At 39.7% G+C, this 72,089-nt stretch overlaps 2 pseudogenes; one reads left to right on the forward strand and one right to left on the reverse strand.

Moving 5' to 3' along the window:
- Positions 1-27,221: 27,221 nt before the first annotated feature.
- On the forward strand, positions 27,222-28,631 carry LOC119816333 (annotated as a pseudogene).
- A 38,882-nt stretch (positions 28,632-67,513) lies between these two features.
- LOC119816334 lies at positions 67,514-68,498 on the reverse strand (annotated as a pseudogene).
- Between the last annotated feature and the right edge of the window lie 3,591 nt (positions 68,499-72,089).

Raw genomic sequence — 72,089 nt, forward strand, 5'->3', positions numbered from 1 at the left:
GCTTTACAGGAAAGGAAAAGGAAATCGGGTAGGAAGGCATTGGTGCAAATCCTGAGAGAGTTGTGTAGTGATCAGGTAAAGGATCAATATAATCTAATAACAAAAAATGACTAAGTTATTTTAAATAGGTGAAAGAGTCATTGAACTGAGATGCACAAATGTCCAAATACACAGAAAAGGATTCTTGATGTGGTAAGATATAGGGGAGATGCAAACCCAAGCCACAATGTGAAACCATACCACTCACCCAGTCTGCTAAATTCAGAAAGTCAGAAAATAGCACACGTTGAACAGGACACAGAGAACCGGGAACCTTCTTATGCAGCCAAGTAAAAGAGTATGGTCACTTTAGGAAACAACTTGGAAGCTGTTCACATTGCTTAACACAAAGTTACCATATGACCCAGCAATTCCACGCCTATGTATAGCCTCAAGGGAATTGAAAACATATGTCCACACGACGACTTACACATGAATATTCACAACAATACTATTTATAATATTCTCAAAGTAGGAACAACTCATCCATCAAAGACTGAATATATACATATGTATATGATACATTAATATACCAGCTGCAAAATGCACAATAACATTATAACTCTATACCATAGAACATTTTTGACATGAGCAGAAATGAAGTGTTGATGCATACTACTCAGTGGACAGACCTTGAACAGATTATGCCAAGACAAAGAAGCCAGATGCAAATACCCTCATTCTATGTAACTCTACCCAAAGGAACCAGAACTAGCAAGTATACAAAGCTAGCAAGCCAATTATTTAATTCCTGATGGGGTATATGATTGATGGGGATAAAAATGAGGGTCCAATGGACCTGGAACTTCTTTAGGGGGTAATGAAAATATCCTAAGATTTATTGTGGTGGTCCACTGGATATACTTTTAAAATAAGTAAATTGTGTACTTTAAGTGAATTGTATGGAATGTGACTCTCCTCTTAGTAAATTTGATGCATTAAAAACCCAGGATTAAAAATGAGTTTTTATGAATTCATATAGCTCTTGCTGTGGCCTGTGCTATATATTATCAACTTTTTATGTATTGTAATTGATCTAACTCTTAATGAGCATTTGGATTATTCCCATCTTGGAGATGAGGTATATGGTTTGTCAAATAAATATTATTACATATGTCTTTTGATGCATACACACACATTTCTGAACTTGTATGTCATTAAGAATGGACCCATGCAGCATCAGCAGACACTTGGGGTTTCTACCTTCTCCCCTCAACCAGCAACATGTGAGATTACCAGTCATTCAGCATCGCCTAGAGTAACTGCCAATCGCTTTTTTTTTTTTTTTTTTTTCGAGACAGGGTTTCTCTGAAGCTTTTTTAGAGCCTGTCCTGGAATGCCAATCGCTTTTTTAAAAAACAGTTCTAGAGGGCATCTCTTTCTTTAGCTTTCATTTTATTTCTTTAATGAATAATGTTGAGTAAGACTTTTAACACTTATTTGTCATATTGATCCTTGCTTAGGAAGTGCCTATTCAAGTCTTTTGAATGTTATTGGGTTACCTTTTTCTTAGCTTGAAGTTCTTTATAAATTTTATGTTAATGTATTGTATTACTTATTCTTCTCATTGCCATGTCAACAAGTGTTTTTCTGTTGCTTTTGCTTACAGTTTGAGAGTCCAGTCTATTATGATGGAGAGGTCATGGTGGTGGAAGTGTGAGACTGGTGATCACACTGTGTGTACAGTCAGACACAAAGAGAGATGAAGGCTGGTGTACAATTCATTTCCTACTGCTGGCTCAGTCTGTGGGATGGTGCATTCACATTTAGGGTTGGTTTTCCTACCTCAGTTAACTGAATTTAGAAACTCCCTCACTGACATGCCCAGAAGTTAATCTACTAGATCAATATCAACCACCCTAAGTCCACCCCTTATCAATTTGTTACCCAAACACAGCACTTTAAAGTCATAACTTTCCACCTCTTGTCTTTATAGGTTCATGGATATCTTATAATACAAACTGTATTCTGCTTAACTTCAAAGTTGCCCATTATCATTAACAGTTTCATCACTATTAAAAAAAATCCAAAGTTCAGATTTTCTAAAAACAAAGCAATCTTGTAGCTATGAACTCTCACAAAATTTTTTAAAAAGTTACATATAAAATAACACAGAATAAGCATTCCCATTCCAAAATTAAGGAATGTGGAAATAGAACTACAGATGAGACCAAACCTTCATCAGAGATAACACAAAATCCATTCAGTTCCATATCTAGCTCAAAAGCTTCATGATGGAATAGTAGTCTCCAAAGGACTTGGGTAACCATGCCTTCTTGACCCTCTGGCTTTATCACGCTTAGCTTCTCTCCTGACCCAAATCTGCTATGTGCCCAAGGCTTTGCTTAAAGGACTTCGCATGGTCCTGGCATCTCCAACAACCTGAAGTCTCCAGTCTTCCCAGGGGTCACCTTCCTAACACCATTCAATGACCTCACAGGGTTTCCTTGCAGAAAATCTATTTTCATCACGCATTGCCCTACTGCAGCAGTTTTTAGGTACCTAGGTGCAAGCCTCCTTGACTCACCCTTGAACATTTTATGCCTGTAAAACCAGTAACAATTGGATGGTGTCAACAAACTCAACCATCAGTTTGAGATGCAGCCTGTCAAGCCTGGACCACAGCTGCAGCGGCCTCTATGTGTTGACCCTGGGAAAACATATCCTTAGATGGTTGTTCTGATCAAAGTATCCCTTCGGAGCCATTCTCAGCTTAGGAGCTCCCCTTCCAAATAGATGTGAATCCTCACAAATTGGAGTGGTAATGGATGGGGGTCTTTTCCTGGAGCAGTGTCTGTTCTCCTAGGCCACTATAGGACGTTCAGTTTAAAGGGTGGCAATCCTGTCTTGAGCAATGCAGTTACTTGCTTGCTATTCTTTTCTGAAACCTTAGCTTTACTCACACTCTCTTCCCTGCCAAACTTCACATTTTTTGTGTCTTTCAACCTTATTTTTTTCTTTTATTTGAAACAGATTTTTTTTCATACAATATATTCTGATTACAGTTTCCCCTCCCCATTCTCCTTCCAGATCCTCCCTCCCTCCCTCTCATCAGGATTCACATATTTTTCTGTCTCTTCTTAGAAATAATAAAATAAGAGAAGATAATTTAAAAAGATAAAAAAATCAGAATATGTCAAAGTAACCAAAGAAGAAAAAAGTCCTCCTCCCAAAGAGCATGAAAAGCACATATACTCACAGAAATAGACAAGTCTGTACACTCAGGAATCCTATCATGTTATATATACAAAGGACTTATAAGCCAGAAAACAAAAACAAATAAACAAAACCCCCACATTTCTCAATTTAATATTAGGAGACAAAGAACCTCCAAAGATGCCACTGAATTTGTTTTGCGTTGTTTGTCTACTGTTGGTCAGGCAGCCCACCTTGACTCACAGTCCCAGTGAGACTCCCTTAGAGAAAACTAATTTTTCATTTGCATGTGGCTATTAATCGAAGGTAGCTTCTGAGTTAGTGACGGGGACATGAATCCACTTCGCCTTTCAGCTCTAGGACCCCATCTGAGACAGACTTGTGTAGGCCCCATGGATGACACCATAGTCTCTATGAGTCCTGAGGGAAGGGATTTGATGGAGACATCTCTTTTAGGGCTGAATGTTCTGAGATCTCTCACTCTTTGCATATTGTCTGGTGTGGGTCTCTGTATTTGTTCCCCTCTACTGCAGGAAGAAGCTTCTCTGTGGATGACTGAGCAAGATGCTGACTTATAAGTGCAGAAGAATGCTGTTTGGAGTCATTTATTGCTATATTTCTTTATCAGAACAGTAGCCTTTGGTGTCCTCCAATATTTGGTCTTAGGCTCTTGTGTACTCAAGTAGCATTGGATATGGTTTCCACTTTACAGAGTGGGCCTTAACTTAAGTCCGATATTACTCCCACAAGCTTCGTGCCCTGATTGCACCAGTGTTTCTTGCAGGCAGGCCATTATTGTAGATCAAAGGGTTTGGAACTTGAGTTGGTAATTACTTTTCTCCTTCAGATGGGTGGGGAGTACTTTCAGGTACCATGACCACTACAGTTCAGGGGTAAAACCTCTTGGTAGGTGTCAGCTCAACTTCTCCATGTTCAATGAGTTGTGTTGATGTTATCTTCAGCAATAGGCCCTTATTGACTGTGGAGAGCCACCAACGGTCTTATCAATAGACTGGGTTGTTAATAGGGTTCCCCTGGGACCCCTTTGGCCAAAACTCAATTAGATGTAGCCCATTTCTAGTTTTGAAAACTTCATTTGGCGGTGAGAGATGTCCAGTTAGGATTTCATCCTTCCTGTTATTTGGCATTTTATTTAGATTGCCTTTATATATGTATATATTTGAGGAAGTTTCTACTGTACTAGGATTCTATACTACCCCTCAAGTGGTCCTTAGATTTAGCTGTCCCCTTTCATATTCTCTCCCTTCTTCCCCCCTTTTCTCCCTCTCCCTATTTTATCCTCTCATTATAGCCACCACTAACCCCATTCATCCATAACTTTCTATTCTATTTCCCCTTCCTAGAGAGATTCCTCTTTAGCCCCTGGTCCCTTACTCTCTGCCTAACCTGTGTTTTTACATGGATTGTAGAGTGCTAATCAACAACTTAACAGCTAATATTCACATATAAGCAAATACATACCACATTTGCCTTTCTGGATCTGAGCTACCTCACTCAGGATCAATTTTTTTCTAGTTCCATCCATTTTCCTGTGAATTTCATGATTTATTTATTTTATGTCTGAATAATATCCCATTGAATAAATATACCACATCTTCTTTCTCCATTTAGTCCATTGAAAGACATCAAGATTATTTCCAGTTCCTGGCTGTTATGAATAGAGCAACAATGAACATGATTGAGCAACTGTCCCTTGGGTATATACCCGAGAGTGGTATAGCTGGGTTATGAGATGGGTCTATTTCCATCTCTCTGATGAACTGTCATGGGTACCAACAGAGACAAGAAGTGACATGAAGAACTTGACTACTATCTTGTCTTAACATTTTCTTTTCCAAACAAATTAACCCATTGCTTCTGAATTGGCTTTCAATTCAGTTCACTGGCAGGATGAAGCTACATTCTTTGCCAGACTATAACTCAAATATTTGGCCTGTAGCCCAATTTCAAATAGAGTCCTAGTTCCCCTCTGAAATCTAATGATGTAGGCCTTGGCTCTTTGCATTTCTTTCTAGGCATTTTGATGTAAGTTTCCACAATAATGGTACATTAAGCTTTGTTTACATCATCTAAGGTCTTTGTAGTCTGCAGCTGCTAGTCAGTTCCAAAATACAACGAACAACATGATCAGGTTTATCATAGCCACACCTCAGCTCCTAGTATCTGTTTCTTATGTTAATTACTTTTCTCAACACTGATAAAATACTTGAAAAAAAAAGTGACTTTAGGAAGGAAAGGTTCATTTTGGGTCATCAGTTTGGGGTGCAGTCCATGGTGGCTAGGAAGTCATGGCAGCAGGAGAGTGAGGTCTCTCTGATCATGTTGCGTTCATTATCAGGAAGCAGAGAGATAAAACCTGGGTGCCCTGATTACTTTCTTTCTGTCTTTTCTCCCTTGCAGTTACTTTGGGACCCCAGAATGTAGGGTGGACTGTCCCATTTGAATTGACTCAATCTAGAAACTCTTTTTCATACATACCCAGAAAGCTATCTGTCACCCAGGTAATTCTAGATCCAGTCAAGTTGACAGTAATAACTTTTGTATACATTCAAGGGATATACGTGTATAAGAATTTCACATTCATTGACTTTACACTCCCTAATGGTAAATGGGGGGGTCTTAATTTTAAGTATGTGTAATCAATAAACCTTCTCTGAGAGCTTTAAAATTATTTTTGAAAATTTCATTCATGTGTACTCTATTTGCATAATTTCCTCCTTCTACGCCTTCTGTCTCTTCTTGTGCCTACTGACTCTCTCTCAAAGTCATGCATGACCTCTTCTTGTAAATATATGCATGCATGCATATATTTATAGATGTGTATGTGTGTGCACATATGTGTATGTCATGGAATACTCCTTGACACTGTGTGAAAATGTGTTACTGTGATTGGTTTAATAAAAATAAGTGGTTAATAGCTAGGCAGGAGGTATAGACAGGACTCCTGGATAGAGACAGCTCTGGGAAGAAGAAAGGCAGAGTTGCCAGACAGATGTGGAATAACCAGGATGGTGATAGTGGAGATGAGGTAAGGAGTGCATGGAAGAATGTAGATTCAAAAATATGGGCTAATATAAGTTATAAGAGTTAATCAGAAACAAGCCCACGCTAGGCCTTGGTTTCATATTTAATAATTAGTCTCTGTAATATTTTGTGAGCTTGTGACACCCAAAGAAAAGTCCGTCTACACACACACACACAGACAGACAGACAGACAGACACATATGTCTGTCTGTCTGTATGTGTGTGTACATATACATATGTACTCTACTGAGTCCATTTAGTTTTGCTGTTATGTATAGTGTTTAGGACTGAACACTTGGTATGGGATAACCAATCAGGGGCTTATCCATGGAGAAAACTGACAGCTTTTTCTGTTGTACTTCATCTTAATAATTTTTTTGCATATATCATGAAGAAGATCCCTTGTATTGCTTTCAAGATTCTTCAAACTGAGTTTGAGGAAACACACCTAGAATCGTGAAATGTGTCAGTCAAGGCAAATAGATTGTGATTCAAGACCAGCCTGGACTTCAGAGCAAGGATCTATCTTTAAAAGAAACAAATATATATTTAGTTTATGCTGTCCGGCCATCTGGATGTATGAATGGATCAGAATTTATTTTGGTACACAGTAGGGTATACTTTTTTATGTTTATTTTCCCAGAAGGTGAAGTCTGTCTTCCATGCACTTCATTGCAGGGGCACCTTTGTTCAAACAAGGCCATCGGTGTGTAGAATCTGATTCTGGATTTGCCACTCTGCTCCTGTCTATTTATGCTTTCGGTGATCCGCCCTATATGAAAACTATTGAAAAAAATTTCCATCTTACATTACAGGGCCTAAACTTGGCTGTTCTCCCTAAGACTATCTCAGATATCCTTGTCTACTTCTGTTTTATCTAAGTGTGGGATTTAGCTTGTTAATCTCCCTAAAAGCACATGATGGGGTAACTATTTGGGATTTCATTGACTCCAGAGATATTATGGACAGATCTTATTTTTTAAAAAAACAATTGAGTCTTCAAAATCACAATTTTGATACATCCTTTAATTTAACTAGTTCTTTAATTTTTGCAGGTGACATTTAGCATTTTTTTTTCTGTGTAAACGTCTAGTATAAATCCTTATTAAAGTTAGTTTTAGAACTCTAGTTTTGGTGCCATTTTAAATTGAATGTTTCATATTTATTTCTGAACATTTATATTACACAGAATATAAGTACAACCAGCTTTTGCATATAAAACACTGATTTTGTAACTTTTTGTTAAATTATTTCTAATTTACAAATCCCCGAGTAAGGTTCTGCCTTTCCAAGCATATGTTTGAACTGTTTACCGTTCCTGTGATAATTTACCTCTCTAGGCCTACTGCTTCTATACTATTCATGTTTTGAATTAGCCTTGATGTTTTTTGGCTTCTTTTTCTTTTGTTCAATTAATTTACTCCAACATTTAAAAAATTTCTATGCTATGTTTGCTAAATTTTGCATTTTATTTATTTTCTTACAATGCATATCCTGACAAACTTTGTATGTGAGTTGAATTTTAGTAAGTGTAGACTTGGTTGGTGCTTCCAACTCTCCTGACAACAGAACTCAATTTTCCCTCCTTCTCTTGCTCACATCCCGTATATTTACTGTTCAGTGTTTCCCTTTAGTTTTCAAAGACCCATCACTGGTCATGTCTCCCTTGGCCTTTGTTGGGGCATGCTCATGGTATGTATCCCAGCCTGGCCTAAGCCATGATACTCCTATAGCCCTCCAAGAGTTGGAGTTTCAGATTCATGACACTATGCCTGGCTAGACATGCTTGAATGGAACGCTCACTTGCCTGCCTTTGTACAAATTTCTTCATTCACCATTCTTGTCTGCACTGGTTTCCTTCCTTCCGGCGGACATCTTTCATCTGTGCAGTCAATGTAGTAAATGTTCGCCTTTGTGTCAGTCACAAATCATCTCCGTCCTTTATCTTACTCTGGCATATTGTTCTAGAATGGCAATTTCCCATCTGCACTTGGAAGATGTTATTTCATCTTTCTCTGCCACGTCTCATTGTAGATTTAAAGAGTATTGTTGTCAAACTGCCCTTCTTTGCTGTCCTCCCTTGCTTTCCCCTCTGTAAGCATATAAAGTTTTCCTTATGCTGATGCAGTTCCACATCTCCATGGCTATGTGTTTTGAGGAGGTTTACAGTTCTAATATCTGCTTATAATCACTATGCCCCCTGACTCAAAGTCTCAAATTTTCTTACCACTGTTCCTTTGAATATTACTTCTTTCTCATTCTATTTTGTCACCTGAAACTTGCATTACATATATATTGATTTCCTTTGACCAGCTGGCATTTCCCCGAAGTTTTCATATACTTTTCCTCTCTAGTTTTCTATAATGAATTTACCATCAATTCCTCAGATTAATATTGTAATTATTGACTTGTCCCTTGGGGCTAGTGCTCAACCCATTTTCCCTGTTACTTAAATGATCTCGGTTCTGATTTTAGACAGTCTGTTGCTGACTTTCAAATGCTCTTACTTACATCTAGTTTTACACTTTCCCAGGTTCCTTCTTGGCTTTAGCTCAGAGATCACCTTTGGAAAGCCCATATTGATGTTTGTGACTTGCTTTCATTTCTAGCTGTTACAACCCACACTCTACTGCTTGCTGAATCCTCTATTTCCAGGTTTCCTTCTGGCTCACTTGGTTTGCATGTCTCCAGCTTGAGCTCATTTCCAGGGGAGGTTATTTTCCAATGTTTCTTAGGAAGAATATCAACATGATGGTTAGAAATGCCTCTGTGTGTGCAATATCCCAATTTTGATAGTAATTTTTCAATATTGGTGTAAGGAAATCCAGACGTCACATTGGCTACGGTAAGAGCTTGGCGAGCTAACTTCTTTTTGGTGATATTATTCCCATTGGGCCCAGAGGTACAGAAAGCTTCATCTCAGTTCTCTGAGCGTATTCCCTTCTTAATAGACAAGCCAGTACTTCTGAAATCCTGGTTCGAAGCAGGTTTATCTGAGAGGACAGCACAAACTGCCTCCCACGGGCTTTTTCCTCCCATTGCCTGCAGTTAAAGCCTTCATCTGCACTGCTTTCATGGTCTATTTGAGCATCATTTCCTGTTCACTCTCCTGGTTTCGAGTTTCCTCTTCATTTTGGAGACCTAAGGGTTTCCATTTCTTGCCTTTGAACTTAAAATTTTCATTTTCATATTTTTGAACATTTCTGTACACTGAATTGAAAGTCAAGGAGGTTATTGCGCACCAGTTATATTCATCCTATTTCCGTTTTCTTTTCTTTACCCATCCACCCATCCATCTACCCATCCATCCACCCACCCATCCACCCATCCATCCACCCATCCATCCACCCATCCATCCACCCATCCATCCACCCATCCTTCCTTCCCCCATCTCTCCTTTCTTTCCTCCCTTTTTGATAAGGTACCATGTAGAACAGGCTGGCTTCAAACATACTTATATAGCCAAGGCTGACTTTGAACTTCTGCTCCCCCTGCTTTACCTTCTCAAGGTTGGAATCACCAAGATTAGAAACACATGTCACCATGTGTTTATGCAGTACTGTGGAGTGAATGTAGGACTTTGTTCATGCTTCCTAAGCAGTCCATCCGATGAGTTACATCCCAGGCCCCTCGTCCTCTTTTTCTAAATACAAATTTGATCACATTGTCTTTAAAAGGGTCCCACTGGTTTGAGGAATAAAACCAATGTTCTTATCCAGCTACTTTATAAACTTCATAATGAGGTGCAATTCTGGCTCCCCTAGAGCCATGTCCCAAATTCCAGATGCCATAGTAGACTCACAGTGGTACAAGTCTTCTGCCTTGAAGGTTCCATGCCTATTCTCATCATTATTTTAGTTTTAATAAGCTTCAGTTAGAGACAGCTTCTTGATCATATTTCTATTTCCAATAATACTATTATTTGACCTTCATCTAAGTTGTGAGCCCTTCAAAATCCATGAGTTATAAATTTTTAAAAAATGAGTTTTTAAACACAGGTTACTTCATAATCCAGGTCACAAATCCATTAAATTAAACAAAAGTTAATAGGAGAATTAAAACTTCTATCCATCTAAGATGCCAAAAGGGTACTATACAGACAGAAGTCACTGACCCGCCGATAAGCCACTGAGCTTTATCATAGCACCACAGGCCTGTGCAGACCAGTTCTTGACCTGGTTTCTGCTCAGCTCCGCTCCAAGGCAACATTTGTTCGGCCCTCTTTAGGGAGAGTAGCCTGCTGTGGAGATAGCTGTTATAGTTCGTGTGCTTCATCAGAGCAAGGAAATATAGTTTGCTGTGCCTAAACAAATCCTAGCTGCTCATGGGCCAAGAGCCTGGGAATGCAGAGTTGGAATTGTTGTAACACCAGAGAACTGGAAGAAAGAAAGAGCAGCTTCGGAAGCAAAGGAATTGCACTCTGAAGTCTCATTTATAGGTACATTCCCAGCAAATCAATAACTCAGAGATGTACAGTGAAGGGCAAAAATGAGTTGATTGTAATCTTCAAAAAGTCGGCAAAAAGGGAAAGTAGTAGTGAAAATTAAACTCATTCAAAAGAGCAAAGATGCTTGGCTCAAACTTGAGAAGATTCAACAAGGCTGGCAAAAGAATTTGTTATTTCAGAAGAGATGACAGAGGGCAGTAATAGCCTCTGAAATCTGGACATAAAAACTCTATCCAGATGTTTGTCTTCAGACCTTTTTCCCACTGCCTCGTTCTTGAGAATGCAAAGCTGTATCCTAATGTACGCTGATGGATATACAAACAGGAGGCCCTCAGCCTCCAGTTGCTGAAAACAGTGAGAAAGTGCTGTCTGAAGCCCTAGCTAGGCTGCTATCCTCAAACAAATCCAATTTAATGCAAAATGTCATTCACATTTTAACATTCATTTCTTATCTATTATTCAATTTGAACACACTGCTTTTAATATACATCCATTCTGTCCCTGTGAATACTGGCACAGAACAACGCAATCAACTCAGCAAGGACAAAACTCTTTTAAAACAATTCTGTCCTTTCTAGTCATACATGGACACACACACACACACACACACACACACACACACATCACAAACAATTCTCAAACATCCTTGGCAGGGTTCAGTAGCTAAAAACTTCCCAAGACATAGCTCTAGGTGATTAGATGATCAAAGACATTTAAAAATATTTGCCTATACTGTCCTCTTGCAGGGACTTAAGTCTTGAGGCCAAACTGAGATTTCATTCACAATAAGATAACTGGATCAGCAGGCAAAAGGACTGGTCTACTGTGAGAAGGTACATGGCCACGTAAGATGGCCATCTCATTAATGTAATCCATAACATACATACATATATACATATATATATATGTGTGTGTGTGGTCTATGTTCCATATGTATGACTGATATCTCTGAAAATGAAGCGGTAGCTTGAAAATGTGCAACAAATGTAGTATATATTAGATGTAGAGGAATTTGTTGATTATATTTCATGTATGTACAGGTAGAGGAAAGATGGATGATAAGTAGACAGAAAGAAAGACTGACAGACAAACAGATGAGTGATATAGGAAAAGCTTCAACCCTCTAATGAATAACTTGCATCAAAATTCAGACTGTTAACGGCATTAAGCACAGACACATATTTATATTATCCATGTGCAACAATCTGTTTTGAACACCAGAAAAGTTTGCCCAAGTGGAAAGTCCTACATTTACTCATGTATTTCAAAAGCCTGGCTGTTAGGCGTGATGTGAACAGAATGTAAAACACCTGAGTAAGTGGTTTCTCTTACCTCACTCACACAGAGAACAAAGGTTCAAAGGGATGTGTCATCCAACTCCCTATCATACCCTCCATAAAGAGCAAGCAAAGTGACAGCTCAGAAAGATTCACTCAGTGCCCTGCAGGATTTTGCAGTGAATCTGCGGCATATAATTAGAACCTTCCCTGAAGAATCCCAGCAGCTGCTGTGAGCCTCACTCCAACAATTTCACTTTGCCTGTCTTAAAATAAAGGGGAGGGACTAGCAACAGAGAGTAAAGGAGGTATTGGTTCCCACAGAACAGCTAAAATCCACATATGTGTCCATGCTGTGTTCAATCTTCCTTCCCATACTGATTATATTTTCATATCAATAAAATGTCTTTGTTTAATTAATATTTTCTATGTTTAACCACTACCTTTATTAATCTTATATAATCATTTTCATTTGATATAATCACATACATTCCTCCAGATCTATGTTATTGTCTTGTTCATTGCCTGTGTTGTATGTGCCTACACAAACCCACTGCACAACATCAAAGCATGTTCATAGTTTTATTGACATAATTTAAGGTATTTCCCTCAAACAAAGAAATAAGGAAAAACAAAGACAAATCTAGACATTAAGAGGCAATTTTAGACCTTCTTCATGAAGTAAGGACAGTCTTCTACTGATTGAAAACTGGAATAAAAAACTATTGGAAACAGGTGTCATCATCAGTTTCTTGACAAGTAGACTCTATGGTAAAACATGTCTGTGTGATACACTCTGTCTCAGGAGCAAGTCCCTGTGTGACACTTTTTATCTCAGTCCCCTGTGAAGGCAATTCAATAGCAATAAGGCAGATACTGGCTGATTCTCTGACAATTGTGAGATGCTGGAATCAGGTGGTCTTTGGAAATGGCCTAGACTGACAAGGGGGCTGTATCCTTAAACCCTTGCCTTGACCATTCATGGTTCGTGGGCCACCTCTGTGAGTAAACTGAACCCCAGCAGGTAATCTACTTTCATGAGGGCAGTGTTTTGGTCAGGAGGTGAAATCAACTTAATCCATTGGATATTCCAACAGTTCAGAAAATACAGGCCTCAAGCTTAAAAAGGAATCTAGCTCGTGCTAGGATATCACTACATGAGTTTTCTGAGTCCGTCTCATTTTTTATGAGAACCATAAGTACCTCCAATTATGAACCCACTCTTCTGATAAGCATCTCTTGTAACCTGGGTGATTATTCCTTCATGCCCTCTGACTTCTTAGGTCAGTGAGTTAACCATAGTCCATCTTTCTATGCAGGATGCACTATCCATTACTTGGTAGAGAATTTTGGAATAAAATGTGTGAAAAGAGAATGGACTCCTTTGTCTACAAACTGAGAATATCACTGACCTCATGAGGTATGCAGTATAACTTACGTGTGCAAAGATCGTCAAACTGTCTGCCATACAGTTAGTTTTTTTGCCTATGTTATTACTTTTGGAAAATACTGTGGGTTCAGTACTCATTTATGGTTACTGTTGCTTATCCAGAATTTGCTTCGAAAACCAGATCAGTAGCTTGCCTTGTGTTCTAACATTTTTGAGTACTGTGGTGGATTTCCAACCCACATCATTTCACTTGAGCCATAACCTCACACTGCCATTTGATTGACTTTCAAAACATTAAGAAATTAATTTTTTTGTGTGAGCTTGGTTTCATTGTGAGATGATTTCTAGATATTTTGTTGTCATTATTTGTAATAGTTTATATTTTGTGTGTCTTGAGACAAAGTCTCATTTTGTACTTTGGGCTGGCCTTGAGATTGTGTGCTGGGATTGAAGTTGTGTACACCCACCATGTCCACTTAGAATACAGGATTTAAATAGACAGCATTGCTTCTGAGAAGAGCAGAAATGGTACCAAAGGACAGTGTCCATTGGAACCACCAGAGCTGTCAATTGTCTCCCAGCATTTAGTGACTTTGTAAATCAACTGGACTCAGCATGGCAATCTAATCAGATATCCAGATTATAAATTTCCAAATTCATGTCACCAGAAAACTGGTTAACAACTATCTGAGTATATTGTTTCAACATTACAATCTCACCAATCAGGAGGGTGAAGTGGAAGATTGAGAGTTCTCAGTCACTCTAGGCTACCTAGTGAGACCTTGTCTCAAACAAACAAAATAGCTAACATAGATAACATTATGGCTGAGCATTAATGTTGTTGTGTAGGACTAGAGTAATATTTCTTGAGTAAGTGACTGTAGTTAAAAGCAGAGCAAAACAACAACAAAAACCAGGGCCTTCATCCCTCATTTATATTTTGGAGCAGACACAGAAATTTCTACAGATATCCTTGACTACTCCACAGTATGAGTAGAGAGTGACTCCACACTGAGTGAGCATCCTTAGGTTTCCTGAGAAGGCACTAGCCTTCCTTGAATGGTATGCAGGCTCGTGGAATGTCTGTCATTACCTGCATCCTTCCAAGTCTATATCCAGTCATCTGCCTTAAGCTAGGGCCTGTGGATTTCTTCTTACAAAACCCTCAGGAGAGAACTATATCCAAAAAATGTTTGAGTGATGTTGGCTTCTTCAGTCCTCACAGCTGATGCTCTTCATTTATTAGGAAGAAATTCAGGGAATATGTGAACACTGTAAAGTTAGCAAGTGCATGTGGTGTTATGCCTGATTACCTGTTTTTCTTGAGACACAGTTTAATAATTTTGACCAGATTACTGAAGAGCTTGAACATGGGCAGGTCTTTAAGGTGGTTCAGTCCAATCCAAACTTAGATTGCTGGAGCTTATATCTGATGCTGCCACTTATTAACTGAGTGACCTTACTTATTTTCAGAAGCCTTAAGCTCTGGATCTGTAAGTAGCGTTAACAAAAGTCCTCACTTCTGCAGCTTTTTAGTCAGATTGAATGCCACTGACCTTCATCAAGGGTTGATACAAAGTCCAACCACATGGGAAAGTGATGACAATGTCTCTTATCATAAATTGTCATCTTTAGGGATTTCTATTGGAGAAATCTTAGCAGGTAAGGACTCAGAGAACATACCAGAGTGTCTCACAGAGATGAGGTGTCTCAGGAAGAATGTAGGCCCTGAGAAGCTGAGCACTGTATGATGATCAGCTTCAGCATTTCAAAATCATCAACCTGTCCCTTGTGTGATAATGTTGTCAGGTATGTTTTCTCCTTGCTCTTGTGGGTTTTTTTTTTATTTAATCCTGACGTAATTTGTGATCTTTTGTGGAACACCTTGAATCCACTGAAGAATAAATCCATTACATACATAAACAGAAGAACAAATTTATACAGTATGGATTAGTGTCCTGTTGCCTATTATGCTACTTGTTCTGTTTTATGGATGCTCTCCCCATTGCTTAAATGAGTTTAGATCTTCTATTGTTGAGAAGATGTGAGTGAGTAGGGTGGGGATTTGCATGTGCCATAAATAGATAATGAAGCAATCAAGACATTTTGAAGAAGCCTGATAGTGATCTCAAGACAAACAAAATTGCAGTCAAAAATACATTAAACAAAGAAAAAGAAATTACTTTAGGAACCATCCTGCTTATATCCTAAGAAGGCATTTCTTGGAGGGCTAACATATGCATAAAGCTCTTCTGTAGTTTAAATCTGAGTTTCCAGAAACAGTGGAGGGGCCTCAAATTCCCTAAAGCAAAATGCCAGCTGTGAAGGGTCTTTCAACAGATCCTTCCTCCTTCTTATGTTCTTCTTCATCCCTGGCCTTTTAAACACAACTGTGAGTTTTCATAAGTCATAAGAATTCTACAGAAATTCCCTATGAAAATCAGAACCACAGTAGTTGGTCCTGAATCATAAAGGATATGCTAAAGGTAGCCAGGATTTTTTTCTTTCCTCATAACCCAGTGATGGCAGAAACATTTAATGTGTCCATGCTTCCTATGGCCATCAACCTGTTCTGCAATACTCTCAGAGCAGAGGAATCCTGGAACAGACTGAGCTGTGAGAGAATGCCTAGCAATTACAATAGGAATGGCTCCCATCTGTGTTGTCCTTCACAGTTTGTGATGTGTTTTCATAAATATTATTTTGCACGATATTAATAAAAATCCTGATTTCAAAGCCTACACTCTATTGCTGGTTTATAAGGTTGTTGGGAATGAAGTATTTCCTCCCAAAATTTTAAAAATTGAAAGCTAACTGCCAGTACCTCAGAATTTGACATTGTTTAGAGATATGTCTTTAGAGGTAGTTGAGTTCAAATGAGGTCATTCGGGTGGACCCCAATCTAACACGACTAACACTCTTACAGAAGAAGAGTTAAACAGGGACACAGAAAAACAACTGTAGGACTATGAAGGAAAACTAGAATGATCAAAGATGGTCAGCATGCCAGAAGCTAAGAGACAATGGCACCCTGAGAGGCCATCTTGACTGCGTACCTATGAGAACTATGAGACAGTATGTCTCTACTCTCTACCCTACAGTATGGTATATTATTAAAGCAGCTCTAGAAAACCAATACAAAAGACCTTTGTGGTCTGGTACTCCTTCCTCTGGCATCTTCTCTTATTCCTCCTTCCAAGGGACTACACACTCCAGTCAAAAAGTATTCTACACAGGAGACTGTCTACTAAGAGTTAGATAATGGACAATAAATATAGTTTCCAGGGTGCATGAAGCATATTAGTTTTCAACAGAGACAACTATAACATCATACCGAGGCATAAGCCCAATACCTCTATGACTGAATGCAATGAACTCGCCTCTTGGTGACCACAAAGCCAAAGTAAGAACAACCAGTAAATAAGAATAGAGAAACTAGTGTTGCCTGCAATAGGAATGAGCTGTTTCCAAAGGAAACCTATGCATATCCTTATATGAAAGTACTTTAGCAGTTTATTTCTGAGAATCTTCAGTTGAGGACATGATTCAAGAAGAAAGATGATAAATGCATTTCGGGGCATGGTGCACAGGATAAAGTTAAATGCTGAACAGGGGTGCCTCTGGACATGATCAGTTTGTAACATGATGCTTTAACTGAAGAAAATAAATGATACATTGAAGTTTGTTAATGGGTGGAAATTGTCCAGGGTCTTCTGAAAAGGGCAGGATCCCTGTATCATAAACTCATTCTAGCTGTGGTTGCCTGTCCAAGTTCCGCAAAAGATCAGGTCAGCCAACATTCTAGCATGGAAGAGAAAAAAATTCATGAACCTCCTCCATATGAGGAGCTGTTGATAGTTGATGACTTCTGTAAGAGAAAGAGTCAGGTTTGTTTATTGTTTTTTTTATGGGAGTCCCCTTGGTACATGGACCACACTTCAGTATATGGCTCCACAACCATGACACACTCCAGTACATGGGCAGCACAAAGTGGACTTGATGAGTTATTTAAAAACAGTTGAAAATAAAATAAAAACTATTAATAAATGAAGCTAGAATTGGGATATGTAGGTGGGGTTAGATCTTGGAGCAGTTAGGGGGAGTTGAAGGTAAATATTATCAAAATACATTCATGAACATCTCAAGGAATTAGTAAAATATTTTAAAAGTGAACAGAAGTGAACAAGCAGAAAGCAAAATGGAACAAAATATAAGTGTTTGTCTTTAGAGATGCCTACCTAGCTTAGTGGCCAATATCTCATGCCTAAAAACCACTACCACATCTGCTTGGATCCCTTAATAGTAAGGTGATATAGCCAGCCATTTCACTAACATACAGAATGGATTTCTTCAGGAAACCTAAAATTTTGTTCTGAAATGTGACCAAATAAAACCCAAAGCTTGTATTCCACATGAAATTGGATGTGGGATTTCCCTTTGAATCCAGTGAAAATTTTTTATTACCATTAGGTAATAAAGAAGCTACTTTGGCCTATGGCTGGGCAGAATAGAGCTAGGCAGGAAAATTACACTGAATGCAGAGAGAAAGGAGGCAGAGTCAGGTAGACGCTATGTAGCTGCCAAAGGAGAAAGATGCTAGAACCTTTTCGGCAAGCCACAGCCTTATAGCAATATACAGATTAATAGAAATGGGTTAATTTAAGAGATAAGAGCTAGGAAGGAATACACCTAAGTCATTGGCCAAGCTGTTTTGTAATTAACAAAGAACACTCTTCATTTACATGAAATGCTCACAGGTATTAACAAATATGAAGTCCCTCTGAAAACGAATTATTACAGTTTTGTCAGCTAAATGAAACCATAAGCAAACAACATTTTCTGGTTTTATAAGCAAAGGCCTGAGGACTGTTTTCCCTTAGTGAACATGAATGGTCTTAGTAGTCCTTTGCTCTTCAAAGTAGGTGGAAATTTAAACAGCTGTATTGGCTTCCCTCCTAACCAACCTAGCTTATCAGTCCAGTCATTGCACAATGATTCTTAGACCCAAAGTAAACATAGTCCGTAGCATAAAGATATTACCCCAAACACTGAATTCCTTCTGAGCAGTGACAATGAAGTAAGCAATCACAATCAGCTCAGAAGGACAGTGAGAAGATGAACACTTCAAGGAGGAATCTGGCAAAAGTTGAGAAGGCACAGTCATGTTCTAGACACTATTCTCTCTAAATGAACAGATTGAAAGCAACTTAGGAGTTAACTTTCAGAAGATCTAAAATGTCTGTTCTTCTCTGTGTGAGGGTTTAGATTGAAGAGGATTTGAAAGTCCACTCATTTCCTCTTACCCAGTTGTTACATACTTTGAAAAGCAATGATTTCATAACAATAGTAAAATGCCCTTGATGAATAACTATTAAAAATTCATTTCCCTTCTTTTGAGCTATGTGATAGTAGGTCCAAACAAAACCATCTTCTCTGCTCTTAACGTGCTTTTCCAGAGAGAAGCCTAAATTACCCCTGTTGGATAAGCACCAGCAACTCTAGGTACGGCTTGGTGTTGTGTGTTCCCTGCTTGGGAGGCAGGGAAGGACAGAAAACTGCAGTGGTGACCACAGCAGCACTGCACAGACAGTTTATGTGCAACACTGTACACAGTTAGCAAATTGCAGCATGTTTCACACAGCAGAGTGATGGCCAAGGCATTGTTGCTAAGCATGGCCAGTATGCCTGAATGTAGCTAATGGTTTCCTGTGTTTCCATAGTGAAAACCATCCAGGAAGAATAAATGTCATAAATGGAAAAAAAGGACGATGGAAAGATGAAGGAAGATACACACAGAAATATTGTTTCTGGGATCACATAGACACCCTTGGCCATTAAGTGTTAGAGTCATGTACTTGGCGAGCCATAGACAAATGTACCAAGCATATTTGCTGCTACTTGGGGTAGCCTAACAACGCCATCGATGATCTGCTTGAGCATGAGTGGAACTGGAGTCTCCAGGTTCTCCTGACTTTGGTGCGGTTCTCCTGTGGCCACAGTGACCATGAGAATGAAGGGAATAAATCACACAACCAATAACTATAAGAAAACTCTCCACACCCCTGTACTTACCCCTTCCATGAGATTAGGAGTATAAATGACCTTTCCTGGTCAATATTATCCTTCCTCCCACACAGGAAGTCGAACTTCCTGTAAAATAACTAAACCTACACACAAACTGTAAGACCATATGAAAACCAGCATGACCCATGTTTCAGACACAAAACAAGTCACTCTCGAGAAAGGATTCTGTAGAACAAGAATATGGTTACAATGAGAAAAATGAAGCAATATTTTATTAATAATTGGCTAGATCTATTTATTGTTATAAGAATATATTCTTCACAGTGCAAAAGAACTCCCTATAAATCTGTTTCTTTTCTTTTTCTGGTATGTTTTGATTGTGAGCCTAGTCATTTTTCCAATCCTCTCTTTCTCTCTCTCTCTCTCTCTCTCTCTCTCTCTCTCTCTCTCTCTCTCTCTCTCTCTCTCTCTTTCATCTCACTGTGTAACATAGGTTGGCCTTGAACTCACAATCCTCTTGCCTCACTGTCCTGACTACTGATTTTAGAGTCCTGCACCAGCCCAGGCACCACTGTGCTTTAAGTAGCAGTTTTCCGTAGGCATCTAAGGCACAGCTTGGTTATGGAAGCATGATGGACATGCAGTTGTTCTAGAACTGCTGCAGCAGAGAGTGAGAAGGTTTGTCCTTTTCCTGACCCCACTGGATAGTTCAGCGTTTGTTTGGTTCTCCAGTGTCCTGGTTTGCACAGATAAAACATATCATAAAATGATCACTTAAAGACAGCTTCCATTTAACTCGTTTCTAAGGCATTCATCCCTTTTAGAGAGGAAGGTAGTGAAGTCTTCCACAGACATTGATATTTTTGCCAAGAGAGAATGTGGTTTAGGTGAGGCTCAAATTACAAATCAAAGGAAAGTCTTGTAGCAGGCTTCCTAGATACAAGACTGGAAACAGAAATTACCCTGCATTAGGCCAGTCTCTGGATAACAAAAGTGAAAACTCAGCTTTGATTGTGTGGAAGAACAATATAGCATTGCTGAAGTTGGCCATTATAATTCTAACCCTCATTTGATATTCACCTTTGATAACACCATTGACATCCTGATATAACCACCAATCACCTTGTAAAACTCAACAACAAAAGATGTATTTTCCCATACTTCTGGTGATGCAGTTTTACATTTTGGGGGACAATTCCCAGAAATTCCTAGAGCACCCCATGGCAAAACTCTTTTACTAAAATGTGGTGCTTACACTATGAACCAGTGTTCACAAACCTGGAGGCCTGACTGGATAAATCAATGGCTAGGAATTGAACTCTTTATGGTTATGATAATGTTGGGTTGTATTAGCATCAACTCCCGCCCCCACTTTTTAAAATTCTCTATATAATTCAGGACATCTGTAATTTGTTGCAAAAGGATACAATGTACTACGGCCAGAGGGAAGTGGTGGAATTTGAAGGCAGGCCATACATTGTTGGTTGTCAAGGCTAAGAGATGTACATGAGGGATTATTATATTCTCTCCATTTTGTGTAGATTTGACCTTTCTTCTACTTATTCCTTTCTTCATTTAAAAATATTCTAAATTGCCGGGTGGTGGTGGCACATGCCTTTAATCCCAGCACTCGGGAGGCAGAGGCAGGCGGATCTCTGAGTTCAAGGCCAACCTGGTCTACATAAGAGCTAGTTCCAGGACAGGCTCTAGAAACTACAGGGAAACCCTGTCTCGAAAAAAAAAACAAAAAAAAATTTCTAAGTTTCATTTTATTGTTTTCATACATGAGCTCATCATCACTCCTACCCTTTCCTTCTCCAAGTTCTCCTATCTCCAATTCCTCCCTCCTAAATAAGGATCTCCTTCTTAAAAGATGATGATAAAAAGTCAAAGGTTGTGGGTTGACAGTGTATCTGAGTGGGCAGAGTGCTTGCCTAGCATGCACAAATCCTGAGAATGATTCCCTAGGACTGCATATACTGAACATGGCAATACACGTGTGTAATTCCAGCACTTGAGAGGTAGAGGAAGGGGGATCAGAAATTTAAGGTCCTCCTTGGCTATGTAGTGATTTCAAGGTCAACACAGTACACGTAAGATCCTGTCAGAAAGAAAATCAAAAGTTGCCAATGCTGTAAGAACCAGCAGCCTCAGCTAATAACAACTAGTCATGCTCATGCAAGCAACACTAATTAAATTCAGTGAGCCATAAGAAAAGACATGAATGTGGGGGGGGATTGCTTGGTGAGCAGGGATAAAAGATAAGAGATAATAATGGGAAGATTATCATCAAAGTTCACTTAGTATGTGCATGAAAATTGTGAGAGAATAAATAAATATTAAAGAAAAATAATCACAACCCTCTAATATTCACAAGGTACCTTGGCCCATTGCAATAAGCATATAGAAACTAAAATAACCCACTCTCTTCTGCATGTGTTTAACAACCAGAGAAAAAGAGATAAGGAAAACAATTCCCATTTGTCCTCAAAGTTCTATTAAGAATCATAGAGATGTGAAGAGGGATTTGCCTTACATCGATAATTGAGAGTACAGTGACCCTTTCACACAGCAGAGCAACTTATAAAAATGGTCCTTTGTGACCTGCAGCTCATCTTTGAAGGTCACTGAGCCCTAAGACCATCTGAAGCATCAAATAAAATCTTGAGAATAGAAATAATCAGATAGCTATATATAAAATGTGTCATTGAGAATTTTAATCATGAGAGAGCAAAATACGGGTGTTTTATCTTATGTCCTTTTGGGTTTCTCCATGGCCCTGTAGAAGCCCCACTCAACAGAGTTTGCTGACATGTGCTGGCTGTAACAACCAGTCTGCAAATGGGCACTGTCAGGAAACTGCTCTCCTCGAAATGTGCACACCTAATCACTCTCAATAACACATATCAAAATCCCATCAGAGGGCAAATCGTCTGTCACAATCTATCACATGACCCTTCATTAATTAGCTGAAAGTTTTATATCAGGGAGGAGGGGAAGCAAAGGAGAATGTCACAGTAGACACTGGCCAAAGGACATGAGGAGCCCTGCAGTTTCCCTTGGAAATGTAGGTCTGGACTAGGGAAGTGGATGGGGTTTAGAACGCTGGCAGCAGTGCTGCTCTTATCTCAACAGGCTGGGTGACCTTGGGGAGGGCATGTCCCCCATCAGGAACTGGTCAGTCTCCTTAGCAGTCCCAGACTTGTGAGTTCTGGGGAGGGAGGGCTCGCCAACAACACAGAAAACCTGTGCTTCTCCCACCAAACTTCCTACAGATGTTAAGAAAGCAATCTTAATATTTTTCAAATAACAATATATTTAAAGAAGAATTACTGGTGACAAAATGATAAACCTCTAACAGCTGACACATAAACATCTGTCCTGAAGGGTGCCCTACCACATGGATTACAATAGATTAATACCTTGACAATTATATGTTTAAGCAATCAATTTAGAGAAGCAACATCAGACAGGGAGGGCCATTAGCCTCACACTATGCAAATGCAACCATGGATTTGGCACTTGGGTCATGTGAGAGATTTCTGCTAATCTTGTGTCCTCACAATCACTTACAGTGCAGCTGGGAATCCTGGTGCCTTTCATCCATGAGTCTCTTCGCCCTTTCCTTCCGAGCATCACCCTTCACTCTCAAGTGTGGGTAAGAACTTGTCAGCATCACTATATTTACTTCTATATTTACTTGCATAGCCTGTCATTGTGAGGTCCTGCTTGGTCCTCCTGGCTGTCAGAATACTTATATGTTTTACGTCTCTAATGCCCAGCCTAGTTTCAGACAGGGATGATAATTCATATTTATTTGAAACCGAATGACACTAATCTTTTAGGATTTTATATCCCTTTATTTCAAAAATGTCTTTCCTCTTATCAAACTCTATGTAGATAGTCTCTGATTTAAAATCACTCAACTTGAAACTTCGCAGTTTTATTACAGCACAGATGTAATATTCACCCAGTAAAAAACCCACTCTGATGTCTACATTTTGATAGTTTTTCCTTAGGAATGTGTAATGTGGTACCATGTTGTAATGCCTAACTGAAAATTTAAAGTAGCTTAGCTCAAGGTATAGTTTCTGACACTTTAAATATAATGATTGATTTTATTTATTTAAGAGATTATGTTTATTTGTGTGTAATGAAAGAGAATGCACCATATGTGCTACCTTACATTGGTGCTGGGAACCAAACTCAAGAGCCTCTGGAAGAACAGACAAGTTCTTAGCCACTCTCCATCTCTCCAGCCTCTCAAATGAACTGTAGACTTATAATTTTTCACCTTATAATGCATTTATCAGGCTGTCAGGCTAACCCCCACTTAAGTCAAGAGACCCCTTCCTTTACATCACCCCAGAAAACAAAGGAGATTGGCAAGCACTCAGAATTATGAGATAATACATAAAGGGGAGAAAATATTGTCTCTCTACTATGTTAGAAAAGTCATTCTATTTGAATTTCTGCAGGATTGCTTATGATGCAAAAACTGATTTGAGTATCTAATTAGAAAAATTAAATGCTACCTAAAGGAAAAGATCATGGTATTAAACTTTCACATTTGTAAATGCCTATAAAACAGAAAACATGGCTTCTGTTTCCCATGGCCACCTTCACCCTTCTCTGGAGAGGACCTGTGAGGAGCACAGGGCGATTGCTGTCATGGTTGGTAAAGGTTAAGCTTTGATGACTGGAAAATACTCTTTCTCTACAGGAAATGAGCCCTGGGAGATTCTCTTGTGAAGCACAGCATCATCCTGTTGGGGTTTCAGAACGTGAAGGAGTCTGCTGATCGCTTCTCAGTCCTTTACTCGGTTCTGGGAGCTCTCTGGCCAGACCTGCCTCGACTCCCATCTCCATGTTTGCTGAGTGGATAAAGCTGCAGTTATGAGAGTTAAATGTCACTGTTCTAACTAATATTGTCTTGAGTACTATGGAATAAAATTAAAGTTTAGAAAAGTAGAAATGGTTATTTGGTGGTTGTCAAAACTGTAAGACAGGTAAGATAAACACAGTAAGATTAAAATAACGTATGTCTAAAGTATTGACGTTTAACTGACAGCGTTACGACAGTCCTCAAAGTGGCTATCAAAACTGAGTTGTTTACTTAATCAGCTTTGGGTTTTATTATTTGATTTACATCCCTCCTCTATCTTGGATGTTCTTGTCTTCAACCTCCCTTCCTTCTGATCTTATGTCTTTTACTTATATAAATTTTCCATTTCCTCAAGGCCTGTGGCAAGTATGGTTGGCATCATTTTAGAATCTTACAGCAACAGAAAACTTACTTCTTCTCAGAACCCTAATAAGAAATTAACATAGTAAAAATGGCAATCTTACCAAAAGCAATCTACAGATTCAGTGCAATGTCCATCAAAATCCCAGCAAAAAATTTCAAAGACCTCAAAAGAACAGTACTCAGCTTCATATGGAAAAGCAAAAAAGCCAGGATAGCCAAAACAATCCTGTACAATAAAAGAACTTCTGGAGGCATCATAATCCCTGACTTCAAACTCTACTATAGAGCTATGGTACTGAAAACAGCCTGGTATTGGCAGAACAGACAGGAGGAGCAATAGAACTGAATAGAAGACCCAGATATTAATCCACACTCCTTCGAACACCTGATTTTTGACAAAAAAGCAAAAAATATCAAATGGAAAAAAGAAAGCATATTTAACAAATGGTGCTAGCACAACTGGATATCAACATGTAGAAGAATGAAAATATATCTATCACCAAACTCAAGTCCAAATGGATCAAAGACTTCAACTTAAAGCCAGCCACACTGAACCTTATAGAAGAGAAAGTGGGTAGTACATTTGAACACATTGGCACAGGGAACCACTTCCTAAATATAACCCCAGCAGCACAGACACTGAGAGGAACAATTAATAAAAGGGACCTCCTGAAACTGAAAAGCTTCTGTAAAGCTAAAGATGAGGTCAACAAGACAAAATGACAGCCTACAATTGGAAGTAGACAAGATTGCCGGACAAAAAATGGGAACTTGGGGGTGGGGTGGGATGGGGGATGGGGGGGTGGGGAGAGAAAAGTGTGAAGTGGAGGATGGGAAGAGCTTGGGGGAATAGGATGGTTGGGATATAGGAAGGGTGGATATGGGAACAAGGAATTATATATCTTAATTAAGGGAGCCATTCTAGGGTTGGCAGAGACTTGACTCTAGAGGGGTTCCCAGGTGTCCAGGAAGACGCCCCCAGCTAGTTCCTTGGGCAGCTGAGGAGAGGGTGCCAGAAATGTCCAGATCCTATTGCCATACTCATGAATATCTTGCAATATCACGATATATCACCTTCCAACCTTCATATCATACATCCAACCTTCACCTGGCATTGGATGGAGAAAATGACAGAGCCCCACATAGGAGCACCGGACTGAGCTCCCAAGGTCCTGATGAGGAGCAAAAGGAGGGAGATCATGAGCAAGGAAGTCAGGACCGTGAGGGGTGCGTTTACCCATTGAGACGGTGGGACAGATCTAACGGGAGACCACCAAGTCCAGTTGGAATGGGACTGATGGAACAGGGAACCAAACCGGACTCTCTGAATGTGGCTGACGGTGGAGGAGGACTGAGAAACCAAGGACAACGGCGATGAGCTTGAACTCTACAGCATGGACGGGCTCACTGTGAGCCTTGTCAGTTTGGTTGCTCACCTTCCTGGACTTAGGGGGAGTTGGGAGGACCTTGGACTTAACATAGTGAAGGGAACCCTGAGGGCTCTTTGGCTTGGAGAGGGAGGGAGTGGGGGTATGGGTGGAAGGGAGGGGAGGGAAGGGGGAGGAGGAGGGGAGGAGATGGAAATTTTTAATAAAAAAATGAGAAAAAAATGACAGCCTATAGAATGGGAAAAGATCTTCACTAACCCCACATCAGACAGAGGTCTGATCTCCAAAATATAAAAAGAACTCAAGGAATTGGTCATCAAAAGAACATATAATCTAATTTTAAAAAAATGGAGTACAGACCTAAATAGAGAACTCCCAACAGAGGAATCTAAAATGGCTGAAAGACACTTAAGGAAATGCTCAACATCCTTAGTCATCAGAGAAATTCAAATCAAAACAACTCTGAGATTCCATCTTACACCTGTAAGAATGGCCAAGATCAAAAACACTGATGACAACTTATGCTGGAAAGGTTGTGGGGAAAAGGGAACACTTCTGCATTGCTGGTGGGAATACAAGCTGGTACAACCCCTTTGGATGTCAGTGTGGTGATTTCTCAGAAAATTAGGAAACACCCTTCTTCAAGATCTAGTAATTCCACTTTTGTGTATATATACAAAGGATGCTCAAGGACATGGGCATGTGCTCAACTATGTTCATAGGAGCATTGTTTGTCATAAGCAAAACCTGGAAATAGCCTAAATGCCCCTTGACCAAAGAATGGATAAGGCAAATGTGGTACATTTACACAGAAAAACAAAACAAAAACAAAAACACCCGACATCTTGAATTTTGCAGGAAAATGGATGAAGCTAAAAAAAATTATTTTGAGTGAAGTAACCCAGACACAGAAAGACAGTTATCACATGTACTCACTCATAGATGGTTTTTAAACATAAAGCAAAGAAAACCAGCTTACAAACCACAATCCCAGAGAACATAGACAATGAGGATACTAAGAGAGAATTAGATCTAATCTACATGGGAAGTAGAAAAAGACAAGATCGCCTGGCATGGGGACCTTGTGGGAAGGTTGAAGGGAGAGGGGAAGAGGCAGGGAGGAGAGCAGAGAAAAATATAAAGCTCAATAAAAATCAATTAAAAAAAATTTGGAGTGTGGGCCCGAGCCCACTGCCGGACGACTTGGATGTATCATTATTGTAAGCGATACCATTCACCAGAGCCAGACCCATACCTGAACTATACCTGGAAGAGGAGGTGGTCTTACAATTGGGAGCATGAAATAGACTACCATACCCATCCCGAAGGAAGCCTAACCCAAGGAAATCACGGTCCAGAAGCCATGACCACCTACCCTACCAGCAGAGATACTACGGACACTATGACAGCGATGCATATTGGTGTGCAGAGCAGAGCCCATCCTTTAGAGAGGTCTGCTATGGGTCTTCACATTTCTCAACATCTGAGGAGGACACAAGAGAGGGGGCCATACCGTACCTGTAAGCAGGCCCAGCACTGTCACAAACGCCATACCAGGTCTTGTAGCACTGCCTCCTCGAGAAGCAAAGAAAGCAGTAAGTGCAGTAGACAGAGTGTGGAAGATGACAAGGAAGGCTACCTGGTGTGCCGCATCTGCAATTGGCTCCAAGAGCAATATGAGATTGTGGGGAACCTGGGCAAAGGCACCTTTAGCAAGGTGGTGAAGTGTTTGGACCATGCCAGAGGTCACTTACTGCCCTGAAGATCATCCGTAATGTGGGCAAGTACTGGGATGCTGCCCATCTAGAAATTAATGTTCTCAAGAAAATAAATAATGACAAATAAGTTCCTGGTGTTCTGATGTCTGACTGGTTCAACTTCTGTGGTCCTGTGTGCATCACCTTTGAGATTCTTGGTAAGAACATTTTTGAGTTCCTGAAGGAGAACAACTTCCAGCCTTACCCCCTACCACAAGCCTGGCAACATGACCTACCAGCTCTGCCATGCCCTTCGATTTCTACATGGACTTGAAGCCAGAGAACATCTTGTTTGTGAATTCTGAGTTTGAAGCCCTTGCAAAGAGCACAAGAACTGTGAGGAGAAGCCAGTGAAGAACACCAGCATCTGAGTGGCAGACATTGGCAGTGCCACATTTGCCTGCGAACAGCACACAATCATTGTGGCTACCTATCACTATTCCCTCCTGAGGTGATCCTGGAACTGGGTTGGGCAGAGCCCTGTGATGTCTGGCTGCATTCTCTTCGAATACCTACCATAGCCTTACACTCTTCCAGACCCATGAAAACAGAGCGCTTGGTTATGATGAAGATCCTAGGGCCCATCCCATCACACATGATCCACCGTACCAGGAAGCAGAGATAGTTCTACAAAGGGGGCCTGGTTTGGGATGAGGACAGCTCTGTGATGGGCAGTGGGTATATGAAGGAGAACTACAAACCTCCAAAGAGTTACATGTTCCAGGACTCCCTAGAGCATGTGCAGCTGTTTGACCTGAGGAGGAGGATGTTAGAATTAGACCCTGCTCAGTGAATCCCTTCTTTGCTGACCTGACCCCTGAGGAGCTGTTCTCCACAGCAGCTGTAACCCCAGCAGATGACAAGTGAAGACCAGCAAACAAGGAGATGGAGAGCTGGACTGGGCTGCTGACCCCTTTCCCCCAGCCTCTCCCCCTGGCTTCTGAGCTGGAGGCACTGATGAACAGTGCAATGTGAAGGAAGGCAAGGAGCCTGCAAGGGACGGGGGAGGTGTGGTGCCCAGCTGCCAGAAAGCACAGATTGGACCCAAGCTATTTATATGTTGTAAAGTTATAATAAAGTGTTTTCTTACTGTTTGTAAAAAAGAAGAAATTTGACTTATATTTCTATTTGCTCATTTATTTACTCATTAAAAGCACTTTACAGAGACCTATGAACACTACCAATTCTCACTTGTCTCTTTGCAGTGTCATATAAATTTGCTGTAATCTCTTTTGCGAGAAAGAAAATCTTTTCAAGGCAATTTTTGTGTCTGATTGATTTTTGCATTCCACAAAAATGTTTTTGGTATAATTATTGTTAGTTGTCTGCCTGACTTTGGTTTCCCTTTTTTTCTTCTTTACTGATAGAATTTGGAATAATAAAATCAGTTTGGAATAGGCACTGTTTCCCTATTCAGATCTTTAACATATGAAGCACACCTTAATAAATTTTAAAGAAGAAATGAGTAAATTGAAAGCATCAGGACCTTGGGGAATGGTTGAAGGGGGAAGGGGAGAGGCAGGGAGGGGAACAGAGAAAAACGTAGAGCTCAATAAAAATCAATAAAAAAAGAAAGGAGAAGTGGCAAAATCATAATAGTGGGGACTTCAGTACCCCCACTTTCAACAACAGGAAGCTTATTCAGATAGAAAGTTGAGAAGAAAACTTTGGACGTAATGGATATTTAACAAAATGAACCTAACAGAGATTGTGAGAACCTTCCATCCAATACCACAGACACCCATTCTTCTGGAGAACCACCTTCAGCTTTAATCATGTTTTAGACAGAGTAACACTTAACAAATCTAAGATGATTTAAACCTTAGCAAGTTCGTGATTCAACCACAATGGCACTAAACTAGAAATTGATCATTAAAGGAAAATTTACAGATTTGTATACAGCATGCTCCAAATAACCGAGTCAAAGGAATAATGAAATTAGAAACTATCTTCATATGTGCAAAAATGAAAGTGTAACGACGCAAATAGAAGAAGAAAAAGTAGTTTTAAGAGCTTAAGAAACAAATTTATACTAACAGAAATCCCACTAGGGGAAAAAAAACCTCTCAAACCCATATTATACCTAAAAAAACTATCAAGAAAAACATAAATTAAATTTAAAGTAAAAGAAATAAAATAATGACAGTCGGAATAGAAATGAGCCAAGCAATTTCTGGAAAAATTATAAGAAAAGATCAACAGAAGTAATTCTTTTTTTCAAACAAATGTTCGGCTAGACTTAGTCTTCGACATCTATGTTGTAGTTGAATAGCTTGGTATTCTTTTGAGACTCCTAACAGTGGGAGCAAGGTTGTCTTTGCTTCCTTTGCCTGCTGTTAGGACCTCTTTCCTCCTAAATGGGTAGCCTTGTGTGGCCCTGGTATGAGGGTCGGTGCCTAGTGTTATTGTAGCTTGTCATGCCATGTTCAGTTGATATCCCTGAGGAGCCTACTCCTTACTGAAGGGAAATGGAGGAGGAGTAGATCTGGGGAAGAAGGAAAGAGCGGGGAAGGGACTGGGAGGAGTGGAGAGAGGTAAAACTGTACTTGGGACGCAACATATGAGAATAAATAAATAAGAAAGAAAGAAAGAAAGAAATAAGGAAATAAATAAATAAATAAATTGAAAACTCATTCCAATAGAAATGCTGTGTATATTGCTAAACCCCATGTGTAAACTATTATTATTCAAATTCAAATTTAGTTGAAACCCAACATTTAGAAAAAAATAGAACAAATATACAAATAAATAAAATCAGAAATAAAAAGGAGATATTGAAACAGATTCTACAAAAGTATAAAAGACCTCATTAGAAATTGTAGGACAACAATTGCTAATAAGAGAGAGCCAGGGAAAACAGCAAAATTCATAGAAATACACAGCCACCCAGGAGTCATTAAGGCAGAAGCCGAAAGCCAGAGTGGACCTAGAATCATGAAGAGATTTAAACAACAACAACAATGACAATAATAGTAACAAATACTTCCAAACAAAGATAAAACTAGTATCAGACAGCTTCATGACTGAATTCTACCAAATACTTAAAGTATTAATAGCAATCCTTCTTAAGCGTTTTCAAAAAAGAACTAAAGAGATTATTACAAAAGTTTTTTTTATGAGTTTAGGGTCATTCTATAACAAGGCTAAACAAAGACAACCTTAAAAAGAAAAGCCAATGTCTCAGATTCTGGATACAAACAACCAAATGAAAAGAAATGGGTTGGAAAACCCAGTAATGTTCAAAAGCCAACAGGATCCAGAGCTGTGAACACATTCATTGCAATCCCTATCACAATTCCCATGTCACCTTCACAGAGATAGAAATAGAAATCCTAAAATTCAAGTGGAACTACCAACACAAATAGCCACAAAAAATGCAGAGACAGAAAAAAATGAAGTTTTACTGATTATAATTAAACTGAAAAGCTTCAGCAATTAAAACAGCTATGCATGATTTTGATGAAGGTGCTGAGTGGAGAAAGGATCATCTCTTCCAAGACTGGTCCTGCGAAAACTAGACATCCATGTATATGATGAAATTTGGCTCATATCTTACTCTAAGCACTGAACTGGCAGTAAGCATACTTAGCCACTGAGTCATCTCTCCCACCTTTGACCATGATTTTTAAACAACAACCATTTTAAAAAAAATCAACAATGGAGAGTATGTTAAACTGAAAATATTTTGCACAGTAAAGAAGATAACCAAATGTAAAGCTGCCTTATCGATTGGGCGGAAACCTGTGAGAACCACAGGTCTGTAAGAAGAGCATAGAAACGTTGATAGAAGGTTCTGTCCTGCCTGCTCCCACAGCCATTCAGTCCCAAAGAAATACACATAGGCCTACATTAATTATAAACTGGTTTCCCTATTAGCACAGGCTTCTTAATAACTAATTCTTACATCTTAAATTAACCCATAATTCTTTTCTGTGTTAGCCATGTGACTTGGTACCTTTTATCAGTGGGGCATTCTCATCTTGCTTCCTCTTGGTCTGGGTGATGACTGCAGACTGAGCCTTTCCTCTTCCCAGAATCTTCCTATTCTAGTAGCCCCACCTATACTTCCTGCCTAGCTATTGGCCAATCCACGTTTTATTAAACAATACAAGTGACAAATCTTTACAGGGTACAAGACCATTGACAGTGAGAAAGGGATTTATAGTGAAGAAGGGGAGTTCACAGGGGTGGGTGGGAGAGAGCAAAAACACTTTAACCCATGACCTGTAGTGAACTTCACAGAAAACTAATCTCTTTATCTCCTATATACATTCCAAGAAGCCAGCCCATCTGAAACCAAATCTTCACAAAGACCTATAATTGTACCAAGGGCAGATCCAGAATTCAGAACCTATGCAACAATCAGGTCCAAATAGCCAGGATTTAATTATTTAAACTGAGAACTTGCTTGTCTGTGCTTCCAGCTTTAAGACCAGAGAAAGCCAATGTAATGCCTGCTTTGCTCCCCTCCTGCTTCCTAGTCCATGCTCCCCAAGCAGACATACCTCATCAGCAAAGGTGACAAAGCTGGACTGTGAGCTCCATTTTTACATTTTCCTTGCCTTCTTTTACTTGTGATAAGTATATGAGCATTCATATATATGGTCTTCATGTGACATGTTGGGGTCTTGTCACTCATGTCCTCAAACACTCATTTCCTTTGTGTATGTCTAAAATAATATAGGTAACCATTTTCCAAATACAGGAATAATTTGCTCATTGAAGAGTCTTCAAAAATAAATGCTGTCTAAAAAAAATACAGAGACTAGAAGTCATCCATTCAGTATACTCCTTCCACTGCATTTTTCTAGTAACTTTATCTATAAAATATATTTTAAATTATATCACTTTATTATGAATAATTTATTGATATACAGTACCAGGTAATATGTGTAGCCAATTATAGCTCTTACAGCATATATGTTTGTCATCTCAAAAAAGAGCTTAATATGAGGGAATTTTATGAAAACATGGAATGGATATGTGAACAAAAGAGCAATGAATCAGGCATAGGAACATTACAACTGATAAAAATTCAAATTAAATGCATTCCCAATTATTTCCCAAAGTTCACTTACTTAGCATTGGCAAGTTCCTCAAGAAGAAATAAAATTAGAAGCTGCATTGTTAGCGTGTCCTTTGAGGGAGCATTCAAGGCATGCAACTGACCCTTGGGTTGTCAGGAACACAGACTCGAGAGATCTGATTTGAATTAATCTTTGAGGAAGACTGTTCAGTGTCACCAACAGTCTCATGAGAACTGGGACAGGGATCCAACAATATCTTTACGCTTAGTATTTGATTCTTTTCTGAACATGACCTGCCCTATAATTTAATAAATCATTTAGAAGAAAGAAACCATTGGAGCTCTTTCTATGACTCAGTGAAAGTCATTTTGATTCAATGTTGCTTTCATAACATTATCTGACAAGCCTGTGAGATAATTATGTTTTATGGTTATAGAAGTTAACAAAGCTTCAACCTGAAATTGCTTAAATTAAGAATATATAAAACCCAGAGTGAAGGCACTGACCAGCAGAGGAGAAAGTCTGTGCTGGAAATGCCTGGCTGTACAAAAGAGCTACATCAAAGGATGAACATGCAGATTTATCCCTTATTTAATGTGATGCTTTCAGATGATGAATCTAATCACCTTGAAGCCTTGTTTGATGTGAGACCCTAAAAATCTTGAATAGAGTGTCTGGGATAAATTACTTCAATTCTTGAATTAACGTAATTATTTAGTCCATTTAGTTCAAGGGGTAATTAGTGTTAATCATTGTTCTGGTTAGTTTTTATTCTCAACTTGATACAAGCTAGAATCCATATGGGCAGAGGAAACCTCAATTGAAGAACTGCCTGGATTAAATTGGCTTGTTGGCATTTCTGTAGATCATAATTTATGCAGGAGAGCCCAGCCCACTGAGGGTCCATAGGCAAGTGGGTCAAGTCTGAATAAAATAGCAAGCCAGGAGCAAAGCGGTGAACTAGCCAGTATGCAGCCCTCTTCCATGGCTTCTACTACCATTCCTGACTTGCCTTCCCTCATGATGGATTGTAGCCTGGAATTGTAAGCCAAACAAACCCTTTTCTCCAAAGCTGCTTTTGGTCATGGTGTCTATCACAGCAGCAGAAAGAAAACGAGAATAGCCATTCATTTTGTGTGCAATGTTAACCAGCATTCACATGCTTCAGTGCATGTGTACTTTGGGGAATCAGGGTGTGTGTGGAGGTTGGGGTACAGCTCTGGCTTCTTTTCTCAGTTTCCACTGTGTACCTATGCCTGGATGTCTAAGTGACACCTTCAGCCTAGGGTACTGTAAACTGAACACTTCAGCTCTCTCCAAAGCCACTCTTTACCTTTCAGCCTGCATCAAAAGCATCATCGAATACAATATGATCTTCTCAAGTCCTCTGATGAATCCTGATTTTCTAACTCCTCATTTTCAAAGCTGTCATTCCACATATTAATGTACTGTTATGGGTTGACTACGCAGGTCTCCTCAAAGGGCATATGTGTTGAAGACTTGGTCTTTACATTTATTGAGAGGTTCTCTTGAAAGGAGGCTAATTTTATCAACAGGTTAATCCACGCATGGCTTTGTAGATGAATGAGTTATCAGAAGGTAAGGTCTGGTTGAGGATAGGCATAACTGAGGAGTGCCTTTGCTCTTCCACTTCTTTCCCTTCCCTTCCCTTCCCATCCCTTCCCCTCCCCTCCTGCCCTTTTCTCTCTCCTTCCCTCCCCCACTTGCCATGAAGTGAGCTTTCATCTTCTTTGTAGTTTACCCATATTTACCAGGTTCTGCTGTCTACAGGTCTATAAGCAATTGATCTAATCAACCATGAACTGGAACTTCTTAAATCACAAGCCGAAATAAATCTGTCCTCTGTGTAAACTGTGTCTCTCAGGAGTTTGATATAATGATAAAAAGTTTAACACATTTATCTATGAATCTCCCAAAGAAACACTTGCCCATCCTATTTTTTAAATATACCACAAGTTCAGGTTCTTTCTCCCTTTCTCTGCAATTTCTATAACTGTAAGTCTGTTCCTGACTCTTCAGATGCTGGATGAGGATAACAGTTTCTAATCAACTCATTATCTGGAATTGTCTTTTATAAATACCAACCTAATCATGTGTATCCTTTAAAAATTGCAGTTAAAGGATGGAAATATGACTTGGTGGAAAACGTGCATGTCAAACAATTGTGAGGACAGGAATTCAGAACCCCACAATGCAGGCAAATGTCTAATGGGTACGGTAGCTGGTTCAGAATTCTAGGGCTCAGAAGGCAGAGACGGGGGACCCCTGAAACAAGCTGGCAGCAGACTAGCTATCTGGTAGAACTATTGGTTTGATTGAGAGACCTTTGGGTCTGAGAGATGGTTCAGAGGTTAAGAGCAACATTTGCTCTTATTAGGATCCAGGTTCAGTTCTTAGCACCTACATAGTGCCTCAAAACAATTATTAACTCCAGTTCTCAAGGATCCAAAACCCTCTTCTAGCCACTGAGGGCATCAGGCACACCTGTGGTGCACATACATTCAAGCAAGTGAAACACTCATGCACATAAAACAAAAATAAATAAATCTTTAAAAGAGGGGGCAGAGCCTGCCTCCATGATTAAGATGAAAAGCAATGGCAAAAGATTCTCAGTGTTGGCCTCTGGCTTCTACACATGCACACACATGCACACACATCCTCCCTCACACATTGGAAGTATAATGCCACACACACACACACACACACACACACACACACACACATTCATACACTACAAATGGTTATTTATTTCTATTGCTTATGACACAATATATAAAAAGCTTCATGACTGATGCAACACACAGCATTAAACCCATCTTCTTCATGAAGTCCTAACCTTTACAATTAGGGGTCCTTGGCAAGAATAGAAGTTGAAGCTATATATCTTATATAGTAAGCTAAAATCTTATACATTTAGTTATTGGCTATTAGATATGTGTATGTTTTCTAAATAAACAAATAAAATTTCTTAAATTAGAATGTTAGATTCCTCAGAGGGTTATAGGAAAGGGAGGTTCTGGACCAGTCAGTTCCCATTTCCCTTTACCTGCTTCCCATCTCTGACAATAGTATTATTTGCAGACTACAGACCCCCTTCTCTGATGTCAGAGTGCATTCACAGTCTCCTGCAAAACAACCCCTGGTCTCACATTAGGCTTAAGGATGCTATTCTTTCCCACTCTCAAAGAACTCTCAGTGGTGGAGGTAACCAAAGACATTGGTCAAAGCTTGAGAGTACCTTGAACAGGGCAATATAGGACTCATGGAGCCTGGGGGCATGGACACAAGTAGGTAGGCCCTTTGGGCTCACAGTTCTTTTGCTAGCATGACATCACCCCAGCAAGGGCAAGATCCAGGTAAGGAATGGCACCCAGGGTTAAGGAACCCAGGGTTAAGTGGCATTCTCTAGCTCAGCCCACATATCAGGCATATACAGTACTGCTTGGTTTCTGGAGCATGTCATGTCCTTTCTTGTTGGAACAAACTTCACATGAATTTTTTTCATAGAGAAAGCTAAATACAATCTTGCTAGCAACTCCTTTGTTTTGTCTGCGTTTTGGTGTTGTCTTCCCTAATGGACTTGATTGTTCCTTCCTCTTCTTTGGATCTCCCAAGCCTACAAAGGCGTCTAGGAAACAATGCTTTGGGTATTGCTTTGATGAGAGACAAAGTTAACTCATGAATAATATTCCTATATCTACCCAAATTCTGATTTTCTATTTCTCAACTTTCATTGTCATTTTTAAAATTTCTAAACTTAATAGAGGATCCAGGAAGATAAATAGACAAACAAATAAATCCATAATTTGTTAGTAGAACGGTAGAGAAAATGGAAACTGGAAACACAAGTCCAAAGCTTCAATTAACAGTGTAAGAAAATTACAAGGAGGTGTCTCCTTGGAATGCGAAGTTATGGATCAGCTGATCATATGCCAGGTGAATATTCCTAGAGAATAGAACTGTCATAGCGTGTACTTTTTATCTCATTGTATTCATTATAGAATAGAGCAGAGAAAAGCAAGGTTCACATCCTCTTAATTTTTTTAAAAAAATCACTTATCGTATGAGTTTTCCAAGTTAATTCCCAAATTAACCACATAGCATGCCATAGTATAACTTGGAGATGTGTGGCTTTTACCCAGAGTACTTCATTCTTAAAGTCATAAAATGGGAACCAAATGGTGCCTTCCCAACCTGACTCCTGATCAAAATAGTTCAAGAACCCATAGTAATACAATCCAATCTAGTGGGAACAGAAGGCTGCGTTCCTGCCGCCCGGCTTCTGGCCGCCTGGCTAACTTATGCCCCGAAATAATTACATGGAAACTGTATTTATTTAAACACTGCCTGGACCATTAGCTCTAGCCCTTTACTGGCTAACTCTCACATCTTGATTAACCCATTTCTATTAATGTGTATCGCCACTTGACTGTGGCTTACCGGCATAAGTCTAACCACCATCCGTCCTGGGTAGGAGAAGCATGGTGTCTGCCTGTCTCTGCTTTCTCTCTCCCACAACTCTGTTTTGTCTTCCCCGCCTACCTATGTTCTGACCTATCAGGCCAAGCAGTTTTCTTTATTAATTAACCAGTGAAAGCAACAGATAGATAGAAGACCCTCCTACATCAATCCAAAATATAATAAAAGGGTCAGTACTAACCAAGTGCCTACACCATCGTCTGGCACTCTAAACAGCTGGTCTCTTTTCCCCTCTGATCTTCCTCCACAGCTTTCTCTACTCCCAGTGCTTCTTGGTGGTTCCCCTGTTGCTGATGCTGGCTTCTGAAGCATTGTCACCAGAGAGCACGCTTCATGAGCACTCAAGAGCTTTGTTTATACTGCGGAAAGTAAACTAGGGTGGCCGCAAAGACTAAGTTGGTAGCACATCACTCTGAAACTCACCAGCAGACATGTTTATATCTGGAAAGAACGCTGTGCTTCATGTCATTTAGACCAAGAACTAAGTCCAGGCTCAGAGAGTAAAGGCACAAATGCTTTAACAATTGCTTTCATAGTCTTCTTTGGAAGTATACAATTTAGATTATGTTTAAATCTGGCATATTTTATTTTTAATTTTTTTTACACAACAACTGAGATCTACAAACATTTATCAACATTTAAGCCACATCCTTTAAAAATATGTGTATGATTTAAAATTCATAGAACATGACAGAATGCAAACTTTCATATTCTTTCTTAAAGTTTCCACATTGAGCTCCACTGGCAAGCTTTACATGCAGAGGTTTAAAAAGAAAATACAGTTTCATAAAGGAACAGAGAGAATGTAAAAAAAGAGAAAGAGAGAGAAAACAGATGCAGAAAAGGTGAGTTAGTGAAGAGCAGAACCCTATCCTCTTCTGTATGAGCACACTGTCTCAGCACTCTGGTGAGTGGCTGAATTTTGGTTGTAAGTGTGAGTCACTGCCACACTTGACCTGTAAATTTGTGCAATACTTTACACCCTTTATCCATTTTTAGCATTCTTGGAAAATTCGTCTCAAAAGTGGGAAAGTTGTGGGGTAAAAGAAACCAGTGCTGGGATTAGCTACCTTTAGATGGTACCACCTGCTGATCAGGAACAAAGGTTATATAAGAAACAAACTCCCTCCCATAGTGCTCTGCCCCTGAGCTTTTCTCTTGTGCCTGCTGTGCAGTAGCCAGACATCTTATCTAATATAAACTTCCCGAGATGTCACCCGGAACACCACCATGCTTCATGCACAAATTAATACTTATATCAAGGTAATTGGGCCTGGAGGACTGGGCAGCAAAATTCTATCTTATGCTAATATTTAAATTTTACCCACTTTCCACAAATTAAACCATACAGTTCAGAATAGTGGAGAAGGGATTCAGGAACACTGTATGAGATGTAACAACTGAGTTCTAGTGTTCATTGCAGAAACTCTAATAATTGGGTAATTTATATTAGGAGACAGCCTTCCTCAATCTTATGGAAACATTTTCTCAGCTGAGGCTCTGTCCTCTAGGATGACTCTACCTTGAACCATGTTGACATTAAATAATCCAGCACACACGTCTAAACAGGGTCCAGCTCCAGAAAAAGCAGAGTCCTGTCCTCTGAGGCTAGAGGCTTCAGTGCCTGCCTTCCATCAGCCACGTCTAGCTGAGCAGGGAAAGGACAGCAGTCTGCTTCCAATTCCAGGTTTAACCTCTGAACCCTGGGCTCCCTTGGGTGCCATAGCTGCTTACTCAGTGATTTCTAAAACAGTATTGACATCTCAATTGACTCCCTTACTTTTTTACTTTATTTTTCAAGAACACATATGAAATTATGAAAGAAATAGCAAAGTAAAATCCTTCCCCTGACCCCAGTGTCTACTCAAGGATTGTCACCCAACACACTCACACACACACACACACACACACACACACACACACAACTGACCATTTGAATTCTCCTCTTCTCTTTCTTCCTTACCCACACCCAATCACCTTGTCTTTCAAATGCTTCGCTAGTTAAATTAGAATGTTTGCTCCCCATTTCCCCATCCTTAGATGGGGATCCAGAATAGCTTACATGGACTATACTACTTCAGCTGCCTTCATCCAAACCATGCAGCATCTAAATGCACCTCTGTATTGATGCCTACATTAGGCCTGGGTGGACCTTTTTTTCTGCTCAAAATTCTTCCTTGATCATGCCAAAGCTTTCCAAGCAAATGTCCTCTGAGCCTTCCAGTCTCACACCCTCACACCACCAGCTGTAATGCTCGAAGGCATCTGTAGAGATTTAATGAGAAATGTCCCCATAGGCGCCTATGAAACACTTGGTTTCTGTTGGTGGTGCTGTTTGGAAATGTTTAGGAGGTGCAGCGTCACCTTCCGTTTCTTCTATCCACTTCAAGTGTGCTGCTAAAGATGTAAGCTCTCAGCTTCCTGTTCCCTCACCCTCACCACCAGGGTGCAAGCACATACGTAGGATTTGATGAAAGAGGCAGGAACATGAGTTTGAGGCCAGTCAAGAGCCCACTTTTAAGACAGATGAATTTGATTATTCTGATTTAACACTTGTAAGAGACAACAGATTTGGTAAATCTGTATATAAGACTTCTGACAATTTATGGAAAAAAATCAGGAAAATGATGATGTGGATTGGTTACTCTTAGTATCTCTGATAAATTGGCAAAGGAAAAGAATGACTTGTATTATAAACTTAACAAACTTTTGGTATTTCAGAATATGGTGAAGGATAACAAGTGATAAAACTGGCCATCTCTAGATGCCATGTAAACAGTCTAAACATTTCTAAGTGTTCCCTGGAAGAGAATCTTTTCTCCAGAAGCCACAGAGCCCCACTGTGGAAAATCAGACCTAAGTCATCATTACAAGATTGGCTGAATTACTGCAAAAATCTTTTCCAGCCTTAGGGGTTATCAGCAGATAAAGTAAGGGCATTGATTGGTAAAAAATGGGATCTTTTAACTTGGGATGGAGATATGTGGAAGGACCTTATTGAAGCTGAGAACAAAGAGCCCTCAGATCCTCAAGTGATTATCTAACCTGAAGAATTAGTCTTAGTGGAAACTAAACATTTAATAATGGGTCATCAAGTTACCATGTGACCTGAGGTGCCATAGCATTGTGAGTTTGGGTAATACCTGACCGACCAAGTCATGAAATAAGACATGCACAACAGCAGCAATCCATTATTGAATGGAAGATATATATATATATATATATATATATATATATATATATATATTCATATATCAGTAAATTTATATTAGAGCATGAGCAAGTCCTGAGGGCACAAGCAAGTTACATGAAGAGGTTACTCAAATGCATATAGTTTCTGCTCCCATGTCGTCTGCTCCAATCATGCACCTACAGCCTCATGGGGTGTATGACATGATCAGTTGACTGAGGAAGAGAAGACTAGGGCCTTCTTTATTGATGATTCAGCACACTGTGCAGGCACCACTAAGAGATGCATGCACAGCGACAGCATTATACCACCTATCTGGAAAAATCCTGAAAAAACATAGGTAAAGAAAAATCTTCACAGTGGGCAGAACTTTGGCCAACACATGGTCATACATTTTGTTTGGAAGGAGAAATGACCAGAGGTGTGACTCTTCATTGATTCCTGGTCTGTGCTGCATGGTCAGGGACCTGGAAAGAGCATAACTGGGAAATTTGTGGGAAAAACATCTGGGGAAGATGTGGCTAGATCCCTCCAAATGTGAGAAAGTATGAGAGTACTATGTACAATGGAAACACTCATCAAAGGATGGCATCAACAGAGGAGTTAAATAATCAAGAAGATGGGGTGACCCAGTCAGCCTCTTTTCCCAACCATCCCTGTAATTACCCAATGGGCCCATGAACAAAGTAGCCATGGTGGCAGAGACCAATATGGACCCGCACTCACCAAGGCTGGTCTGGCTACAGATATGTCAACAGCAGAGACAAACACTGAGTTCCAGATATAGCACCATTCCCTCAGGTGACCAGATAGTCATCTGGTGGCAGGTTACCTATATTGGACAAATTCCTCCTTGGAAAGAACACCTCTTCGTCATTACTGTAGTAGATACTTATTCTGGTTGTGGATTTGCCTTTCCCTTATGTAACACTTTTGCCAAAACCACCATCCATGGACTTACACAATGCCAGATTCACTGTCATGGTATTCTACACAGTGTTGCTTCTGACCTAGAAATTCATAATAAAGCCAGAGAATGTAACAGTTGGCCCCAGCCATGGAATCCACTGATCTTGCCATGTTCCCCACCACCTTGAAGCAGCTGGCTTAGTAAAAAGATAGAATGTTTTTTTGAAGACACAGTTACAATGCCAATTATATGGCAGCAGCCTGGAGGACTGTATTGCAGTTCTTCACAAAGCGGTATATGCTTTGAATTGGTGTCCAATGTATGGTACAGTTTCTCCCATAGCTGGGATCCATGGGTCCAGCAATCAAAGGGTGAAAAAGGGAATGGTTACATTCACTATCACCCCTAGAGATCCACTAGGAACATTTTTTACTTCCTGTTCTGCTGACCTTGAAGTTTGGGTTCCAGAATGAGGACCATTCCTGGCAGGAGACACAAGAGAGAGCTCAGTGAACTGGAAGCTCAGACTTCCTCCTGGTCACTTTGGGCTTCTGATGCCCTTACGTCAATAGTCTAAGAAAGGAATAACAATGTTGGGAAATATGATTGATTCAGATTACCAAAGGAAAACTATGTCTGCAGTTCAGGAGATTCTTTAGGGCATCTCTTGATGCTCCTGTGTCCTATAATTAAAGTGAATGGGAACATACAATAGCCTAATCCAGGCAGAATGATAAAAGGCACAGACCCTTCAGGAATATGGCTCACTCCTCCAGAAAAAGAGCCACAATCTGCTGAGGATGGAGGAAATACAGAACGGGTAGTAAAGGAAGGTAGTTATAAACACCAGCTGTGGTAGTTTGAATGTAACTGGACCCCATAACATTATAGGGAGTGATACTATTAGAGATGTGGCTTTGTTTGGTAGGTGTGGCCTTGTTGGAGGAAGTGTGTCACCATGGGGGCAGACTTTGAGGTTTTTTATGTTTAAGATACCACCCAGTGTCTCAGTCAACTTCCGGTTCCCTACAAGCCAAGATGTAGCCAGGACCACTTATGCCTGCACGATGCTCCCCACCATGATGATAATGGACTGAACTACTGAAACTGTAAGAGAGTCACCATAATTAAATGTTTTCCTTTATAAGAGTTGCCATTGTCATAGTGTCTCTCTTCACAGCAAAACAAACAAACAAACAAACAAACAAACAAAAAACCCTAACTAAGACACCAGCTAAAGCTACATGACCAAATGCAGCAATGAGGATTATGAGTGTTTCTTTTATAGTTTGTTAAGAATATGTTTGTACAGATATCTGTGGTTTCTTTCCTCAAATTCTTTATCATGTAAAACAATATCAATTGAGAGATTTTATCAGTGATTTTTATATTTAAGTTTGCCACACTAAAAGAATGTCCTTATACGGGATAGTTTTATGTAAACTTGACATAAGCTAAAATCATCTGAGAGGAGGAAATGTCTCCATAAGATTGGACTGTAGACAAGCCTGTATGGCATTTTCTTACTTGGTAATTGATGAGGGAGGCATCAGAAAATTGTGGGTGGAGCCATCTTTGAACTGCTGGTCCTGGTTCTATAAGAAACAGGTTGAGCAAGCCATGAAGAACAAGCTAATAAGTAGCACCCCTCCATGGCCTCTGCATCAGCTCCTGCTGCCAGGTTCCTGCCCTGCTTAAGTTTAAGTTCCTGTCCTGACTCCTTCCGTGATGAACAGTGATATGGCAGTAAACCCCATGCCCCACTTTAAAAAAAATCCCTTTCCTCTCCAATTTTCTTTTGGTCATTGTGTTTCCTTATAGCAATACTAACTACCTAAGTCAGTCCCTTAAGGAACATTGTCACCTAATCTAAAATTTGTAATGTGTTTGCAGTTGTACAAGGTATAGTTATATCACATTAGGTGTAATTATTATGTGGTTATTGTTTTGATTTGGAAATTAAGCATGTCATAAGAAGATACGATTGTGTGTCCAGCTGACAAAGGGCGGGGTGATTTGTGATTGCTATTCTTGGTCATTAACTTGAGTACATCTGGAACTGACTAAAACCCCAGTGGCTGGATACACTTGTGAGGGACTATTTTCTTAATATAATCATTTGAAGTAGGAAGATCTGCTTTTAATCCAGATCTTTTTGAGGTGGGAAGGTCCATTTTTAATCTCAGCCACACTTTCTACTGTCTGTCTATATAAGGACATGGAAAAGTCTAGTCTGCCTGTGGGCAAGTCCATTCTTTCACTGAAAATAGAGTCTGCTTCTTCATGATTCTTGTGTATACTGGAGACCAGCTGAGACATCTAGCCTTAGGGACTGAACAACTACTGGGTTCTTGGACCTTCTGCTGGTAAAGAGCTAATGTTGGACTAGCTGAAACACAACCTACAAGCTACTCTAATAAATCCCCTAATGTGTGTGTGTGTGTGTTCATTCTATAAGTTCTCTTCCCTTAGAGAACCCAGACTAGTACACCAACTTTAAATTATCCATTACTTGGATAATTTGAAAAAAGAATAAAATTATTGAGTAACTGACAAGATTTGTAAGTTTGACAACAGCAAATATTAGGTAGCACAGCTAGCAAAGGCATTGAAGTCTGTGTTTCACACCCACTTTAGGTGGCAAAGGGAAGAGAGGAACAGAAAGGAAGGGAAAGAACTTTCTATTTCAGAGGCGAATATTTATCTTATCTGACATTGCAATATAGCCACAAGAAGGTAATGACTTTCCAATTAATCTTTGGAATCACCATTTAATATTTAATGGTTGAAGTTAAGATTAAGTCATCCTTGAAAGTGAAATTTTCCTTTAAATTAATTGGTAAACTGTCTCAACAGAAATATATGCTGAGATGTTTTGTTGCTACTGTAATAATTTTACTCATAATTCCCCCCCTTATGTTGTTACCTGCTTTACTGTTAGTATCATCTTTTATTATTCTCCATTCTGCTAGCAGAAGATTAAAAAGGAATGTAGGTCAGTCCCATTGTCTCAGTGAGTGGACGCACCCCTCACAGTCCTGACTTCCTTGGTCATGTTCTCCCTCCTTCTGCTCCTCATTTGGACCTTAGGAGTTCAGTCCAGTGCTCCAATGTGGGTCTCTGTCTCTATCTCTATCCATTGCCAGATAAAGGTTCTATGGTGATATGCAAGATATTCATCAGTGTGGCTATAGTATAGGGCACCCTCTCCTCAGCTGTTCAAGGAGCAAGCTGGGGACATCTCCTTGGACACCAGTCTCTTGCCAACCCTCAAATGGCTCCCTTAATTAAGATATATACTTCCCTGCTCCCATATCCACTCTTCCTCCATCCCAACTGTCCCATTCCCCCAAGCTCTCCCCATCCTCCCCTTCTCACTTCTCTCTCCCCCTCTCCCCTTAACTCCATCCTACCCCTACCCCCAAGCTCTCAATTTTGCCTGGCAATCTTGACTACTTCCAATATCCAGAAAGATAACTACATGTTTTTCTTTGGGTTCACCTTCCTATCTAGCTTCTCTAGGATCTTGAATTATAGGCTCAATATCCTTTATTTATGGCTAGAATCCACTAATGACTGAGTACATACCATATTCATCTTTTTGGGTCTGGGTTACCTCACTTAGGATGGTGTTTTCTATTCCATCCATTTGCATGCAAAATTCAAGATGTCATTGTTTTGTTTTGTTTTTTTTTTTGTTTTGTTTTTCCGCTGAGTAGTACTCTAATGCGTATATATTCCACACTTTCTTTATCCATTTTTCCAAGGCCAACTGGACTGGGACTGATGGAACATGTGATCAAACCGGTCTCTTTGAACGTGGCTGACAAGGAGGGCTGACTGAGAAGCAAAGGACAATGGCACTGGGTTTTGATTCTACTGCGTGTACTGGCTTTGTGGGAACCTAGTCTGCTTGGATCCTCACCTTCTACACCAGGATGGAGCGGGGAGGACCTTGGACTTCCCACAGGGCTCCTTGGACTAGAGAGGGAGATAATGGGAGGATGGAAAGGGAAATGGGAGGAGGGGAGGAGGTGAAAATTTGTAAAAATTATATAATTTAATTAAAAAAAATGTAATGTAGGGGACCAATACAGAAGTGCTACTGTGGCTGGTATAACTCAGTCCCCACCTCTTCCCACAGCTAACCTCCTCCTGCTTCTTCCCTCCCTGATCTTTTCTCACCTATATTGCTTTGACAGTAGAAGTCATAAATCCCTTATTAGGTTGACCTTCTATCTATTTGAAAGGTCTGGGAATCTAGAGACTGCCTGAACCAATTGGCATTGGGATAAAGGAGGTGTTCTAATTTAACCCTGTTGCTATGATAAACACCATAACCGAAAGCAACTCAAAAGAGGAATGGGTTTACTTCAGCTTATAGATTACAGTCCATCAATGAAGGAAGTCAGGACATGAACTCAATCAGGAATTTGAAGGCAGGCCTACTTTCTATTTCACACAGTATTATGTCTGAACTAAGAACATAATCACAGTCAAGGAAGTCCAGCGGAAACCATGGAGGAACTCTGCTTGCTGGTACATGCAGTTTCATCAATAGCTGTCTTTCTTAAGAAGCCCAAGACCATCTCCTCCTGGGAATGATGTCACCCATAGTGGATTGAGTGTCTCTCTATCAATTAACAATTAAGATAGTTTCCCCAGAGTTCAATCCAACCTAGGTGATTCTTCTACTAAGAGTATCCTCTCTCATGAATCCAGGGCTATTTCAAGTTGATAGTCAAGCTAACTAGGACAGAGGACAACTTCCATTGTCACATATGTGCACTACAGCAATTATTCTAACAAGTTTTCTTGACCTCATATCCTTGGTACCTACTTGAAAAGGAACCTGACCCACAAAGAACCAAACAATTCATAAAGTCACATAGCGTGTGTGGTACAGCACAACAATTTCTATCTTAAGTCAAGGAGCAAAAGAAGAGACTGGGTCCCATGGTCTGTAACAAAGGCACAACCCAGTCATCTAAGTACTTCCCAATAGGCAACAAGTTCTGAAGGATACCACCTCCCAAGGCCACCACCACGGAATCAAACTTTAACACAAGGCCTGGTGGCCACTCAAGATCCGAATTCTAGCAACAAGTATTGCATAATCACATAGAGTTAAATAAAACTAATTTAAGGGGTTGCAATGGGAAGTCACAAATACAGAGAAAAGGCCGGAGCCATCACTGATCATGCTGTCTCCTTGCATCCTGTGTTTCGCTTCACGCTAAGCAAGAGCCACAGCAAGAGAGGGATCACACTTCTTGCAGCTTATAGTGCACACGTAGCCATCAGATCATGCCCAAAAGGCTAGTATTTCAAAAGCTAATTGACTGAATGAATTCCCACAACAAACAAGGTCATGCAAAACTTCAGTTTCTCACCCCTGTGGTTTCATCTGCAGATGCCTACCAACTATTGGACACACATGAGAGTCTAGACAGTGAATTAAAAAGTCTTTAAATCTGAAAAGGAAGAACAGTGCTCAGAATAAATCAAACTGCACCCACGGAATGCGGGACAAATAAAAGAAATAAACTAAATGAGTCCTGCCAAATCAGGGAAATGATTTCTGCTTCCTGTCTCCACAAGGCACCGGAAAGTCATATTCTCTTCACACTTAGAATATGGTGTGAAGAGAGAAGCATCCTGCAGCTTTTAAAGCATACACAAATGCCACCTTTGAGGGCTTTTCCATAGCCAGTCACAGACACTGGGCATTTTGTTTAAAGTCATCTACACCCCAGAAACAGAGGAGCTGTGTATACGCTCAGTGAGCTCAGTGAGTCGACAGCACTCTCACCGGCTCTTCCTCTCAGGTATTAAAAAAGTGCAGTCTTCGTACTAAAAAAAATTGAGGTTCACTAAAACAAATAGATACATGAAAAACATACAGCGAACATCATGCATTATGGTGCAAGATGGAAAGCCTTTCCTCTATGTCAGGAAGAAAACACCAAGGCTAACTTCACAACTTCTCATCAGTTCCACATCTGAGATCTTCCTTGGAACAGGTGGACAGGAAAGGAAGTAAAAACACCAAAATCAGAAGCAGAGAAGTAGAACGATCTGTGTTTAAATTTAATATTGTAGGTCGCTTCACACACAAAAATGTCAGGATACAAGAACTCCACAAATTCACAAGATACAAATGAAGCACATAATGTTAGCAGTATTTCTGCATGCTAAGAATGAACAACCCAAAAAGAAAATCAAAATGCAAATTCTACTTATAGTAGTAGCAACAGGAACAAAGTAAGAAATTAAATTAACTAAAGAGGAATTACACTTATACCATGAAAACTACAAAAATACAAAACACTTCTGAAGGCAATTGGAGCTGTGTAAATAAGTTAAAAGACATTCATATTCACAGACTTAAAAACAGTGTTAAATACCAACACTACCCAAGGTTATCTATATATTTAATGTAATATTTATTAAAATACCAATGACATTTTCCAGAAACTTACTTTAAAATATATGTGGAACCTCAAAAGAACCCAATTTGCCAAAATAATTTTTGAAAAGAACCAAGCTAAAGGACACATTCTTCTGAATCCCAAAATTATAGGTACAGTAATCAAAATAACACAATAGTAGGAAAATGATTTATTTGCATACCAATGCACAAGAAAAGAGTTCAGAGATAAGGTCTTGCCAGGAAATTAAGAAGCAGCAGGTGGAAATGTCAGTTTCCCCAAGCAATGCTGATGGGAAAACTGGAAAAGGTTGTTTTCCTTTCTGTGCAAATGAAGAAAACTGAAAATGTTACCCAGCATATACTCATATACATAGCTCAGAGTAAGGAAAGACCAAACAATAAAAGCTAAAACTATTAAAGTTTTAGAAGAAAGCATGAGGAAACGGATTTGTTAATGATTTTTTATACACATACCAGTAAAAGAAAGGAAATAGAAAAATTGGATTTTATAAAATTTTATAAATATGTACATCAAAAGATACCACCAACAGAGAAAAGGGCAACCCATAGAATGGGAGTAAATACTTACAAACTGCATTTCTCTTGAAGTAATTAGAATCCAGAAAAGACAGGAGAGAACTTTTTATACCACCAACAAAACCCTGCAACCAGACTCAGAAGTGGATAAAGGATTTGAATAGCTACTTCTCTATACAAAGGGCTAACAAGATGTAAAGACGCTTGGCATGGCTAACCATTGTGGGCATGACAATCAAAACTAGAACGAGATGCCGCTGCACAGTCCCTGGGATGACTGCTATGATATTTTAATTTAAAAGCGTTGCCAAGGACCCGAAGAAGTTGAAATGTTTATGCTGTGTCTGTGAACTGCAAATTACAGCAGGCACCTTGGAAACCAGGATAGTGATTCCTCAAAGTACTATCATTAGATCAACAACTTGAAAGGATTTCCCACATCTTGAGATCAGCTTTTGTTATATTGGTCTATGTCTCTGTCAGCCCAAATGGTGCAATTTTATTAACTTCAGTTAAGATGTGTATATGTGTGTGTGTGCTTGTATGTATGTGCATACATTTATATGTACTACATGTAAATTTATGCATATATAGAAAAATATGATTCCTTATGATTTTTCCAAGTTGCCTTAGCATTATTTGTTCCTTCTCCCTCCCGCTCCTTCTGTATTGACCTCTCTTTCTCCATCTCAGTTAAAGGGACTCCCTCCCCCATATCATCCATACCCTGCTATTTACTTCTCTTGTACTCCCTCCTCCCTTATTTTACCCTCCTGACTTCATAGGGTAACTCTGGGGTTTAGACTCACATCTGAAAATTTGGAGCTGGTAACCACAGATAAGATAGAACACGCACGTTTTTCTTTCTGGCTCTAGGTTACCTCTCTTCATATATCAGGAGATTTCAAGAGACTTACAAAACCAAAGAGGTTATTAATGTTGCCTTTGGTTACCTCCCAGTGGTTAAAGGTAATTCCCTAATTTTGAAGACACCATATACTTTAGACACAGGACTCTAAAGATTCAAGCTCAATCTGACCTGAAAGTCTCCTTCCTAAGGACTAGTGTTCTAGAACTGGAAGATGCTATGCAAGCTGCCAAGGAAAGAAAGAGATCAATAATCATACTTAGCTATGATACCTATGAACCAGAGCAAAGACTAGCATGACAAGATGTGCCTAAAGCTGCAGTTATGGCAATCGTATCTTGGTAGTAAGCAGTAGCTATCTGATTTATAAGCACTTAAGCATTGAACAGGAAGGAAGTCATGTCTGGTACTGGAAGCCTACACAACTATTTAGCTAGTGAGATCATGGCTTAGGAGAGAATCCACTACTACCACTTTACCAGACCAGCATATTTCCTAACTTCATTCTAAATATGTATTCTTTTTTGTTGTTGTTGTTTGTTGTTGTTGTTTTACACCTAATTAGAAAACTTTACTTTTTTTTTTACTGTGGATGTGTACTTCTAAAAAGTTTTTTTTAAAAAAAAATATGTATTCTTATGCCCATGTATCTCTCATCTTTTACCAATGAAGTTTCTCCTTGTAGCAGATAGAAACCATTATGAAAAGTCACCACTGGTCAAAAATTCAGCCATCAATTAGTCATGTGTTGCCCAGCCTCAGAGGGTAAATCTACAATGCAATACCTACTCATAAAGTGCAGGAAACTTTGTAGAAGAGAGAGAGGAAAGTTTGTAAGACTGAGAAAACCTCCTGCTCCACCTTCTATGAGATGCATCTCCTAGAACTGACAAGAAAGCTACACCTATGATATACCTCAACAATATGGTGCCCAAAACAAGATCTGAAAAATGGCAGTACCAACAGATATGTTAACACAGAAGGAGGAATCCCTATAGGGCCCCCATCCCTAGACAAAGAATTATAGGCAACTAAGGACTTATGAGAGAGGGAGAATTAGTCCTCCCCAGGGATGTGTCCCTAATTGTTTATCTATTATCAAATAGTCAGCCCTGAAGTCATATACATAGAAGAAAAATGGACTCATAAGGTTTTATTTATATATTTATGCTGTGTGTTTGGGTGTGTTTAACAACAATAATTAAAAAGAGACCATGGGTTTGGAAAGGGGTAGGGATGTGTGGGAGGATTTGGAGGGAGAATAATTTTATTTTAATTAAAATTTTAAAAGTAGAACTCCAAGGATATATTTCTAAGGCCACATTACAGCAGCAGTAGTCACAATAATTAAAATCTAGAAGCATCCCTCATCCATCAAGAGATGAAGTGATATGCAAAATACAGCCTATGCACACACTGAAATGACATTCAGTTTTGAAATGAAAAAACCTCCTGACATAGTCTACAACAAAGATGAATCTAGAAAATATTCTGCTAAGTGACACAGGACAGTCAAAAGATGAGAGATGCCATCTGATTATATTTAAATAGGTATTTAGGGTCAACGGCAACACAGAGCACTCCTGACAAGAAGCAGAAACTTAGGCATCTGAAACAAAATATACCACTCTAGGGCATACTCCAGTCAGCTACTTCCTCTATTAGACCCCACATCTTAGTTTCTGCCACCTGCCAGTAATATAACAAATTCTGTAGCCATTAACCTATTGATTGATCCATGCATGAAATCAAAGCCCTCATGATTCACTCCCCCAAAATCCTGTCTCTGCACTTGAAGCATTAGGAACCAAACCCTTAATAAATGACGACTCATTTTGGAGGATTCTTAATGCCTTCATGATCCATTCCACCCAAATCCTACCTCTGAACTTGATGTCTTGGTACATAAAGGTACCAAGCCTTTGATAAAAGTCATTGGAAGAGTACTCAATTTCCAAACTGTAACATTTACTATAATAAAAATTTAAAAATATGCAAAAAGTGAGTATTAGTAATTTCAAGTGTCTACCAACACTTGAATAAACAAACACCAAGAGTACCAGGCACTTTTATACCAAATATGTCTTCAGTGTTCTTAATATTATTTCTAAAATGTTAGCATACATCAATTCCTATGTGTCACTTTGCAAATCTTATATACTTCTTTAGAGAAACCCTGGAATCACAAATGACCCAAGGTAATAGAAACACGACAGAAATAAAAATGAGATGTCAGTTGGATGATGAACTGACTCGGAGCTGTGAACATGAGTCCAGAAGGTTGCTTGGGTCTTACTGGGATCTTCCTTGTAATTCTGAGCACAGGGTCTGCCCATTACACTCCCAGGGTTACACAGCACAGTCGGAGTCCTTATTTTGAACATCGGCTTTTCTATTTCTTCTTACTACTCCTACAGTAACCTATTAAATCTCCCTCTAGGCTTATTATTTTCTGTTTTGCTTCTTTTTCCTGTCCTCATTTTTGGGAGATGATGCCTCGATATTCACATAGTTACACACATTTTGTCCTCCCTCAGATTCACTGGGGAAAAATTGTCTACATTCATCTCTAGAATGGACTTTTAGAACCTCTTATCAACAGGAGTTGAATTTTAGTGCTACTGGGGATTTTATGATTACTGGAGATACCACAAGTTAAGAGATTTGGACAGGAGCTGGAGAAATGACTCTGTGATTTAGAGTGAGCACTGGTCTTCCAGTGGACTGAAGTTCAGTTCCTAGCATCCATATCAGGTAGCTCATAGCCGACTGGAACTCCAGCTCCGGGAGGTCTGATGCACTCTTTTGACTTCTGTGTACATCTGCACTCAAGTGCACATAGCCCCCGACACTCACACATAGACACAAAATTTAAACAACAACATCAAAAGCACACAGAAAAGAGGTGGGCAAAATTATGACCACTTGGTGACTGAATTAGGACTAAACCATGTCCTTTAACTCCCTGTTTATCGCAAAAGAGGACATGCCAAGTGCTCTCTCTCTCTCTCTCTCTCTCTCTCTCTCTCCTCTCTCTCCTTTCTCTCTCTCTTTCTCTCTCTGTGTGTGTGTGTGTGTGTGAGAGAGAGAGAGACAGAGAGACAGAGAGAGAGAGAGAGAGAGAGAGAGAGAGAATTAGCTTCTCTCTCTACATATAGATTTGAGTTCTTAGGATACCTCTGGGATTTTGATTTTTTTTCCCAATGTTATCTAGTCTTCTACTTGTGCAAAACTTTCTCTGTAGCTCTGGACGGAATCTGGGTCATGGCTAGAGGCAGCTGGGTGGAAGAAGAGCCTGCGTGGGGACCACAGCTGCAGATCTCTGGATCATGATGGCAGCCTTGATGGCACCACAGTCTCTCATTTGTTTGTGTAGTTTTATAGAGATGATGAAGTTCACTTTGTATTTAATTATTGTTTTGATAATTTGGTGGTTTTAATCATTTTCCAATGGTATTTTAAAATTTCTTTTCCTTTGATTTCAACTGTCCTCTTAATGCAGCAATTAAATACAACTGATTAAAGCTTGTAAATGGAAAGAATTAGCAATAACCACAATAAAAAGTACTTCAGCAAACTATGCAATGAACCTCTCAGTTCCTTCCCTCAGAAGATGCCTGAAGATAAAATATTAATGATAAAGGAAGAAAAGAGCACTTATAAATCCAACATGTTGAGTGCCAGCAGGCATCAGGCTACACACTGTGACAAAAAATTCAAATTAAAATAATGCTGAGGGATGGGATTAGGAGGCTAGTCTGGAATCCTAAGGATGTGAAGGGTGTAAGGGGTAAGAGATGGAGAAAGGCAGGAGACTTATCCATGAACAGCCTTGACACTCAGTACTTCTCAGCTTGCATTACACCCTGCTAAAGAATGTAGGAGCAGAGTATCAAATAAGACTTCTTTGTCAATCACAAGAAGGAAGACCAAGCTGTCTACCTGTCAGACTGTATGGGAGAATGCCAGAGTTATACTCAGGGAGAACAAGTTGGACTTTGGGTTCTAGTAAAACTTCAGCACAGAGACTTTTTCTGTGGGGACACAATGTTAGAAAGGTCACTGTGGATACCTACTGAATTTCCTTTCACAACACAAATAGTTACCAGTAAGATGCCTTTCTTTGGGGTCTGGTCAGCATCATTTTCCTTTATTCACCCAAATGGCACAGCTACCTGTGTGCAAACATGCTTTGCATATGCTGTTATATATGCATGTCTTTAATAAGCCTTGGGTGTCTCTTAAAGGCCAGATAGTATATTAGACCTCGATGATTCTGAGTTGAAAGACTGACAGCTTCTGCTTCTGTGTTCACAGGTAGAGAAGATATATAGAACCCATCATTAGTAATGTATAGGGGATAATATGGAGGAGTTAGGTCTAATGAGGACAAGGAGGAGGGGACATTAGAAAGTAGTGGAGAACTAGGAGACAAGTCCTTTTGTGGCTGAGTCTTGTAGACAAGTGGAATTTGTCAGAAGGACTAGAAAGGTGTTAGGGTTGTCAGGCTCCAAGGATAGAGTTAAAAGTAAGAATCTAAGCAGGTTAAACTTGTGGTTTGCTCTGTGTTGTAAAAATAGACACGTTTAGACATGGTAGATGGACTGTTGCTATCACAGCTCTTAATTATTTTGCTGATTAACTGTTCAGATTTTGGACACAGGGAATTCTCAATCTTTTAATGCTGCTGGAGGCCATGTGGATGTCTGTGGTCCATGCTGCCACCAAAAACCACTTGCAAGTTCAAGATCCATGTTTCCACAGGCTGTATGGACAAGGAAGCTACTTTTGCAGTGGTACTGATGACTGCAGACTCATAATAGGGAATGCGAGACATTGAAAACTTCAATAGGGATATTATGTTGGGGAAAAATAAAGACAAAATATTAAAATGATGACTTTCCTATCTTTAAATGGATGCTTATTCTGCTCTCCAGTACTCATCTAGAAAATTGAAGCCTGGATAATTCTTGCTCAAAACAGTGAGGGTACTGTTTGTAGATATTCTAAAATATATTACAGAAATTCAGTCCACCAAGCACATAGGATACAAAGCTCCGAACACACTGCCTTGTTCACATGCTTGCTTACTAAAACTGATGCTTTTATCAACCAAGAAAACAGACAGCTTTCAGTTTTCAGTTGGGTTAACAAGCAATGTTTGGATAAAGTTGACCCAGCAGATAGGTGCAGCGTATCACAGGGGGAAGATCTCTGCTTATTTCTGCTATCAGCTAGCTTAGTAATTATGACATTCTTGAGATATAAAGAGTTCCCCAATGCATATCTGAGCTTGCTCTCACCTCTTCTTGTTCTTTTGTAGTACTGGGGACTGAACCTAGGGCCTTATACCGGCCCACCACTGAGTTATTTGTCCTGAATCTAAAAAAAAAAAAAAAAAAAAAAAAAAAAAAAAAAAAAAAAAAAAAAAAAAAAAAAAAAAACCTTTCTGTTTTCAAGATTCTCAGGCTGTAACTTATGATCTTTCTGTCTCTTGAATAGCTAGAATTATAGGCCAAGAACACCAGGCCCAGCAGGATGGTATCTTTCTGCATAGTTACTAAGTGATGACAAAGGACATTCTATTATAACCAGGCCCACTGTAGTTCCTCTGTTTGAGTTTGACACCTCTATTGACACTATTCTTTAACAAATCTGAAATCCTTTCTCAAAGAGACACAGAACGCTTCTTATACAAAGATTTGATCTCCCATTGAAAATAAGTGTCATTAATCTGGAGAATCAGATCCCAGGGGAGTCCATAGAGATGCCACTGAAGCAGCAAGAGCTGCTGGACTCTGGGGGTCCTGTGCCTTGCAGAGCAAGAATACATAGATATAAGCAAGTGAACGCCAGAAAGCTGAGAAGGGAAATGTTCGTAATCACCTGAAAGGGACAGGTTGTCATCTTTCATCTTTAATTGTCTCTAATATATGAAATAATTATTGCTCTGTGCACAGAACACCACTCTAACATTATTTTAAACTTCAGTTCTTTCACTGATATTCTGATTGTTTCCATATAAATACAGTTTGAAACTAAAATAACAAACCCCAGAGAACCAATGCCCAGAGCACCTGCTACTGATCCCAAAAGACTGAGATCCCAAACCTAGTAACTACTACTTTCATGGCCTTTCAGGTGCGGATTCAGCTGCCTTGGACCTTAGCTCCCCTCTAGGTAAACCAGGGGTGAGAATTTTCCACTGATCTCCTGGTACTCAAATGAGATTACCCATATACAGCATGTAGCTCAGCATAAGGCTGACTCTCAGAAGGCACTTGTTCAAGAGTCATTTACTTGGGCTTGTGATTAATTATTTATAAAAAGTTAATCTAAAGGCACTAAAAAATTTAATATGCTTAAGAATTGATAGTGTATCTCCTTTATGTTTATATTTACTAGTAACATATCATAACTAATGTTTTTATACAAGAGAAAATATTATTTCAAAATAAGCATATTCAAACACAACACCTAAGGGAAATTGAGAAAATCCAATATCTTCTGATACCAGAAAATTATAACATGCTTCTTAACTCACACCTAATGGAAATAAAAAGAAATGCCACATGTGGTTATTTTAATTGGAGGATATGTTAATGTGTTTAAGAATAGTCAATGCTTCAGATATAATTATTCAATATCCAATTATTGTACACTTCAAAGTACAGGTTTTTTCATGCAATTTGAAGGAAAAAATTAACGTACCTTGGGATCTAACAAATACTCTATTTGTGACTTGTGCTCTAAAAAGAGTTATATTTAGAAAATATGTTGGCATTACTAAAACATATTTTGTCATTGCTTTTGGTTGTCCACCAAAGCTTCAGTGGTAAGACTCTATTGCTGAAGATGCCACATATGCTTTCACAGGATCTTGAGAGATCAAGTTGGTACTGACCAGGAGGTTTCCTCTCTCCTGGTTAGATTTCATGGTATTAGAAGGTGTTAGGTGAGCTACTGGGGGGAGAGGGGTCGTCAACTCTCTCACTCTGCTGTGACTCTGTGAACTTCAATAATGCCTGGCGCATTAACATATACCCACAAATACAATTATGGCACAAATGTTGTGGGGTAAGAAATCACTTTCTGATTAGACTTAAGACCAGCTTTATGAAGGAACCACATGTATGATTGTAAATATTGCCAAGAACCCAAGGTTGAAAAAAGGCACAGGATCCCAGGGGTGATCCTACTACTATTATGTTCTGCTAAATGAACATAGAGTTGGATTGCCTTATAAATTCATATTTCTATATCTGAAGACTAGTGTAGCTCTCAGATCTCATCAAAGAAGTATTTTTGTATAATGGATGGTGGTTAATGCAAAAACTCACAGATGGTTCAAATACAGAGAGTCTCAGTGGAGTGTTCAGCCACAAATGAGATATACCCACCCAAAAACTCAAATACCATTGCAGAAGAGAGGTCAGAAAGATTGCGAGAGTCAGAGGTCAGGGAAGACCATTGTAAAACAATATCTTCTGGATATGACAGGACTGAGGTACTTACTCATGAAATCATGGGAACTGCGTGACATCTGCACAAGCTCAAACCAGTTACCACTAGCATGGGATCAGAAATAATTCATGATCTCCCACAGATAACCCGAGGAGTTTTGAACAGTTAACATTCTAGCATGGGGTCAGAAATCATTCATGAGCTCCCACAGATAACTGAGGAGCTTTGAGCAGTTAACATTCTAACATGGGGAATCATTCATGAGCTCCCACAGATAACCAAGGAACTTTGAACAGTTGATGGCCTCTGAGGGAGGGGGAGTCAGCTTTCTTTAATAGCGTGGTCCCATTAGATGGCCACACGCCTCTGGAAATACAGGCAACACAAACTGAACTCCTTAGAAATGACACAAAGCTGGAGGTGGGGAGTAGAGAGATGGACCTTAGAGGACTTAGGAGAAGGAGTTGGAGTGAATATGTTCAAATTCCATTGCATCAAATTCTTGAGGCATTCATAAAGATAGTTTCTAAATTAAGAAAAATGAAAGTATAAGAGAGATTATTTGGAAAGAGGAAAGGACAAAGGGGGATGAGGGTGAGGAAGGAAACAAGAGAGAATAAAGGGAGGGTGAATATGGTAAAAGTACATTGTAGACATGTGTGGAACTGTTGTAATGAAACTCATTGCTTTGTACATTAATAATGTCTAAAACACTTAAAGGGAGATAAAACAGAATCCAAAGAATAATGAATATTTTATATATATATATATATATATATTTCTAAGAAGCAAAATAAAGATGAAGATAATAGTATTTCAATTGAACAGTTCACTCTTTCCATATAACAATAGTATCTCCAACTTACTAATAATGCTCTAGGATTCCTGGACTCATTGGAAATGTTTACAGTGAATTCACTTTGCTTTTTTATGAAACCTACTTTGGACTTGACATAAACCGTGAACCACAGGATAATTGAGCCAGTGTGAAAATTTACTCCCTGTACCGAGAGCTCACAAATGACAACACACTGCCCCGGTAACGTATCTAGCCCAAGAAATGGATGGTTCCAGAGGGAGACATAGAATTCATTCTCAACAGGAACACAAAAAGCTGAGATGATATCTCAGTTGATAACCTGAACTGGATGTCAACATGTAGAAGATTGAAAATAGATCCATATCTATTGCCATGCACAAAACTCAAGTCCAAATGGATTAAAGACCATAATATAAATCCAACCACACTGAACCTGATAGAAGAGAAAGTGAGAAGTAGTCTTCAATGCATGGGTGCAGGAAACCACTTCCTAAATATAACTCCAGTAGCATAGACACTGAGAGCAACAATAAATAAATGGGACCTCCTGAAACTGAGAAGCTTCTGTAAAGCAAAAACCACAGTCAATAAAACAAAAAGGCAACATACTGAATGGGAGAAGATCTTTACCAAATCTACATCAGACAAAGGACTGATCTCCAAAACATATAAAGAACTCAAGAAATTAGACATTAAAATTCTAAATAACCCAATTAAAAATAGGATATTGAACTAAACAGAGAATTCTCAGCAGAAGAATCTCAAATGGCCAAAAGATACTTATGGAAATGTTCAGCATCCTTAGCTATTAGGGAAATGCAAATAAAAATAACTCTGAGATACCATCTTATACCTGTCAGAATGGCTAATCAAAAACACTAATGATATCTCATGTTGGAGAGGATGTGGAGTAACGGGAACACTCATCCATTGCTGATGGGAATGCAAACGTGTACAACCACTTTGGAAATCAGTATGGCAGTTTCTCAGAAAATTGGGAATCAACTTACCTCAGGATCCAGCAATACCACTCTTGGGCATATACCCAAAAGATGCTCAATCATACTACAAAAGCATTTGTTCAACTATATTCATAGCAGCATTATTTGTAATAACTATAACCTAGAAGCAGCCTAGATGCCTCTCAACTGAAGAATGGATAAAGAAAATATAACACATTTACACATTAGAGTACTACTCAGCAGTACAAAACAATGACATCTTGAATTTTGCATGCGAATGGGTGGAGTTAGAAAACATTATCCAAACCCAGACCCAGAAAAAATGAGTATGGTATGTGCTCACTCATAAGTGGATACTAGCTATAAACAAAGGAGATTGAGCCTAGAAAAGCTAAGTAATAAGGTGAACCCAAAGAAAAATATATATAGAACCACCTGGATATTTGAAATGGACAGGATTGACTGGCAGAGTAGGGAGCATGGGGGGAGGGGGAGGGGAGGATAGGAGGAGAAGAGGAGAGTAGAGTGGGAGGGGAGAGGAGAACTTGAGGGAATGGGAAGGTCGAGATGGAGGAAGGACAGAGATGAGAGCAAGGAGAGAGATCTCTTGATTGAGGGAGCTATTATAGGACTGGCAGAAACCTGGCTCTAGAGAAATTCCCAAGAATCCAAAAGGATGACTCCACTTAGGACCCTGGGCAATAGAGGAGAGGGTGCACTGTAATCAGATTTAAATATCACCATAGAACCTTCATCCAGCAACTGTTGGAGGCAGAGGCAGAGACCCATATTGGAGCACTGGACTGAGCTCCCAAAGTCCAGATGAAGAATAAAAGGAATGAGAATATGAGAAAGGATGTCAAGACCGTGATGAATTCACTCACTGAAATAGTTTACCTGAGTTAATGGGAGTTCACCAACTCCAGCCGGACTGGGAAGGAACAAGCATAGGACCAAACTATTTCCTCTGAATGTGGTTGGCAGTTGCATGGCTGGGGCAGACTGAGGGGCCACTGACAGTGGTACCAGGATTTATCCCTACTGCATGTACTGACTGTTTGGGATCCTATTCTCTTTGGATGTATACCTTGCTTAGCCTAGATAAAATAGGAGGGCCTTGGACCTTCCACAGGCAATGTGCCTTACCCTCTCTGAGGATTAGATGGGGGTGGGGTGGGAGGGTGTGGGGAAAGAATGGGAGGAGGTGAGGGAGTGGGAACTTGGATTGGTATTTTAAAAAAAAAATCTAATAAATTAAGAAAAAAAAGTCCAATGCTGAGTAGATGAAGCCAAGTGGATCCCTGAGGCTCACTAACTAGCTAAAGTAGCTGAATCAGCAAACCCTAAAGTAAGGTGGATGGTTCCTGAGGAGCAACACTGGAGGTTGATCTATGAATTCATATACTACACACGCACACGTACACACACACATGCACACACCACAAAGCAAAATAGATGGTAAGATAGCAGGCCTATAAGAAAAACTTTACCCCAAATATTTTAAACCAATACTTAGTAAAAGATGTCTGACAGTGTCCCCTCATCTCTACCTTTCCAGATTTGAACTTGAACAGTCTCTTTTTCAGGTCACATTATTCCTAATTAGTCAGAGAAATCTTTAAGTCAGGTAACTCGACAAGAAGCCTCTGGGGATGTCTCAATATAGTTATAGACGCCAGCAGGATAAATTTATATCTTCACAGGTTCCTGTAACAAGACTTGCTGAACCAAAGAAATTATTTTGATTTTCAAGACCACTTGCTACCATCTCAAATTAACCCCTTCACTCATGATCAAATAGGATAAAATTCAAGTATTTTTCATTCCAAGTTGAAGCTCAAGAGGCCGTAGAAGCAATCATTTCTTTTAAGCAGGAGAGAGAGCTCGCTTCTGAATGGACTTCATGCATCACAGGCAGGAAAGTCAAACTTCAGAAGGACTTGGGCGGAGTCTGAATCAAAGGGAAGGAAGCTCAGGGTGTGCCTGGCTGCAGAAGGAAGCTACCACACTTTGGAGGGCTTTTCATGTTGAGAAGCAACTTAGAATGGCAGAGGTGCACTGCATGCAGAAACTGGTTAAAGTGGCTTGGAGTTCTCCATGGAATTTACCTTAGCCATCATTAATTGGATTCATTGGGGGAATCAAGATATACAACAGGCATAACAATTACTCCTCGACGAGGTGTCTCTCCTTGCAATACCAGCATAAGAGGGCTATTCTGGAGATATAGACCACTTAAAGAGAGCTTGTCAAGCATATACCAGACTACCAGGTAGTAGAGGTCAATCCCTACTACCTCAAAAAGAAGGGGAAATGAGCCTTTGTCTAGTTATACTGCAATGCAAGGAATGAGAGTGAAGAACAGCATGAGGAACAAGGGCAGACTGATCACATGCTAGTGGACCCAGCTATTAAAAAAGAACCCTGGATGCTGAGAGACAGAACACAGCTATCGAAAAAGAGCTTAATAATTCTGTATTAAACTTTTGGGGAAATACACTGGAGACAATGTTCTCCATGCTTTTGTAAGCTTCATTTCTCTTTTGAATACGCATACACCTTAGTTTCCCCCACTACATGTGAGTGATCCTCTGAGATCTAGTCTCAGTTCCCTGACAAGGAGGAATATGCTCTCCTGACTCCCATCTGCATGGCCAGGATGATGAGCCCCATCCTGGCATATCTGGCCCTACCATAGATGTTTCTTTGCAACCATGTTGTCATGATATTCCCTTGAGCTCTTCTGTATTGACTGAACTTGTATTACTGGCCCCCATCTTTATCTTCAGCCTGAAATTCCCAGTCACCCTAGAACACATCAGGGAATAAAGACTGTTTTGCCATTCTTATCCAAATTCTAGAATAAAACACCTGTGATCCTTCCCTCTTCATTACCTTCATTGGTCTGGTATTCCCCAGAGCCAGTATCTAAAGTCTTGCTTCTAGCTACTTTCCAAGATGCAGATGCTATTTTCTTGCCAACTCTACAGATGACATTCTGACCTGAGGAAATGAGAGCTACACAAGCTTTCGAGTGTTTTTCAAGTGAGATATTCTTAGGAGTCAAGATGGTCCTCAGGGCCCTGTACTGTTTCCACTTCCATCCTGTATTGTCAAAGCTTTCTGGCAACCTTCCAGATTGTTTCATCTTGCCACACAGTCTTTCACTTTCTCTGCTCCAAATGAGCAGATTTCCCTTAGCACACATTGATCTGCTGCCCTGTCTTCATATTCACAGCGCCAGTCCGGCAGCAGCTGGGTGCAAATGATTCCCAACAGGTGTATGATGCAGCTGCATCAGATAGAACAGGACACATGGGGCTGGAGGGATGACAGACAGGGTAAAGGTCTTGCCCGGGCAAGTGTGAAGAGCAGAGTTTGGATTTCCAGGGTATTTATAAATGCTCAGTGGGCATTGTGGCTGTCCTATAGGCTTCAGCTTCTGCTGTCAAGCTGACATAGCCCATAGTCATCTAAGAGAGCCTCGACCGAAGAACTGCTCAGATTAGGTTAGCCTGTGGTCATGTCTATAGAAGGTTGCTTTGATTGATGATTTATGTGAGAAGGCTCAGCCCACTATAGGCAGCATCATTCCTAGGTAGGTGGGCCCAAATTATAAAAGAAAACTAGCTGGGCGTGAGCCAGTGGGTGAGTCAAAGAGCAGAGTGAGCCAGCAAGCAAATTCCTTCGTGGTTCTCTCCTTGACTTTCCTCGTTGATGTATTGTAACCTGGAAGTGTAAGACAAATAGACCCTTTCCTTCCCTAAGCTGCTTTTGGTCAGTGTATATCACAGCAACAGGAATTAAACTAGATCAATGCCTACCTCTAATCTCTATAAACTCAGAACTGTCCCGCTTTGAGTTCGAGGTAAAAAACCCTGTCTCAATATAGAAGGTAGAAGTCAAAAAAAAAAAGCAGAATTAAGAAAGATAAATACCTGTATCAATCTCTGTCCTCCATACGTACACACATGCACATGAACTTAACCCATATTTACATGGGCCCATATACATGTGAGTATGCATACACACCTTCTCATAAAAGTAAATAAAAATTAAAAGTAATAAAAAAGGCACAATGTGAGCCCCAAACTGCTGCCTGAAGTGTAGGTTGATTGAAGACAAAGAAGACGGTGAATGGTGATCAGTGTGGTCCTTTGTCAACATTCACACTCATACATATAGTGAGAGGCCTAAGCACAACACCAAGTCAAGCATGGGCTGGCTTGCCCTGCCCTTGCTTACAGACACAGTTAGAAGCAGATCTTCCTACCATTGCCCTTGGCATTCACACCCATAGCCTGACAAGCATCCTCCCCTGCTCACCTCCCTGTGGCTGGCCATCCAGTTATAAGGATGCATTTTTATCACTGACTTTTCTTAACCACCGTGGGCTCCGTGAGTGCTCCCACTCTTGCCATACTTGTCAATCTTGTTTTCTAGGGCTACAGTTTACTTGTAGGCCAGGTAGAGTTATGAATAACTCCACAAGCTTTGCCGGTCAGGAAAATATCGCATCTGCTTGTCTTGGCATTTGTGCCGTAAATGTACATGGAGCAAGAAGAAGCTAAAATTCCTCAGATTGTTCATTAGTGGTACTCACAAAGTCAGGAGTACCTCTATGGTCCATGGGAAACCACTATTCACTGAAGTTCACTGCCGCTGTCTCCATGGCAATCAGCAATTTGAAAACGTTATGGCTAATTTCTGAATCTGTCTAATTTATGCCTGAGATGGTTCAGGGACTCGAGTTAGACATTCTGAGCAGCTCAATATGAGATTATGTTAGCACAAACCTCCTGGCCAAGATGGACGTACCTAGAGTGGCAGATAATACACACTCAAGCAGCTGGCTTCATGTATTTACTATATCACTCTTTCATTTGCATAATGCTTCTTAAGTACCTGTTACTTATGCTCCTACCAGTAACAGTAGGCACTATCAATGCTAAAATATGGAGGAAAATAATTAAAATACTATGTTTTCCCCAGTTCAGTCTTTGGGGTTTGTAATGGTTAATTTTATGTGTCAAATTAGCTGTATGATGATGCAACGATATTTGATCAGGCATTAGTCTAGAAATTTCTGTGAGAGTTTTTTTTAATTTTTTTAAATTAAATTTATTTATTTATTTATTTATTATTTGTGAGGCTATGGTCAGTACAACTATGTGGGTCTATGTGTGGAGACGTGAGAACAGCTTGCTGAAGTGAGTCTCTCAAGGATGTTTTCTGAATAATAGTAACATTTAAATCAGTGACATTGAACAAAGCAGACAGCTTTCCACAAGGTGAATAAACCTCACAAACTGAGTAGCTGCTGTGGGACAGTGCACAGCGCTCTTGTGCACTGTGAAGATTTGTCGCTCATGTTGGTTTAATGAAACACTGATTGGGCAGTAGTCAGGTGGGGAAACCAGACCAGGAGAACTCTGGAAAGAGGAAATGCAGAGATGCAGTCACAATCCAGAGGCAGAGGAAGCAAGATGATAATGCCTTACTGAGAAAAGGTATCAACCCACATGGATAAACATAGATAAGAATATTGGGTTAATTTGAATTGTAAGAGGTAGTTAGAAATAAGACTGAGCAATAGGCCATATCATTTATAATTAACATAAAGCTCAGTGTGTTTCTTTGGGACTGAATGGCTGCGGGACCAGACAGGACAGAAACTTCTGCTTACTCCACAAAAGTCTGACTTTCCGCAAGCAAGAATTTTCATAGCAGACAGCCGCTTCCTTCTGCTATAGCCTGGTGTCTAACGACATAGCATTTGGATTGTTCTGCTTCTGTAATCATAGAACCCCAGTGGTTCTATCGATTTGGAGAATTCTGAGCAATATAAGGTAAATTCTTAATAGTGGTTACTGATGGAAAATTACACAATGCCATCAGAGGCATCCGTAAATACTTCTATCATAGCACTCGCCCCATATTTCTCATGCAGTGGAGGAAAGGCATTACGTCTTTCTTCTTCTGAGACACTGTGGCTGGGACTCCATCTCAGTTAACAGTGAGCAACAAAACCTTGTCCTTGAAAGCTCCATCTTCACCACCTAACACTCGCTCCCCCTTGACTTTCCTGGCCATAGGATGTCACTTTAAGAATCTCCTACTTCAGTTCATCTTAAGATCACTTACGTATTAAACTCTAGTCCTGAGTGACCCCAGTTTGAATATTCCCTTGAAGTTATGCCAACACTAAAAGCAACATGAAAGAACCACCATAGAAATAGCAGCCAATCTTGCCCCAGGAGAGCTGGCCATCTGGCAATCCATGTGCTTACTAGTGGGAACCACAGCCACACAGACTCTCTGTCTTCAAAGACCTAAATGCCAAGGCTGGCATCTTCCAGTTTGGCCATGGCCTCCTCTGTAAGCATGGCAGGCATATCTACTTGACCTTGTTCTTTCCCACACTTTTTCTCCTTCCAGATTCTTTGCTCCTATTCCTTTTTAAACAGAAAATAATCCATCCTCCGCCCTTATCTCAAATACTGCCTCTTTTTCCCTGAAGTGTTTCTTGACATCTGCCAGGAAAAGGAAATAACTGTCTTAAGTAAGTTACCATTGACATTTTTATTTCTTCTGAGAATAAAATACATTTACAAAAACAAAGTCATACCAATGAAATATTCAAATATCCCAGTGAAAATTGTCCTTAGAACACCAGCCTAAATATGAGAGATGGGAATTTTACTACTAATATTTATTTGGATGTCAGTATTGGCATTTACAAATATAGTTTTTCAAGAGATGTTCACATCCATGGATAACTTAGAGAGATAATCTGAAATGTAGTAATTCTAAAGTATACCAACTATTGCGTGGTGGGCGAGGTGAGTGCTGACCATGGCTCTCCGCACAGTAGAATGTGCTCCATGATCACAGCCTTTGAACTCTAGTCTCTGCTCTTTGTTCCTTTATTCCTAACAGCAAATGTAACTGAATGGCATCTGACAGACTCAGCTCACGACAAGAGTGTCACAATGAAACACCCCTTTGCTCTGGGAATTTCCAGGCCTCACCATGTCAGACTCAAATGACACAGAACTCTCTCCTTCAGATTGGTTTTCTCATGTCCCGCATTCTCTGCTTAGGGGCAGTCTACAAAAGAAGCAAGAAAACTGAGCTAATTGTGGAAACTGATGTCAAGAGGTTCTGAACCTGGGGGTGGTAAGTGCTACCATAAGCATGATTTCCTCAAAGTTTATCTGTCAACTGGGACCCATCAGGAGATAGTTTCAATTTTGGACTTAGCTCAACTTTCAGTCTTGTGCTGGTCGTAATGAACCACAGCATGAAGGTGATGCCAAATGGAACTCACTGGAAACTCCCAGCAATCTGTGCCTCGTTCCCCTGCCCTCCCCACAATTTCAGGACTGCCAGTGTAGCCTTCTGTGCAAGACCATCTAGCTCTGCTCCTTTAACACTGCTGCAGAGGCAGGGATGGGTTGGGGCAGTTGCTCATTCTGCACCTTTAGTGACTGGCCTGTTGTAGAAACAAATGACCAAGAGTAGCCCTTCTTCAGAACCAGGGCCTGGAGGTCATTGCTGACAAGAGTCCCTGCTGCTCCCTCTGGCTCCTGGCTGCCCCCACAGAGTTTACATAGCCGATCCCCTGGTCCTGAAATTCCTGTGGCATGAGGTCACAAGCTGCTATATACTTTTCTAGAATTCTGCTTCCGCTTTCCATCTTAGCCCCTCTCAATGGCTTGTCTAGCTTTTCCTACACTGTGCCCTCCTTCTCATCTAAACTCCCGGCACTTCTTCATACTGTTGCTTCCTCAGCTCCTTCCCTAGACCATCCGAGACTCAGCACTGTTTTCATTCTTGTGTCATGTGAAAGTCACCCCTTATAGTGGCCTGTCCTGTCTATAACAGCCCTAGACCATTCCTGTATGCTGTGCTTTGTATTATTTGTATTTAAATATGTAGTGTGAAGCGGCGGGGCTGCGTCCCGCCGCCCAGTTCCCAGCAACCGGCTAGCTTTACACCTGAAATAATTACACGGAAACTGTATTCTTTTAAAACACTGCCTGGCCCATAGTTTCAGCCTCTTATTGGCTAATTCTCACAATTTACCCTCCGTCTTAGGGTAGCTGCGTATTCCACTGTTTAAAGATTGGCTCTTCTGACATGACTCAGATACTTCTCTTGTCTGAGGTATAGTAATGGACCCCCTCATCTTCTCCAAATACAATCCCCCCCTCATAATCAGAAAGTAGCCACCTCCTTTCAGTCTCGGGTAATAAACCTTGAAATTCTCCTCTACCACACCCTCTCGTATCTGGCTTTCAGTGCTTCACTGAATTCATCAGTTCCAGACAATCCTGTGGCTCTTCAGGTATACCACTATCCTGTGGCACCAGCACCCTTTTGTATGGATCACTATGGCAGCCCCCGATGGGTTTCCTGACTCCACTGTGCCATTATTTTTTTCTTTTTATCAGATATGCATTCACTCTTTAAAGCATAATGTGGTTGGGCACTGTATTTCCATTCATAAGCTTTGTGAGTCACAAGACCTAGGGAGGTTTGGAGTTTCAATTTCAGTACTTTAGAAACAAGCCACATGAGGAATTCCTTGTCTAATTGTTTCAACTTGTGTTCATACTGCTAAGACAGGCAGAATTAACTGCAGGTATGACATTTTCTTTAAGATAAAATTTAAACTATCTTATTTTTTTTTTCATTTTAAGCATGAAGATATATCACAGAATACCTCAGTGACAAATGATTTGGTCTATTAAGGAATACAGCTTGATAGCTAAACACTTCAGTCCATGAAGTTAAGAGGTTACATTTTGTCTTAAAACAAACATTCCATCAACCTGCTAAATCAAACCTATAGCATTACAGTATCACAAGCAGAAAGAAATGTTACCTTCTCCTTAGTTTTCATGCAATACAGATGTTTTAAATGGTAACAAAAATAAATAAAAATCCTGGAAAAATAAAGAGAATGAAGGTAAGAGAGAGATTGAAGGTAAGCATTGACCATGTGGTTCTCCTGGGGAAGCTTCGTCTACTTCCTCCGTATTGAGGAGTCGTCATCCACTTCCAGGGGTGGCATTTCTTCAGCTGCAGCAGCACTGGGATCATCCATAATAAGATCGCCCTCATCAATATCTAGATCAAGCCTGATCACCCTGTAGATCCTGTTAGCATGTGTTTGGGGATCATCCAGCCTGAAGCCAGAAGCTGGGAGAGTATCTCATACACTAGGAGAACCTGATCCTTCAAGGGCTTGTCATTCTCTTCAGCCTTTGCCTTTCGCCCTGAGGATTCCGTACTGGAGTGGTCAGGGTTCATCTCCAGGAGTTCTTTGCTGCCGTCAAGCTGTCTCTGAAGGCTTGGGCTTTCATGGTTCTCTCCGTGTCTGGTATCCATCCATAAGTGCTGTTGCACACAATACCCATCAGTGGGCTCAGTCATGTAGACCACTTAAAACCATACACAAAGGCTGAGGTAGTGACTTGGTCCTTGGTTTCAGCTGTGATAAAATGGATGTGTCTTTTGTTTTCTTCGTTCTGAAACAGCAGTCTTTGAGAGAAACCATCTCACCCACAGAAGTGGATGTGTAGTCTTGCAATGGCTTTGAAAGCTTCTTCCCGTTTTGAGAGTCTTCATGAATTCTGAGCTCTATATTTTTTGAGAACTGCTCATAAAAATTTTTGTAGTTCTCTTTATCTTCTGCCAGTTCAGTAAATAGCTCTAAGTATTTCTTGACTAAATTCTTTCTGATAACTTTCAAAATTTTGCTTTGCTACAACATTTTATGGGAAATCTTTAGAGGGAGATCCTCAGAACCCAGAACCCCTCTAATGAACTCCAGATACTCAGGGGTTCATTCCTCACAGATCTTCATATGTACAACTTGATGTTGTTCTTTTTCATTCTGCTTTTCAAAAGGATCAAAGGGAGCACACCTTGAGACAAAAAGAAAGCCCCAGCACTCCAATTTTCTTCAACAGAAAAATTTTTACTGCCTAATAGTCTTCCCAAATGTTGGATAAGCTACATCACCGTACAATATGTTCTTCTTTCCCCTACTTCATTTTTCTCTTGAGTATATCACTTCTCTCATGCACAAATGTTATTTGTGTGTTTATCCTATATTCCCAATACAATGAAACACCCTTGAGGGTTAGGGGTGTTTTTGCCTATTTTATTTGTTGCTGTACCTCTACTGCCAGAAATAGTCCTCAGTTCCCAGAAGGTGCTCTGGTCAGTAGCATGTGCTGAAATAATCAACCATGTGTTTATACATTTCTTCTGCCCCAAATCCCAAATCAAAATATAATGCTTTTAAAATCTCCAATTGCTTCATTGCCACTTACCTCTTAGATTTAAAGAAATAGAAGAAAATTAATTACTGTCATTTTTTAGCCCAATATGATGAATTTTTAGACAGGAAGTGGTTGAAATACAGGGTGATATAAGACAATTAAACATGTAGTGATTGTAATAAAATCAGCAGGCATGCAGAACATTCATAATAGTAAGCAATGAACTTGAGGAGTGTTCCTAAGACTAAGGTCAAAAGCATTCTGTAAAATCTGCACAAGGCTTTGAGGTATTTGGACGAAAAAGCCAAAAAGAAAACATACCAATAAAACTACAGATGCATGGATGATAAGGCAATGATCAGAAATATAATGGGATGAAACATTCCAGACCTTATAAAATAAATGAGATCATAAATTAATAGGTTAATGTCTTCCAAGAAATTTAATGAACAGAAATAAATGTTCAATAGAGGTTCATAAAATTTTAAATCTAAAGAGTTTTTTAAATGAGTCCCAAAATTATCCACTAGAATAATGATCACCCAAAGGACAAGAGAAGGCTGACTGAAATATACATATTTCAGTATATACTGAACTATACTGATGTAGTTCAGTGGGAGAGCATATGCTGAGCACACACAGTGCCATCGAGTTTAGTCGCCACCAAAGTGGCGGTGGGGTGGAGACAACATTGGTGAGGGTAAAAAGAAAAGGAAACCTTAACTCAGAGTTTGTGGGAATACAGGCTGATACGGAAATTATGGAAAACAGCATATCAACTCCATACATACACATGCACAAAATTACTTTACCACTTCATAAATATGTCATCACAACCCATGTTCCATATAGTATTGCCTTTGTTAGGGTTTTATTGATATGAAGAGACACCATGACTACAGCAACTCTTATAAAAATAAAACATTTGATTGGGGCTAGCTTACAGTTCTGAGGTTAGTTCATTATTGTCATGATTGGAAGCAGGGTGGAATGTAAGCTGGAGAGGTAGCTGAGAGTTCTACATCTGGATCCACAGGTGGCAGGAAGAGACAGTAAGCCACTAGCCCTGATTTGAGCATTTGAAATCTCAAAGCCCAACTCCAAGTGATATACTTTCTCTAACATGACCACACTTCCTAGTAGTGCCACTCCCTATAGGCCTGTGGGTGCCATTTTTATTCAGACCACCACAAGTATTATTCACAGTTGTCAAGATATAGACAGACCTATACAATCATCAATGGATAAATGAAGAACTATTATCCAGGACATAATATTAAATAAGTCAGGCAAGAAAGAGAAAACGTAGTATAGGAGCACTTGCATGCAGAATGTTTTATATGTCAAATATATAGAGATAGAGAATCAAACAATGATTACCAAGACTGGGGTATAGGGAAGAAATGAGGAGATGAGGGTTAAAGGATTTTAAGTAGCAAATATGTAGAAACAAAATTTGAAGAACGATGCAAAAGATTACAGGTAATAATGGTGTGTGGTTTGAGATCTTTTGCTAAATGGAAAGCAAATGGAGTTTTAAAAAATACTACAATAATAATCAGCTAAGCAGGATTTGCCTACTGGTGCAATCGTGGCAGGGTTGTGGGGTCTCTTGGTTGAATTTAAGATGTTTTCTTCAGATGAGAATTCATGCCAGGTATTGTAAACATGGTCAAAACATGTGACTCAGGAAATAATTAGGGCAGAAACTATTGATGTTGTTTTGCTACATGGTCATGTTAGCAAACTTCCTTCTAAATATTTATGTTTATATCCATGGATATGCGATACTCTCAGCCTTGGTCAAAGAAGCTTCTTATTTCAATGGGTAATGAATAATGCAAAGATCCTGACTGTCCAGAGTGCTGAGAATGAGTGACTGAGTCCTCAAACACAGATGGAACATCCATGTTGATCTCTCCACAAGGCTCAGGGGACACCGAGGAAAGGGGGGTAGAAACAATGTAAGGGCTGGAGGACAGGGAGGAGTGCTGGGGAAGGGTGGCCTCTCTCTGGACATGAGTGTTGAACACATCGGCCTCTGGACATGAGTGTTGAGCACCACATCGGCCTCTGGATATGACTATTGTTGAACACATCGGGGCAGAGCTTCTGTGGCTATCTGCACAATTTAAATTTTAAATTAATAAGTAAAATCAAGGACACTGGGAGAAAAACAGTTTTTATCTTCTAGTATATTTCTGTATTGACAATAAATGATAAGGCAGTCCATAGTACTCATGAGGACACAATTTATTATTCAAACAGTTTGCAAATATTTCTAAGCCATTCGTCATATGCCAGGACAACATATGTTAAATGACTATACCTGCAAAGTAGTAATATTATAAAAGTATAACTAGAAGATTAAAAAGGCTTATAAACATACCCAGTAGGGGAGATATATATATGTGTGTGTGTGTGTGTGTGTGTGTGTGTATGTGTGTGTGTGTGTGTGTGTGTGTGTGTGTGTGTGTGTGTGTGTGTGTAATTTCACTCACTGTATATTCCAGGAAACCAAGAAATTGATAGAGCCCTGATTTCAAAATTTTGGGGAACATAGCTACTTAGAAATAACAAAATAAACACATTAATCATTGTGAGAAAAATAGTATTCTCACAAACAGTAGTAATTTTAATTTTTACAATTATAGTAACTAGAAAAGGATAAAAATGTGCATTTATTGAAAGAAAGGGCATTTGTTTCAAAGTAATTGCAAAATTTTAGATTAAAACTATCAGAAGAATGATCAGCAGGGACAGGAGAGGCAAGAAGCAAGAAAACAAAAGACTAAATTCTTTTTAAATGCTAATGTAGCACTGGTAGAATTTTAAACACTATCTGCCATCAATGCATAAAATCTAGTAATTAACATATCAAATTATATGCAAGACAAGTGTGGAAAATTGTAAAACTCGTTGGGTCCACACTTAAGATTTTAATAAAGAGAAAAATGTCATGCTAGTGGGTCAGAATATTCAATTTTATAAAGGTCTCAGTTTTTCTTTTAATAATCTTTGAATTGAAGAGATTTCATTGAAAATCTCAGAAGTACTTCTTACTGACCACAGCAAGCTGAATCTAAAGTGTATATGGGAGAATAAAGACTGAGAAAATGATGAAAAACCAGAGGGGCCTCTCAGTGGCTTAACCAAGGGGTGAGCAGAAGACAGGAGCAGACACTGAGCAGACAAGGAAAGGAAGGGACTCTCTGATAGAGGGTGTTGTGACGGTGGTACACATGGCAAAGAATTTACTTTGTAGCCTCATCACAATCACCAACCACACACTGCAAAAGATAAGGAAGAATC

This window comes from Arvicola amphibius, chromosome 6 (genome assembly GCF_903992535.2).
Source record: "Arvicola amphibius chromosome 6, mArvAmp1.2, whole genome shotgun sequence".
In the NCBI taxonomy this organism is placed as follows: Eukaryota; Metazoa; Chordata; class Mammalia; order Rodentia; family Cricetidae; genus Arvicola; species Arvicola amphibius.